General features: G+C 48.2%; 1 protein-coding gene and 1 long non-coding RNA gene across 2 annotated transcripts; one reads left to right on the top strand and one right to left on the bottom strand.

The window, feature by feature from the left end:
- Positions 1–2,679: 2,679 nt before the first annotated feature.
- Positions 2,680–35,115, top strand: cpxm2 (carboxypeptidase X (M14 family), member 2). The gene is made up of 14 exons (XM_023273492.3): positions 2,680–3,349; positions 6,334–6,435; positions 11,625–11,734; positions 16,399–16,538; positions 21,850–21,934; positions 23,545–23,695; positions 25,068–25,156; positions 27,091–27,214; positions 27,386–27,582; positions 29,539–29,718; positions 30,605–30,902; positions 31,239–31,378; positions 31,971–32,070; positions 34,161–35,115. The coding sequence occupies exons 1-14, from the start codon at positions 3,049–3,051 to the stop codon at positions 34,415–34,417; spliced, it is 2,274 nt and encodes a 757-aa protein (XP_023129260.2). The 5' UTR covers positions 2,680–3,048; the 3' UTR covers positions 34,418–35,115.
- On the bottom strand, positions 12,091–15,177 carry LOC129347465 (uncharacterized). Its single transcript, XR_008599580.1, has 2 exons — positions 14,579–15,177; positions 12,091–13,714 (listed from the first exon to the last, which is right to left on the bottom strand). It is a non-coding gene; the product is annotated as an uncharacterized LOC129347465 (long non-coding RNA).
- Positions 35,116–63,011: the final 27,896 nt, after the last annotated feature.

Here is a 63,011-nt window from a genome sequence, read left to right as displayed (position 1 = left end):
CAAAGAATACTATTGCCTGGAAGGGGTGTACATGGTCTGCAACAATGCATAGGTACTACGTGTCAAACTAACATCCACATGAAGGCCAGAATGCAAGGATTCCCAGCAGAACATTGCCCTGTTCTGATGCTTATCGTAGGTGCTTTCGGCATTAGACAGGGCTGAGCATGGCTAATCTGATTAGTCTTTACCTAGAAAGCCTCATACACAGCAAGCTGCAATGCACTGTGTGATCTGGCACCTCTCTATCTTAGCCAGACAAAGATCCCATATGGTAAAAATTCATGTTTATTACATTTTGTGGTTATAAACTCAGAGGTTTTTCCACCACTACTCGAGTCTCACAAAAACTAGTTAGATTCCCAGCTTTACAAGCCAGATAGAATTTATGTAACACCTAAAGCTCCAACTGCAGAGAACGTATTCTTCCTGAAGGGGGCGGGACCAACTGCAGCTAACTGGATTTCAGAACAAAACCAGGTGCAGTACAATCACAGTGAAATGAAACACCTTCGCACTATTTTGACCTGAAAAACTGAAAGGCACCCTGTGAGGATATGTGAGACTAATCTGCTGAAAAGAGGCACAATATGGGGTCTTTAAGATCTGATTGACTAGCTATCTTGCTTTCACAATTTGGTCTTTGTCAGAGTCTCTCAGATTCTTACATTTACCCATTTTTTCTGCCTCCAATACATCAACTCCAAGAGCTAATTCAAGAAGTGACTGCCTAATAGATCTCACCCCTTGACAGGCTCCATTGTAATCAGATAATAATCCGACATTATCTGCCGCAAAACCTCTTTTTTTATGTTGGAAGGGAATGAAAAACAGCCTATTTTTTCCTTATTTTTGGCATACAAAAAAAACCTGTCAGAACTGCCTGAATGGATCTGCCTAGGGATCTTAGAAAGAATGTTTTTAAATGCACTGATAACCACTGAAAATGGTCGCAAAGAAGGCTGGACAGAAATGTTTGGCTGAGGAGTGAATAAACAGAGTTAAAATGGTTTCATTAGAGTTATTGACTGCTTCCACGGCTTGTTTGAGATTAGTGAAAGAAATAATAGCTGCATATTGGTTAGATTTTGTGATACCAATTGGACAACACAAGTAATTTGAGGATGAAAGTTAAGATCCAGCTGAAACTAGATCCAACACAGAGCTCACCCATTTGAAAACACAACCAATTCTGTCATATCAGCATCTCTAAATCATAGTAAACAGACAGAAATATGTTTTTTTCCCTTTGCCGTATCCTAAAGTAAAGGCTCTGTAATGCACCTGTCTGCTGGAGGCATCACAGCCACAGAGCAGTCGTACATCTCACAAAGCAAACACTGAGAGCTGGGGTTGCTTTAAGGTGTGCTGTGTCTCGAAGCCTTTGCAGTCAGAATCTTACAGTCCTCTTGGCTGCCTTCTTCTCATCTCTCCTCCTCCTGTTTCCTCCTTCTTTCTTCCTCCCAGACAGTTCAGGATGGGTGTAGTCTGGATGCCAGAGAATGCCTGCCTAGCTGGCGAAGGATTGTGCCAGCTGAACGCAGAGTGTTGCAGCCTCGAGCTGTCCACCCACTCCTGCTCCTGTTCTGCTGTGATTAGCCTGCAGCCTCAGCCCCCTTTTAGCCTCCATTCACAAGCTCCCTCAGTCTCAGGTGCAAGTCTGATTTCCACGCAACCTTTTTTAGACTCCTCTGCATGCAATGTCCATCTACATCAGTTATGTTTAATGAACCAGTGCATTTAAATTGGGCAGCATCCAGGCAGGCCACCAGGCTTGTTAAGGGATTATTATCCTTGCATTAGTTTGTCTTCCCTCAGGTTGATGAAATGTCAAAAGCTGTACTTATTAGCTGTGCTAGTACTTGGTGGAATCCCCACTCCTTATGACTAGATCTTTTAAGCCCAAGGCTAGACTTTTCTTTGCTTAGCAATAACTCCAAATTCTTTTTAAATACCAAAGATGACACACTGGGAGTGTTGTGATTAAACTTGTGTCTTTTTTTGTTTAATACAACTTTAAGAAACATCTTTTTAGTTGATAAAAATATGGTTTTAACCAGGACTGTCAGCGTCAGTTTGACTCTCGCTTTAGGCACTGTTATTGTATTCTCTTGAAAGTGAGTCTCCATCAGCTGCTGAGAGAAAGAAAAAAGGAGGGGAAAAGCTTCACGAGGAACAGATAGTGCTGATGTGATGAGCAGTGACACACAGGGCAGCGTTTCATCCCTGTGTTGAAACATGCCTGGATGCTCCACGGAGAGTTTGTTTGGTTAAATTTCAGCTGCTTGCTAATGTGTAAATGACTGCAGAGTCTGCACACGTCTTGGCTGAAATAAGTTCAGCCTCAGCAAATAAAGGCAGGAGAGCAACAAGTTAATCATCTTTGCCAGTAAAGGGATATTAAACGGTGTTAGCTGATATAAAACTCAATAAATAACTGATCCGGTTAAAAAGGAGAAGACGTCTGCTGCTGTTTGCTTGGAAGTTTGGACATGGGTCAGGACACTTGTTTCTGCTTGGTCACAGAATTTGGTTAAAAGCTGTTTAAGTGCCCCAGTTGTTCCCCAGGAAAGAGGAAACTTTCAAAGCAGCTCCTGCCCCAGACAGAGTGGGAGGAGATGAAGATGAAAGCAGATCCTAACTGTGTCAATTTAAGTTCCAGCCTCTATTTTACTTTCACCCAGACCAATAAAGTGACTCGGCAGTGTGTCAGCGCCCTGGACTGGTTTGAGTCAAAGATTTCTTTTTGAGTCACCTGCCAGCATCTGAAGGAGACGACTGCTCCGTCTACCTCCCTGCCTCTTCCCTCTCTGCTTCCTCATCTCCTGCTCTCCGTGCTTCTCCCTCCCTCACTGCATTTTTCCCAGGCTGAGGCGTCCGTGGACCCTCTGGCTCCGCTGCTTTCGTCAGTGACTTGGAGTGCTCCGAGAACTTTGTGAACTCTTCGTGTTGGAGTGGGGAGGGAGAGGAAGGCAAGCAGTTGATGGGACGCAGTCCGGCAGCAGCAGCAGGCTCGTCTGGAGACGACATCGGGACTCTGAGCTGGAGATGATCCCCCAGGTCATGACAAGCCACCGCCTCAGCCTCCTCACCCCCCTGGCTCTGCTGGGACTCCTCGTGGGGTTTGCACACCTCAGCTATGGCTCAGTCGCCGAGGATGAGGATTACTACATGCAGGAGCTGCTGACCAGAGAGCAATACAACCAGGTGCAGTTTCTGGAGAAGCCCGTGGCCTCGATACCTGACGGGCATGAACACTCTAGGCAAAACCCTGCCAAGAAAATGCCAAAGGGAAAGGCAGCTGACAGCAGCAAGCAGACAGATAAACCCACAGCTGATGCAAAATCAGGTAAAAGCATTGCCATCTCTTCAAGGGACAGCTTGAGAAAATGTTGTTTTTTTTATTTACCAAAACATCTATCAGATTCAAGCTGTGTTGTATATACAGCAGAACAGCTTGATCTAGAAAGGCTCCACAAAAGCATCTTAGCATTTAATAGGTCAATCAGTCAGCAATACTGACTTTTGAAATGTTAGACTCAAGCTGACAGCAGGGGTTTGTGTGGCTGCAACATCTTAGAAGAGAAAACTAAAGTTCTGCTGAAACTTTTGAGTGAAGTAAATTTATGAGTCTTTATTCCCATGAGATGACAGTCCATGGAAAATCATTTTCAGATTTCTTTATGGCAAGTCTTGCGTTTTCAATACATTTAACATGACAGCATTGCATGGATGGAAGAGTTATATTCTGTTTTTAAATAAGAAAATAAGAAGCATTAGATAAAAAAAAAAACACCTTTTATGAGGCTTTTTGTATTAGTGGATAGTTGTAAAGAGGAAAACAAATGATTTTTTTTTTAAAGTTATTTTTTTGGCCTTTTATCGGCTTTTATTGGATAGGTGCAGTGTGAGAGAGACAGGAAACAGGAGAAGAGTCGGGGGAAGACATGCAGCAAAGGGCCGCGAGCGGGAATCGAACCCCGGCCAGCTGCGTCGGGGACCAGCCCCTGTACATGGGTCACCTGCTCAACACGTTGAGCTATACGGGCGCCCACGAATGATTTTTAAAAGAAGTTGCAGAACAATATTGCTTACACAGCAACTGTTTCATTAATTTTTCTTAACGAATGTGCCACAGACACTGTTTGATTCATGAAAATGGAAAATCTGAAGCATCCAGTTGAACCTTCACAGGCTCCTTGACTCTAAAGGAGCATCTGAATTCAATTCACATGGTGATGGATGTGCAGAGAAAAAAACACAACAACAATGACCTTGCAAGGTAGTTCTCCTCCTCCTCACTCTCCAGCATGCATAGATCAGACCCATGTTTCTGTGTGCCGTGTGCACAACAGCAGGATTAAAAGCTTCGTGCACAGCAGAGGTCAGGGCGGCGTTATGTGGAGGTGCCAGAGCACATGTGAGAGCCACGCTTGTGTTCCGTGTAGAAACGTACAGCTCAGATCTACTACAGGAGTCTCAGCTTATGCAATAGCAGGTTTGGAAGGTATGTTTGAAATGCAGCCAGGTGATTGGAGGATCGTAACGGGCACCAGGGCTTCCTATTGGCCGTGGGCAGATAATATAGAGCAGCTGTGTAGACAGTGACCTCATGTTTTAGGTATGTGGCTGCACGTGTTGCAGCAGAGATACCTGCTGCAAGTGGACGATGAAAACATACGTAACATGCATAAGTCACTGCCTCCATTTGATTTGTGTTGTTTGTTAGCTTCATGATTGCATTCATGTTAACAGCATCATTTGTTTTGTGTTGTTGAGTGTAACAGGAGCATGAATACCGACTGCAAAGAATTTCAAGTAAAATTATTTCCAGCAACTTAGTTGATGGTAAATGTGGAGACTCTGACTGTCCCTTAAACAAATGAATTAAAATATTGAACTTACAGCTGTATTGATGCATTTTTTTTATATTAACAGTGGACAAAATAACTACATTGAATTTGAAACTGCATACTCAGAGTGACACAAAAAATACAGTTGAACTTGCCATTTCAGGGTCTTTCTGCTTATTGTTTGGTTCTGCAAAACTTTAACATGCAGACAAAGTACACTTTGTTTTTCAGAAGAAAAGAAATATATAAAAAATTGAGTCCACGCAATGTTTCCAGTGCAGTGGGGCAGAAATACAAAGAAACTATAGGCGAACAAGGCGCAGCATCAACATCTTTCACAGATTTCCTGCAGGAGTGATGTCTGCTGCATGGAAATGCACAATAAACATATGCAAGGTGTATTTACAGCTTCTACCCCTGCTGCCAAGTAGCTAAAAATACTATTCGTGTTGCTTTAAGTGCAGTTTTTTATGATTTGGACAAATTTGCTGGGATTCTCATGTGTCCCTTTTGATTCAGCTTGATGATATGAATAATATTTCCACTACCTAGAGTTTTAGAGGAGGAAGGAGGTCAGAGAAATTATTTAGTATATATGGAGGAGAATTTTTTTGTCTGATCTGAAAGAAGGAGAATGGTGGGTTCAGCGGTTCATGTACATACACGATGAAAAATCTTGTACTTTCCGAAGGTGAAATTGAGGGTGAAGCGCTTTTTCAACAACATAGGGAGAAGCAGCCATGCCTTAAAAGTTTAAAAGTGTTTAATGTATTCTTCCTACTGTGCTTTGCTCAGCTTCTCATCACTATGACTCTGCTGCACCATGCCAGCATCTTGGTGACCATATGTCGGTGCTTCTCTAAATCTGCTACGCCGAACCACATGTGCAGCTCAAAGCCTTGTGGAGGATTCAACCTGTCCCCAGAACCACGATAAAGACTTTCAGATGTGAAGACGGGTTGTTGTCATGTGGGGCCTTTCCTGACCTGAAACCCAGTCAAATAAGAAGCACGCTCTTCACTTCCATCTTCAGTCCCTGGAATGTGACTCTCCTGCCCCTCTATCCCGCCTCTCATGCCGGGTATTTCCATGATTGATCTGAGCTTTGGGGCAGTTATTGCATACATGTTATCACTGTATGAATCCATTAAATCCCTTCAATCTTTTAAACGAGGGTGCAAATTATTGAGCTAATGTGAATGAGAGCTTTACTGAATGTAAGGAGCACAAGAGTTAAAGGTTTTCAAATCCTGTGCCCAGAAATGATCTCTTGGTTCAGTCCCCAATCTTGAATCCATCCATATGTGTCGGACTGAATCCCACTAAAGTTTTTTTTTCTTTTGTCAACACTATTGCTGTTCCTCTCTATCCTGGCAGCGATGAATCAGCAATTTAAAATGAGATTCAACCTTTTATGGTTCCATTTTTAGAAGAAATGTGTACATCTATTGCTCTGTCTTAATGCAATTTCTTTCCCCAGTGAAAACAGCCAACAAAAAGGCAGAAAAGAACAAGAAGAGCTCGCTGAAAAACCCAAACAGCATCTCCGAAGGTGATGGACATTACAACTCGATTACAGATGGTGAGTGAAAAACCAGTGACACTCGCTTGTTATGGGAAATTCATGACCTCATAAAAATTCATCTTTTCTCCGATGTGCACGGATCGTTTCTCCACTTCCACAGGAGCTGTTATGATGGGAAAAAAGAACCAAACTCTCTCAGAGATGACAAATATTTTGGAAAAGGCAAAGAGTTTTCAGAAAGCATATTTTCCCTCAGAGGAAAGGTCTGGCAGTAGGAGATGATGCTCTCAGAAGTGGAATGGAGCCACAGAGGCACCGATGTCCTCTTTGCCTATGAAACATTGTGTTTGGTTTCCATGGATCACAGTATATTTTCTAAACTGAAGTCAGGATGCCCCAGTAGCCTTTCTGGCATGTCAAATGATAGATTAAACTCGCTCTGCTCAAAGCATGATTCAATGCAAAGCTTTCACCTCAGACTTTCCACAACTCGCAACAGACTGATACCGCCCTTGTTAGACTTATTTACACAGTGTACGACATTTTCGAGCATTATGAGAAGCTGTATTTAATAACGCTGGGAGATTAAGAGCAGCTACGGTGGCCAGCTGTGAATTTATGTGTTTATGTCGGGCTATTGTAAGGAACTCAGCGAGACAGACAGAGAGCCTGCAAATTTTTAATTTGGCACCGGGGGAACCAGAGCAGAGAGCTGGTTATTCTTGCATGTTGGAAAATGGGAACTCAATGCCGACACGCCTGACATGGCTCACACAGTCAGGATGTGAAAGGCTCAGGGTTCCAACATCATGTTTTCATGGCTGAACCTGACTCAACACCAGTCTATTTTCTGAATTTGCCACACTGTCAGGGCTTCGGCAATGTAAAAAAAACACAAACTTTCTACAGATGAAGAGCTTAGATGCTCAGGTTTACTAATTACACCTCCTCCAAAGTGTTAATTATTTGGCTGTTGTCGGAAGTTTAGCAGAACACGATTTCCTGCCTCATGCACAAAAACAACTGGGAATTCACTGAACAGTAGATCTAAGACCAACAGGGATTTCCAAAGCTTCAATCAGTTAATGTTTAAACAGCTTATTCATTATTCCCACCAGATAAATGAGACATTATTGAAAGAAGATGTTTCAGATATAATAATGTATCATGTGTGCTCTGTTAAGCTGCAGACTCTGGCTTTAACAGAATACTATATCTCTTCAAAAATAGACTGATGAAAAGGAAAAACTGTATCAAGGATTGTAAGGAGGCTTTTAAAGTGTAGCCGTCTTCTAACATGCAAAGATGATTTAGGGTAGAATCTGTCACAACTAGATGTTAAATAATTTTTCTTCTAGTTTCTCTTTTGAAATAACAAAAAGCTTCTTTTCAGAAATGAAAAAGCTCAATCTCAACCATTAAAACACACCTTTAAACTATTAAACATTACTTGATTGACAGCTGCTTTTGCTAAAGTTGAAAACTTTCTGTAGATAGTTTGCTGATTTTATGCCTTATGTGCTTGTCAAAGATGAATATTTCAAAATAAAATGAGAAGTAATTATAATCACTTTGGAGAATATTCGTAAATGCAGGAAAATTAAATGTGACTTCTTTACAGCTGAACTTTGTGGCTTTTGCTGCTGTTACATCAATATAATATAGTCTCACTATGAAATTTAAAGTTAACAGAACACCGCTTCTGTTTAAATTATTGTTACAGGACTCAAAGTGTTTCCTCAAAAAAATCAGTGTATCCGATTTAAAAAAAAAGGTCAAAGATTCTTTGTTTGGAAGCACTTTAAAGCCTACAGTCCATAAACATCAAAATATGAATAAATCACACCTAAAGTATTTCAATATTGTACCACCAGATGTGAAATAAGAGCTCAGGAATAAACTTCGATTCCAGAATTGGTTATGGGCCTCAGCAGCATCGTGGCAAGTGGCCTAGATAGCAACAGATGAGGACTCGACTGTGTGTTTTGTCATTTCTATTACACTCCAGTGTTGAAACCAGATGCTGTGTTCCTGTGTGGGTCCTTCTTGTGAAGGATTGCATGCAGATGGTGATAATAATTTAGGGCTTTTGTAACATGGCAAGCGCCCATCTACTTTTTTTTTAGTCCTTTGGGCTTCTTGGAGGGCTCCAGTTGTCCCTAATATGTTGTGATCGCTATATTCAGAAAGCCAGCAGGCCTATAGACTGTAAACATAGGAACGCAGGGTCACAAGTACAGCAACACATGTTTTATTGCTGTATAAAGTTACTGTGCATACGACACTGACCGGTCTTACCGGTGGTTTTGCCTCTGGCTTGTTAATCAACTTTTACGCTTCAGTTTTACAGCAGGAATTAATTTGGTTTCAAGCTATGTTAGCTTTATGCACCAGTCATAAACTGTCTTATGCATGTGTGGATTTTGGATGCTGATCTCTTCTGTCTGTGGTTTCTCTAAAAATCTGTGATTGACGATCATCATTGTCTCATACATATCCGGAAGGTACGCAAAGCCAAGTTCCTTTCTGAAATAAATACAAGCTTTGCTGCAGGGCTTCGTGTCCAACTTCAGATGCATATATTCAGACAAGCAAGTCCAGATCCACAGTATTCTTCAAGAGAATTCCATTTTTTACTTCATTTGTAAAGGCTTCCCTGGCTGTGTGACAGCGACATGTGCAACATATGCTGCATGTACAAACAGATCGCTGCACAATCGGAAATTCTTGCTCTGAACTTCCATTGCTGAGGTCCAGGGAAGTCTGCAAACAGCTTGATCTGACCCAAAGAGCCGCTGAGCAGCAGAGACTTCACACGTCAACTCTGATAAGCCCATTTGGCCCCTCACTGGACGATATCCATTGTAGTGTAAAAAGATGAGCCAATCTCACACAAAGAGCTCTGTTTAGCGAACAGCATCTCAGTTTCTGCAACCACTTCAATACAGGCATTTGTTCACATGAACTGCAAACCCCCTCCAGCAGCAAATGAAAGTGTTTGTAGTGATATGCAGCTTTGTTTTTTGAAGAATGTGATTTGTGTGTGCTTTTCTAAAAGAAAGTGTCTGGAACACGACTGTTTCCCTGCCAAACCATTGCTGTAGCATGACTGGGTATTAGTGGAAAGTTGATGGAGTCAATTTCAGCTTGATTATTCATGTTGATGGCTGCTAATTGGGATTATTGGTACTGCTAGTAAATGTCTTATGGGAGATTATTCATGTGCTTTGATCTGGGCTTTAACAAGAACAGCACAATCATCTTCTGCAGAATTTGTGATTTTGGCTTGAATTTTTGCTGTAAAAGTGATCAGTAAGCAGGAAAAGTGACTCTAACGCCTTCCAGTTCTGATGATTTTTATGATCAGCTTTATTTTTTGCTCCACTACTCCATATTTGATTTCAGTTGGAAACAAACTCCTCCAGAAGAAGACTAAAAAAAAAAAAAAAAAAAAATTAATTAAATGAAATGTTCCGTGTTAAGACAAGTACAAATCACATTGTAGCTTTTCTGCTTGACATCTTTCATTTCATACCCCATGTTGACTTAACTGTTTGTAGTCACGGCTCATATCTCTCTTCATCTTTTCTTGCAGAAAATATTCATGTAATATGAGCCTGACGAATCAGGGAACGACACAGTGACAGTTAAGACCAGTGAAGATGCAAACATGGGTGCTTGCTAAATTCTCAGTATGTGGTTGGAGTTATCTAATGAAAACAGAGCCAGCAGTTTCCACAAGTCTATGTTCTAGTGCTCCTAAAATGCTGCACTGTAATGGAAAGCAGCAAAACAGAAATACTAGTCTGTTAATGGGAATGTAATCCATATATGGAGCCATACAACATGCTGACAGGATGACATCAAGTTCACACACAACTGTAGCTGTCGCCGCTTTATGAGGGTAACTTTACACTGATGTACACTTCACTAGTCACAGGGGTCACTACTGATTCTGAGAAAACAATCTCATATTGTCTGCTGTGTAGAAAGGCTGAGAAATCAACCTTGATGATAATGTCAGTTTGCATTTTGAACTGTGGGAGTTTATCAGCATGTTGCATTGTGGGGAATGTAGGATTCAGCACTTTGGGGACTGACCCATTCTACACACTAAAAGTCAGGATGTATCAGGGTTTATGTGTCTCACAATTTTATGAAAGAGCCATTTAAAATCAAGGTACTGTTGCATGATTTGTACTTGATTGTCATCATATTTAATATCTACTGATCTGACTACTAAAATAACAACAGCCCAGAGTACATAAATGAGTTTGAGCATCCATTTGAAGATAAATCATTGTGACAATAGACTATTCTCTAATTCCACAGCTTGTCGCATCTCAAAAACATCCATAACAATCTAAGTCATCATCTGTAAAGTCCATTACATAACAAGCATCTCTAAAAGACCTTTCTGACTCTGGAAGGTCTTCCTTTGATCACATTCTATCTCTTTTACCTTGAAACGTGCTTGACAGGTTAATAGGCACGGCTGCGGCAATTTCCCATTTTCTTTCTTTCAGTATAATGATATCGCTACAGTCATTTCGACTGTTTAATCATGTATTCAGGGTGCAGTTGGATGACTCTGATAGGCGTGCAATGCAAAATTACAAAAAGGAAGCATTCACAGCGTGCAATCATTAATCACCCATGAAGCTTTGGCACGTTTTAAAAATCTGCAGCGGTTTAAACATCAAAGCCACCATCACAGTGGTAAAGTACATTTTAATAGGCTCACCTTTTGTGGTTTGATTTCCCAGATTTTGACAAATGGAGCTGTTTACACGATAAAATGCATAACAACTTGTTTTTATTAGTCCCTTTCAAGCTCCAAGTATTAAAAGGTGATCAAATTAGCTGCAGAGGAGACTTTCTTGATGAAACCGTTTCCGTGTTGAGGAAGAAACGCAATTGTCACACTCTGCTTTTAATTTGCCATGTCACATTACTAGAACAAAACTGTTCACAGTTAACTACGTGTCGACTATATTGGGTTTTCTCTATGGAGCAGCTATTATTAGATCTTCTCGGGTACAAATGCAGAGTGCTGTCCTCTTGCTTCACACATTGGAGCTCACTGTGCAAAGTCTCGATTGCTCATTACTGTTGAGTCAAGCTATTAACAAATGCATGGCCCCTGACCAAGGAGCTCCAGTATCCTGTGCAGAAAGCCACTCTCCCAGAGCAATGCAACACATAACATTACCATCACAAACCAATTTGTCATTCTCGTTACCTAGAATGCCCTCCCATGGGACTGGAGACACTGAAGATTGATGATTTCCAGCTCCATGCTTCATCTACCAAACGCTACGGCCTCGGTGCACACAGAGGTCGCCTTAACATTCAGGTAAGACGAGAATGTAAAGTGTTGGCGAAGCTTCCTGAAAGCTTACCAGAAATGTTGGAGCTTGCATTATACCCTGGGCTATCTCATCTTTAACTGTCTCCTGAGGCATTTTTTACTCCATAAAGCCACAGTTTAAAAGAAATATGATGGGGAGATAGTATCTTTTAATTTCAGGACCAGTTTAAGTTCATATTTAAGCTTCTTGAAGAGTTGTTGGCAGTGATAGCTGGCTTCTGCTCTGTTAAATGTGGACGACATTATTACTCTGTTTCAGCTCACAGCATATTTTAATACTCCGAAGCCGACTAGACTAGAATAGAATAGAATAGAATAGAATAGAATAGAATAGAATAGAATAGAATAGAATATGCTTTATTGTCATTATACAGTGTATAACAAAATTGGAAAGCTTCTCCTTTTCAGTGCAGAAATCTTAAAAAATAGTGCAAAACTGTCTATTTACAAATATACATATAAATAACTGTGAATATAAATATAAATAGCAAAGTGAATGAGGTAGTGGTGTATATTGCACATTTCACATTCTATTGTTGGCTGGATGTGGGACGTGAGACATGTGAGAGTTCAGGGTGGTGATGGCTCTTGGAAAGAAGCTAAACAGAGAAACTAATAGTCACCATCAAATCAGGGGCATATCCCCAGATCTAATAAAAAAGGACTGGCATCTGGGAGAAGAGGTATTTCCTGTTAGTGCAAGCTGTTCTTTGAGGGTATCAGCCTGCATACAGGCTGCAACAAGCCTTTTGCAAGCTGCACCGCTCCAAATCCAACTGCACAATTAACAAAACACACAACACATGCTCTTAATTCGCTCAAGACAGAAAGACACACCAAACAACAAAATCTTTTGTTTTGTTGTTTGGTGTATGTGTGCACCAGAGATGGTGTCAGGAGAAACACATAGGAGGCAGATGTTGCCTGTTAAATCAGGCCTCTGTCCAGCAACCTTGGTTTATTTTCACTTTTATAGCAGCTATCGTTTGTTTAAATTACAGACACCAACAGCACTGGAATGAATTTAACACTGGTCTGATAGTGAGAAACAAGTAAAAAAGCAGGAAAACCTAAACAACTGAAACACTGGAAAGAATAGAGATAACACATAGACATTAGATTAGCAAGAATCTTTGCAGAAATGTTTCAAAACTGTGTCCCTATCATGTAAAAAAGAATACATAGGGTAACTGCATCTTAAAAAATCTAATTTTTATAAAGCTTTCTGCCCAACTACATAATTTGCTTGAATTTTTTTTATTTATAAAGTATGGATATTTAAAATGGCATATGGAAAACTTTAGTGCTATTAAATCAAGTACTTTCTTGGATATTTATTTTTTTTAAATAAATTGCCTATCAATCCAGTTTCAACCACTTTAAAAGTCCAGAACTCTATTTTTCTTGTATTAGGCTTCTTTGTTTTTGTCATACAACTTGTCATACCTGCAGTCATTTATGAAAGTTCAATAAAAACAGCTTTTATTCCCCAATTTGTGACCAATAATTTCATATCATTGTAACCCACTTCTGAGTATGTACAAGTCGCTATCTCGGTTGGTAGGAGCTAGGAGCAATAACCACTGGACACAGGTATATGTTGCTACTGTGAACTTTTAGTTTTAGAAAACTAAACAGTGCACAACATAATTACAGTACAATGCCTACGGCCCAATAAACTGAGAAAAAAAACATTAAGGTCCATTTGAAGTATTCCTGGGGAACCGGTTCGTTGTGGATCCAATCAAAGTTCAAGTCAATAAGTCAAGGGAGTAGTCAAAGTCAAGGAAAAGTATCCAAGTAGACTCTTGTTGGTGTCAGTCAGTGGGACTGAGACAATCCTACCACAGAATCCACTGGATGGTGTGGTGGAGGCTCAAAGTTCCACTGGGAGGCTCGCCATCAACTGGATCACTGGTCAGCCTCGTTGGACACCAGGACTGGAGCTTCACATTTTCCAGGCACCTGTATTTACAAAACAGCTCTATAGTCCAGGTTCTGGTGCAACATCATCCAATGAGATTCATTCAAAGTGTTGTACAACATTAAAATCGATCTTTTCTGATAGGAAAACAAAATACTATAGTTTACAAGTCGATAACCAGAGTTATTTTCATAATAAATGTTTCATTGTGTCAGAATATACCATTTTAACCAACTGTAATTACAATAGAGTGCAACTGTATGATCACATTCTACCAATGAATTCACTTATTTATAAAGGACACATTACCCTTTAAGGTAAAGTGAGTAACTTGTATTCTTCCAGGTGTATTGTCTCTCTATTTAACCCTTTGGAGCATAGGATTGGAGATTTTCAATGAAATAAATGAATTACATTGTTTTTAATTAGCACATTTAACATAAATTACAGCTTTGCTGCTTTTATCCATCTTAATTGACTTAAAATGACATTTTCCCTTTCAGCTGAGTCTGGTTTTAACCTTCAGTCACATACAGGGAAGCTGACTCGGCACTTCATAGTAAAAGTCTCACAATGTGCTTATTTTAGCGATAGAGGACGGATTAATATGAATTATCAAGTCAAACTATCAAATAAATGCTTTTTAATATTGCATTCTTTAAAAACAACATAAAATGTGCAATACACGGTAGCATGTAGCTAGCATGGTCTCCTCGTGGTATTTCCCCATACACACTCATTAAACCAGCATGAGCTAGCCGACCAAGAAGCGGTTTCATTAGAAAACAGGACGATTAAAAGTGTTTCTTCAACGGTTCTGCAGCCTCTAAAATGGAATTTCAATCAGTTTATGTAATCGAATAATAATTTCTTGGTTTTCGTGAAAGATGAACAGATTTTCATACCTTTTTCTCTCGTTATCAACTCTCACGGCAGCGTCATTAGCGATGTTAAGCTATGAATGTTTTAGCGCACCACTTCCTGTCGCATCCAAAATAAAGTTCCGGTCTTCAAAATACAACCCACAGTACTCATAAATGTATTGTGGAAATAACTAATGATCAGAAATGAATAAAAATGGTTATTTAACCCTTCTTTAGGCGGGTTGGATCATAAACTATTTTATATGCTTTCTTTTGCATTCTTGTGACATGCAGCTACATATGGTTCAGGAAATGCCACTAGCTGACTTCTCTGAAAAATGGGACTTTTCATTACAGCTCCATTTTTTCAAATTTTAACTCACCCCTAATCAGACACAATTTGATCGACTTGTTCCAGTATCGCAGATTCTGAATCAATGCCATGATGAGAAATAAAAGTGAAGATTTCAGGCTTTTCAATCATTCCTGAGATACTGGCGCTCGAACACAACCTCAAAAATGCATTAAAAGTGCGTCAATGGACAATTTTTAAAACCATTTATCTCGGAAAGTACTTGATACATCAAACTAGAATTTCACAGATACCATTTTATATATGCATAGTTTATGGCCTCTGATGATTCAAGATGGAAGAACCTGGCAATGACAGACAATAATGGGATACAAGTGCCAGATTTTTTTCCATTCAAACAAATAGTTTATGAAACATCCCAGGGTTTGGATCTGGATTGGAGTAAAGTCCTCTGCCAGAACTTCTTGCATTTTTCTTTTCAATGCCTTGACAAAGAGATTCCCTGCTAGCTGACAGACAAATTGAACGTAAAACATGACCATCTTGGCAGGTAAGTGTTTGCAAGTCTCATCCATCATTGAACAAAAATCTAGAAACGTATGAAGCAGGATTGAAAGCAGCTAAACACTTTTATGTTTCTCCTATAGCTGCATGTGAATATAATTTAGACATCCTCAAATTCTTTTCACATGAACATATTTTTTAGGGAAAATCAGATCAGCCTTTCAGCTTGTTTAACTCACATGATGACCTTTAACTCATCTTTGAGGTGAGGATATGTAAATGCAGACGTGTCGAGTCAGTTTCCTGTGTTGAAATGATGAGTTGTTCTGTGTAAAAACGCATAATAAGAGTGGTGTACTTCAAAGAGGCTTGACAGTTATGATAAAGAGGAGGTGAGATTATGCACTCGGCATGTATAGTACAGTATATCATGCTGTTTGAGTTGGGATGAGGAAGATAAACAGAGCGGCCTGTCAGCATATGAGTGTGACTCCTCACACATCTTTCGCTGAGCCAAGAGTGTCAGCTGCTACAGTACAAGCTTTATACAGTGGCATTTACTACATTATAATTAGTTCAACATTTTCAGCTGTCAAGGAATCGCTTCCTCACATTACACCGAAATTCAGAAATGTTGGAATTTGGAAAGAAGTGCAGATGGTGTTCATTCCTCAAATTCACTGGCTTCCTGTTGCTCCTGTTTGCTCCTTGAAAGGGACAGAATCCTGTGTAGTTTGATTAATGTAGCCTGTACCCATATTAGAAAATTTACAGCCGATATGCTGTCTTATCATGTCAAAAGACGCATTTATCAAGCTACGCTGATTCTTATCTTGACAGCATGTTTGAGATTGCCAGATCAGATTTAAACAGCTCAGTCTTGCTGACTTTTGCATATCTCTCCAGTGCTATCACTTGAAAAGCAGACTGAAATAAATATGCAATAAAAACAACTTCACCAGTCAGTTCCCTGCACCATACAGAGGTCATATATGCATGTCAGTGTGTACATCTGCAATAAAATGCTGCTATTTCCGGCCTGCAGGCTGGCATTTATGAAGATGACCTCTATGACGGGGCCTGGTGTGCCGGGAGAGACGACCCGCTGCAGTGGTTCGAGGTGGATGCCAGGAGGCTGACAAAGTTCACCGGGGTCATCACACAAGGCAGGAGCTCCCTCTGGTCGTGAGTAGAAACCCTGCAGACATGCATGGAGAGATGCAGATGGTTGCGCAGCGAGAATGAGGATTTTCTCGCCCAGGCTTACTTAAAAGGATGATTTTTAGTGGGGGATTGGCTTCGTGCCATTTGGTGCTGATGGTGTCTTTCTGGAGATTTGTTTAATATGCTTGTGGACAGTTATGACTGAATGAAAAACTGTCTCCAAGGAGCTCTTTAATTTAGCACATTTGACATACTGTTTTTTTGTTTGCTGTACAGAAGCTGGTCAATGTAGGTATTACTTGTTGCATTAAGTACTCAGCTTAGTGTAAATCCCATCATCAAATCCATAAAGAGATGGATAAAAGCAGCTTCTTTAATGCTTTGAGTCCTGCTAATTACCTAGAATTTGTAAGGAAAATTAAAGTCTCCACAAGCAAATACACTCAAAACAGTTTTTTTGCTTTGTACCTGTTATTTCTCCGGCTTAATTAGCTTTAAATCAGCAGTTAATTTCAAGAACAGGCTGGCAATAAGTAGTTTTTTTAAATAAAAACAAGAATCTGACAGCCCTGCCAGTGGGCCTGGAGAACTGCTAAGTAGCTCACAATAACAATATACTGACCCAGATAGAAATTCCTTCCTCTAAAAATGTTCGAATAGGGTTCTGCCAAATTCTAGTAATGTTTTCAGCAGAAATTTTCGCTTTTTTTAGTCTCTTGAATGTCCTTTTTAAAGGTCAGATTATGTTCTTTTAACACATTCTCAAAATGTTTGGTGATAGCTTTCAAAGATCATTATTCTCTATTATTTAAATGTTTTCTAAATTTTGCATGAAGAATGTCTTTCTGTCATCATCACGTAACATTGTAAGAATGTTTTATGGAAGAACATAATGTGTTACCTCAACAACATCCCCAAAACATCCTCAGAATGTTCTTATTTATATGTCACAATACAGGAACTTTTTAGAATTTTGATTTGAGAACATTTTTCCTTTGTTATTATGTGACATAATCTGTGGCCCTGAAAACATCCACTGAATGTTTCAGTTCAATGTTTGACCTTATGGAAACATTATTTTAAATGCAGCATTTTAAAATGCTTTAACATGCTGTGAAACATTGCTCTTCAACTAATAAGTTTGCTGTCAGCATGTCCACAAATAGGAAAACCAAAAACTGTCAAACAAATTCAAAACAATCTAACCTTAAAATGAATTCCTGTGACTCAAAAATAGAACTTTGTATATCAAAAGACTACATTCAAAGTATCTACTGTGTATTGTACAACTGCACATAAAGTGTACTTTGGATATAAACAAAAATCTTAAATGGAACCAAAGCTGCCAAAACTGATCTGAAGTATTTTTCTTCTATTGAACTTCTTTAAAATATTTTGGAACTTTCTGATAATTTTAGTCATTGTTGTGGGAACTACCTTCATTTTGTGTGTTAGAATGTGAAAATGTGCTAATTAGCACTAAACACATAGCATAGTTGATTTTACCTGATTGTATGCACCAAATTTCATATAGTTGTTGAGACTTTTCACTCAAAACTCCAAATAATCAGATTGATGGAGGAAATTTTAAGGGATCACTGGAGTCAGCAGGATTCATCCTCTGGTGGCCATGAAGGTCTGTACAAACTGCGATCCAAATCCAACGAATATTTGCCACAACAGAGTCAGTTTAGACCAAAGTGATGGAGACCAGTTTTGCCATCCATGGAGCCATGCTGCAGACATGAACCAAACACAATAACTAGCCAAAAATCTAAGTGCGCATGGCACGAGTTTCAATATGACTCTGAGGAAACAAAACTGAAACTAGACAGACAGCAGAAACTACGCCAGGACTCTAAGAGACTCTTGGATTTTCCCTTAAACCTATCTGGAAAATTTGACTTCACAAATATAAACAAAACAAGCTTTTCAATCTTGTCCACATGACGCTGAACCCTTCACAGGTGTTTGCCCTTTTCACAAGTCTTCTCTGATCCCTTCACTGTGGGATTAAGGATTTATGAATTTGATTGATTGGAGTGCAGCCTCATTTTTTCATATCTCTCAAAAGGTCACCACATTATGAAAATAACACTGGAGAAAAGAGATTTTGCTGCACTGTAAGCTTGTCCATCACACTCAGATGAAGAGGGACAAAGAGAGATTTAAGAAGTAGGGATTCATTTTCAAACTGTATACGTTTAATTAAACTTAATAACAACGTTTGCTGGTAACGGCGGGTTAAAATTATAGTATCATCAAACTTACAAATACATGGAGCTGAGATGTTAACGTCCACTGCCTCTCCTCATCTCAGCAACACATTAACCTATATCAACACATTTTTTCAAAACATTTACTCTAAATTTAGAACTCACTGCCCTAATTACTGTGCAACAATGTATATTTACCATCATGTTAAAACATACCTAATGATGTGTAATTGTAGAGGAACACCTACAACGGGCCTCAGTTTTGACGAGTGCTTGATTACGGTTGGGTCGTAGGACTAACATAATAAGCTCAAGTTTGACCTCAAAACTGACACAAATTTCAGTGTGAATGTGATATTAAAAACTGCAATTGTACACATATTAAAAATAAGTAACAAAACACTTCATATCAAGGTTGAAATGGCTTGTAAGTGGGTCAAAATAACCGACTGGGTGCATGTTAATGAACCAACAGTAGTAGAAAACTAGATTTACAATGTTGTGGTTGTATTGCAGTTATTTCTGTCCAGACTTGTAAAAAATCATCGTCACTAATTTAGTGTCTAATCAGATGCAACAAATATTTTCACAATCTGAGTTATGGTGTTGAATATTGGCAAGAAAACTGTTTTTGCAGATAATTATGATGCCACAGTGAATTTGACTTTTGACCTTTAGGGTATAAAATGTTATCACATCATCTAAAAGTATACTAATATACTATACCAATGGACACTGTGAAAATGTATTACTATTAGCATATGAATTCTTGAATTATGGCCAGAAATGTCTTATGTGAGGTCAATTGAATCTGTTAGTTGAGTCCAGGTGCACATTTGTGCCAAATAAAAATAAATGCATGAGAATGAGGTGTGCAGACAACTTGGAGTCCTAAAACCACAAACATTTAGTGGTGACCTGACAGACAAAATCATTTTCTACCCTTGGACAGAGTTTACCTAGTTTTGAATCTGTTTTTTGCATTTGTGACAAACACACATGCGCACAGAACACTTAAATTGTAATAGGTCTGCACATCTGATTCCACAAGCACTTGAGAAACATCCTTGACCTACAAAAGGAATAAGTGTGCTTTGCAATGGATAAAGGTACCTAACAATATCACTTTGATTTATTTAAACAAGACTGGGTTTTCCATTATGTTAGACTGGACTCCTAGTTCTTATTGTGTCAGGCAGCAAAATAACAAAGGTCTCCTAACTTTGGGCTTGTGGCCTAAATTGGATTTTGGTAATGGCTTTTGGAGAACATTTTGTGTAAAGAACACTTCATAAAAGATTTATACGCTGTTATTAATAGATTCATTAGCTTTCCTTTTGCTTTAAGAAATCAGTGATTATCCATTAAGAAGAGCAACTTAAAGGTCAGGTTATGCCAAATCCATTTGGCTGATGTTGGAAAAAGAGAAAAGTCTTTCTAGCAGATAGACTTGATGGATTTCAAAGACCAAAAAAAAGTCATTAAATGAGTTTCTTAATGATTATAGGCGAAATACTACAGTTGTAGGTGTTAGTTAATCATTATTAAAGGGTTCTTCCACTACAATACATCTGCTACTGCAAATGTTAATACATTTCTTCTAAATTGATTTTGATGAAATACTATGTAACTGTCTCTAAATAAAAATTTGAATTAACTGGTAAATTCCACAAATCATTTTATTCATGTTGCACCGTTCAGACATGTTAAATTCCTGATTTGCAAATTAGAAAATTCTACTGTAATATTGCAAAAAGATGAACACATAGTTGACTTATGTACAGCAAAAACAAAGCTATAGTGTCAATAAGTGTAAATAAAAATTACAAAAATAAAAACAAAAATAGGGACAATCCTGGCAACCCAGCCTGGCTTATTTCTAATTTATTAAGCCTATAAAACCTTTCCCTTTTTTGTTATTAGAATGACTTTGAGAGTAATTTTGACAGCAACAAAGTGATAAACTGAGCAGAAGAGAGGCTCCTCTGCTCACTAAAAAGACAAACTGCTTCTCTTCACGATTTCCCCAACCATCTACCTTCACTGACTTTACTCTGTAATAATATTTGAGAACTTCTGGCCTTTGTGCTTCATAATTGGAAAGGGTGACACAGACTTCTGGAAACTGCAGCGTAGTTAGAGAGCATGGGGAGATACTTTATCAGGCTGTGTTTGTAATTTTCCTTCAAGGCCACCGTGATCCAAAGGCGCCGAAGACACCGATGCCTGAGACAGACTTTCTCCGCAATTAGCTCTGTAGGGCATTTAACTGTCTGCGGTGCCATCTCAGGAGCTTCTGTCTATAACAGTACTTTAATTAGCAGAACTGGGAATTCTTACCAGGCTGGACCAACTCAGCACTGATGTCTTTATCCAGAAGCACGGGATTCACTGCCAAGCTACATGTGGCACACTCTGGGTAGAACTGTGTGCGATGATGGGATATTAATATTTTAGTGTCTTTTCCTTTAACAGATGAAACAAATTGGATATAACGTGTTAATTAGTGAGCTTTCATTGTGCTGCTTGACTCACTTTTTAAATCTGAGTTTGACTTAAATCAAGAGCTTTCTCCCTCTTTTGTGGTAGTACTAAGCAGGGATTGCATTTGCTTTCTAGTTTTGTATTCAGCATACAGATATGTGAGGCCTTTCAGTCTTCTTTTAACTCTTGGAAAGACAACAAGTGAGTGTATTTCTCAAAATGTTCCTCTAACATTTACTGTCATTCTTCAGAGGTGGAATAAATTACCCTTAATTGTAATTCGTGGTTGTAGAACACTGAATCATCACTCACATTTTTAATTGTCCAGTGATTCATATAAACAAATGAATGCATGAAGTCAATCAGAAGAGAACTTCAGTGTGATCAACAGACTAAAGTAAGCCGAGTTAAAATAAAATATCCTGTCTAAAACACTCAGGTGTCACTTAGTGTATGAATTCCTTGACCTCTACTCCAGCTGTGCTATTTGTTCCTCTGAGAATTTAAATGATCTGGATGTGTGCCAAGGGGCTGCTTCACAGTCACCTTGGTGTTGTATTTGCATTGAATTCAGCCTGACAGGATACTCCTTTTCCCCTCCTCATCCTTTGATTTTCTTATGACATTAACAGGAGTGATTGGGTGACCTCATACAAAGTCATGGTCAGCAACGACAGTCACACCTGGATAACGCTGAAGAATGGCTCCGAGGACTTAGTGAGTATCATGACTTTTAAAACTAGAATCCTCTCACATATATCTACAAGGTTGGCAATCATAACCCCACTAAAGCTTTTGAGCTCAGACATTATTTTTTCTCCTTATTAACTAGCTACATAAGGAGTCTCGTTGCATGCGTCCCTGGTTGACTGGAACCAGATAGAAAAATGAATTCCTGCTCCAGAGCAATTACACAAGGAGATTTAGATGTGTGCTTATTTCCTTGCTTAATGAGCTGAGCAGCAATAGTAAATAATGATGATCCTCAAGCAGGTGGGAATCTCATCTTGGCCCTTTTAATATTTGGGCTCTTGATGTAATTGAATAGACAGAACCCAAACAGAGCAATGCCTTCACAGCAGACTGTTCACTGATACATTTGGCTGTTAAAAAAAGAAAGAAAAAACTGGGAAATATTAATAATCCTATCATTGATGAACATGCAAATCTGATTAAGTTGATAGTTTTGAGGAAAATTATATCCTCACCGCTTCCTACTGTGGTTCCCGTCCAAGTTAACAATATTTCGGTGTAACTGTACACTCCCATGGCTGGTGAAGGCACTGATGTGGGAGATGATACCCCTACAGCAATTTAGTCTTTGATACAAGCTCAGCTCTCACCCACTCAGGCACCTTTTGTGCCAAATGCCAACCTACTGTGTTGGTCTTTAGAAATGCCAAAAGGTGGAGAAAGGAACTCCAACGGTGCATGTTAGCATTTGCAATAAGCTCCTGGTGATATGAAGGTTGAATGGCATTGTGCAGGTGAATGGGCTTGTGTTTTACTGATCTTTTTGGCAATGTTAATGATTAGAACCCGCAACATGCAAATTCGGAGTTTTTGTATTAGCAGAGTATAAATACAGTTTTTACCAATACATACTTGTAAGTACAGCATATGGGAAGATGACGGGACGTTTAGGGAATAAGGAGGAAACACTAGAGGGTTTCACACAAGAAGAAAAAGAGGATGGGCAGAAGACGTGTTTTTTATAGGTTTGGTTATTAAATAGCTACAGGGAACGTGTTTGCTTTTAAGTTGGTTCTCAGGGACTGGGAAAAGGCCTCAGAAGACAGTCTAAGCTGCTGCACAATTCACCAGCAAACTCCACAGTGAGCCTGCAAAATTAGTCCATCTATGTCACTCGCTCACTTGTTTCAACACATGACGAGAACTTTGAATTTACTTAGGGATAGATAAACTCTCTTCCCTTGTAATCATTTTTCACAATGCACCAATGTCTTTATGCATAAAAACATGAACTGGTACTTTTTGTAGTAGTACAATGTACATATACTGTACATTGTGGAATTCAATCTAAATGCTACCAATTTCTTCACTATCTGGTGCAAGTTGTAGCTGAATTTGATATTGTAAAGCTTCTTGAACATGCTCGATGTCTTCTGTCCTTCATACATGTTAATTTTGCACTTTGTATTAGTTTTTATTGTGCTTCCTAATATTTCATGAAGAACAATGGGTGGCAATTAGCATTTTATTGGCTTCATTTCACATTCACAGCTGTCATTTACTGAGGTTCACTTCATTAAAATCTGTTCTTGACTGTTTATTCACCATCCGGATCAATGTGTTTGCCTCAGTAGATATTCAGTGGAAACAGGGAGAAGGAAATCCCAGTGCGGAACATCTTCCCAGCCCCTGTGATTGGCCGATACATTCGTGTCAACCCTCGTTCTTGGTTCAACAGCGGCAGCATCTGTATGAGGGTGGAGATCCTTGGCTGTCCTATGCCAGGTGATGGGTTTGTATGGAAAAAGCAGATATGTCAGACAGAAGTTGGCCCTGAATGAAAAAGGGCTAGTTTTGGTTTTATGTGCTGATGATTTGGAGCAGTTTTCCCTGGAACATTTGCCACTGAAAAAGATATTCCGAATGAAAGTTTTGTCCAGCAAGGTCTGTAGAAATTAGCCACAATGCTTGGCTTGGACACTGTTTCTGGAAACACAGGTTGCTGCTGAATTGTTGAATGCCAGAGGTGCAATCATTCAGTTAAAATGTTGCAACCTTTGTATTGGGATTGTGATGGAAATCTCAAAAGCAAATTGTACAAAATCTTGGCACAGAATACTCAAATTTTCTGCATGGCTAGATATTGTTAGAGGTGAGAGGAAAATACACCAATCCGCAACAATGTTAAAACCACTGACAGGAGAAGTGTATAACGTTGATTATCTCCATTACAATGCAATGATCTGCTGGGAAGCCTTGGATTCTGACAATCATAGACACCACAAAAATTGCTCCAGAACAGATTGAGGAACATTGAAAGAGCATGAGGTGTTGCTTCAGCCTCCAAACTCCCCGCATCCCAAACCAATCGAGCATCTACAGGAGGTGCCAGAACAAACCTGATCCACGGAGACTCTACCTCAATCCCACAAAACCCAAAGGATCTGCTGCTGTTGCTGTTGTCCTGGTACCAGACACAACAGGACAGCTATAGAGCTCCTGTTTCTATTTGTTGATGGGTCGATCTAGAACCTCACACGTCTGTGATCTGCAGTCGCTGACCTCACCAAATCTCCAAAACGTTCCTTGTTCTTATATTGTACTATTTGTTCTCCATCTGCTATCCTGCTGTCCTCACCCACCCACCGCCTTCACCTCACCCACCCCAACTCTTCCTGCCATCCCACACCACCTTCCATGAGCCAGGTTCCGTCTGATTTTTTTCCCCTTCTCATTAAAGGAAGGGTTTATTAGTTTCTTCCCACTACCGCCAACTGCTTGCTCAAAAGGAATCAAAAGGGAATTTTGGATTGTTGGGTTCAAATTTGTGAGGTACTCACCTTATAATGTCAAGCACTGTGAGATGACATATGTTGTGAAATAGCGCTATATACATAAAATTGTATTGAATTGAACTGTTCAGATCTGAACAATATTCATCAGGTGGTTTTAATGTTGCAGCTAATTGGTGTGTAGTTTTTTGAATTTTTACCTGAGCTAAACTTAAACTGGAAGATAAAGTACATGTACTCAATATTTATAGTCTTGAAACACCTGGTATGACTGATCATTCCTTTTCTTCGACTAATAAAAGCAAGTAATCCACCTCTTTTAATCTCTGAATATCAATAACGATATCCAATTTGATTCCTCGCAGATCCAAATAATTATTACCACAGACGCAATGAAGTCATAACAACGGATGACTTGGACTTCAAACATCACAGCTACAAAGAAATGAGGCAGGTAAGTCACAGTGAGCAGACAACAGATATACTAAAGAAGCTCTTATTTCCTGTCCAGCAAAGACACCAGAGCATGAAGCAGTATAACATTTTGTGTAACTCCGAGCAGACACCAGTCAAAGTTGTGTCCTTTGGAAGAACAAAGTGTTCAGCAGTAACAAATGAACTGAGCACTGCCAGCCACATAAAAATGCATAAAGCATCTCCAGGGTTGTGTCATTACTTATTCATATAGTTGTCATGAACAGAAGCCTGTTTGTACTGAGGAAGAGGACAGCTGTATTTGTCACTGTGTACGCTGTGCCTGAGTTGTTGTGATGCTACAAGTGCTGTGAATTGTAATCTCCTGTAATGAGGCAGCACCCCATGCCAAACAGTCGACTACAGGTGTCCTCAACTGCTGTTTAGCGCACCCACTGCAGGACGTTCTCCATTAATGCGCCCAATGTACGGCTCATTGTGAAAATGGCAACATTTTCTTCTGGCGTGACAGCACCGAAACGCCGCAGCAGGCATATCAAAGTGACTTGCATAGGCTGCTGTTCTTTTCTTTCCTTTTCTTTACCTTTCAGGCTAATGTGTGTCACACGGGGTGTCCAACCTCAATGGGCCTCCACAAAGGAAGGAGTATTTTTAAAACTCCTTTTTCTAAAGCCTTTTCACCCCTGACATTTTGCTTCTCCACATAGATACCAGCATGTCTCCCTTTATTGCTTTAAATAGTGCAGTGCCACGACTTTAAAGAGGGAAAAACCCATTGTGGCTTCTCAAATGAAATATGGGCCCCATGAGAAGAGTGAGGGAGATTTCCCCTATATTGCTGAAGAACCGTCCATTTCTTCGATCACAGCTTATTGTCATGAACATTGGGAACATGCTGATATTGCCAAAGCACAGAGATTTCACAAAAATTAGAAATTAGGGGACATTCTTCAAAAATCACCAAGAAGTTTCTTTTTAACTGCAACATTAGCTCATACATGTAGTTATTACATGCAGATTGAAGCATAATCAGTTCTATTGTGTTTCTACATGAAGAAACATATACAAAGAAGTAGCAGGTGGGGCATGTAAAAAGATTAACTCCGCTAAGACAGAATATCCCACGTAGAGTTTGGTAAATAACACAGTCCAGGTATATTTGTCAAGGGAACGCTGAGCTTTATTAAACTGAGAGCAGGAATTTCAGTGCCGTTATCAAGAAAACCAGACATTTGTTTAATGATTTACTTGGCTAGAAAAGTCAAGATTCAACCCAGTCTTAATTAAAACTCTGTCACTGCTTAATGAATCCTGCAGCAGCTGGAAAAAAGCGTAAACACAGATTTGTGATGTTAATGCTTTTACCAACATCTGGTTAGTCTTTTCCCTGCTTCTTCTGCTCTTGCCCGTTTGGGTAAATGATAATTGTTACTATTTTAATCAGCATCTCTATGAGCCAGTCTTCATAATTGCCTTGACTGCTCCTTCACAGCCACCTTCACAGACTAGAGTGTTATTAAATAAGGTCCATGGCACAGCGCTGGTGATATTGTTTCTGAAATTTCCAAGAACACAGAGGTTATTTTGTACTGTTTTGAGGCTACAAGTTCTTACCATTTAAAAAGTACAGCTACAAAACTGAAGACAGAAAATGGAGAAATCTATTATTTGTGACAGAATAAGCAGCAGTTACTCACAAAACTTCATCTACTTCATCAGATTCATAGTGGGTGGTGTGATCAGATCTGATTGATACTGACCAAACATCTCATCGCAAATGCTGTAAATGACTCATTGTGCTTCTTAGCATTTGAAAAAATGTCTTTTTTATGTTTTCTACCGCTGTAAAAACATCACTTTAACCCTAAGGATTATATGAGTGATCCAGTAATAGTTTCACATTGAATTTTAGACTTTTTTTCAAGACTTGACTTCAGTATTTACCTCCCACAGCTGATGAAGGTGGTGAATGAAATGTGCCCCAACATCACCCGGATCTACAACATAGGGAAGAGCCACAGTGGCCTCAAACTGTATGCCATAGAGATCTCTGACAACCCAGGAGATCATGAAGTTGGTGAGTATTTATCACAGCAAGGTGGTTTAATGCAACAGGACGTGATCGCACGATTTAATGCAAGAAAATAACACCAGTGACGTCACACAAGGCTGTTTTTGCAATGATCGTATAATTAATCTCCCTCCATCTCCCCCCTTACCTGTCCCTTCATTTGAACCTGACGACCAGGTGAACCAGAGTTTCGTTACACAGCGGGTTCCCATGGTAACGAGGTGCTGGGACGAGAGCTGCTCCTCCTGCTGATGCAGTTCATGTGTCTGGAGTATCTAGCTGGCAACCAGCGGATACGGCACCTGGTGGAAGAGACCAGAATCCATCTATTGCCATCTGTCAACCCTGATGGGTATGAGAAAGCCTTTGAAGTGGTAGGTCTGCAGGACAGCCATTAGTGAACTCACATCACGAGCTGGCCTCTGGTGAAAACAGCACCGTATCAGCGGGGCAGGTGTCCTCCTGATAGAAGTGCATGTGGTGCAAGTGCATGCCAGAAAATGAGCTTGGATGATCTGGTGGAATACATAAAATTAGCATGCTGTTGCCTAAATCAGTTGCAGGCTGAGATTAAAAGAACAATATTAATGAAGCACAAGTAAATAAAGACAAGTCAGAGATCTCCAAAGCAAGTCAGACAGTTCTCATCCTCTGCAGTCAATGAGTTCATGGCATTTTGTGACTGATGTGTGAGTGCACTATACATACTGTAACACTCTGCTTCACAAAAGCTAATGATGTGTCTAACAACCAATTTCCATGTCAGCCTGCATTTAAAGGCGCATGTACATGAATAGTTAAAAGAGATGAGCCTGTTCAACCATGTGAGGCCTATTGAATTGCAGAAGACAGACTGTTTTTAGCTCAAATAACCCCATTCTGTGAAGGCTGATGTGGTGATTAATGCCTTTTCTCTGCTATATTCTTTATATTTACTTGAATTGGGTGGCTTTTTACAATCTAAAAGCGTCAGTAAAAGTCCTAATGGTGGTGTACCCACTCAGAAGAAAGCTTTGGACCTTTGTTGGCTCATTGTTTTGGTCCTCGGAGTGCTCATATGTTTTAAAGTTGAGTTGGCCCTTGCCACCCTTAACCCCATGAAACCATAGCCACTTAGCTCAAGCAAATATCAAAGTGGACTCTACCAAACTGGTCACACATGGCAAAGAGACAAAGAAAATGACCCCAACAAGCTAAGAACTCAGACTTGTGTTTTGTCTCTGAAACAGCTGAATGAATATTGGAACTTTGCTGGCCGAAAAACTGCTGGGTGTGTACATAGGCTGAAAGTTAGTCATAACAACATGATAGCCAACAATATGTCCTGATGCATGTAGCATGAAGGAAGACTGTTGGGTTGAGTCTAAAGTCAGAGTATTCAACATCACAGTGGTGTCTACCTTTTAACCTGCTGGATCACTATGAAAAATGATGCTGCACAGCTCTGGAGGACATCAGTTTGGGATTTTTATCAGCTGTAAGAAGTCATCAGCATTTCTTTTCCTGGCCATACTCTCTATAATGATACAGATTAGCTGCTGGAAATTGACTTGTTGAATATCACGTTTAAATGTTTAAAGTTTAAATTTAGGAACTCTAATGTGCATCTGTCATGTTAGAAGTATGTGGCTACATTAAGAGGACAATATGTAAATATTCACTTTTCACAGCTCAGTTTTTCTACTAGCATTCCTCTCTTGCATCATTTGCAGTAAGAGTGCTTTTTACCATAACACAATTTTATGTTCCTCATAGCTTTCCATTTTAACAACCTGCTCCTCTTGACTGAAGTAGGTGGCATGGGATCAGTCCAGTTTCAGTACAGAAGAAGAGTCAAATTACACAACAAATTCTTCCTTTTAATGAAAAAAACACTGGATTAACAAGGAAAACTGACAACCACTGTCGTGATGCCTGTTATCTCTGGTTTGGGATTTAGGTTTTGTTGAGCCAGCTAACACAAAGAAAGCGTGGCTCTGTCAAACTTGCTTTGTAGTACACTCCTTAGGCTATTTTTCTACTCCCAAATGATCTAAAGTTACTTAAAGCACCTTTAGGTTCCACCTTCCTCTATTTTCTTTGCTTGACAAGCTGCTTGTATGGACTGCTGAGCTTTGTAATCAGCAAGGGGTCAGCAGTATTGTCATTTGCTCAAATGTAGCACTTGAATGTGCAGCCAAGCTTTCGCTGCACGTGTCTTCTGCAATCCCTGCCTTGTCTACACCTGAATGACTGCAGGGATCAGTCTGCAATCATGCAACTGTGCTCCCACTAAAGCTATAATTTTTTTCAGATTTTCATTCAAAGTGTGTTCCTTTTCCTCTTCACAGGGTTCAGAGCTCAGTGGCTGGTCCCTGGGTCGATGGAGCAATGATGGAATAGACATTCACCATAACTTCCCCGATCTCAACTCCATTCTGTGGGAAGCGGAGGCCAAGAAGTGGGTTCCTCGCAAAATGTTCAATCACCATGTGCCCATCCCAGCGTGGTACCTGTCCAAAAACGCCTCAGTGAGTCTTATTGACTCTATTAGACAGTCTGTTGTGTTTTATATTAAACTTTATTAAATGTTTCAACATCTGTCCAGGTAAAGCCATGCAGTTTTCACATTATCGTTTACAGAAATATTTTAATCTTAAAATCTTGGAAGTCTATTCCGAGCTTTAATGTGAATTTTTATCTTCCCTGTGCCGCATCTTTAATAGTGTGATTGACATTTCGTTTCTGGTGATTTCACCTCCAGAAGACAAACTATGACACTGTTTTCTTGACCTGCTCCTCCTCCAGCGCCACAAACAAATTTCACAGCAAAGACCATAAGCCTTTTGAAAAGGGTAAAACAGACACGAGGGCATATCAGCAGCATCTATTTTCGGAGGAGTGGATGCGTTTTCTATGTGTGACGAAGAAGCTGTGAGCGAAAATATACCCAGCAATCTATTAAAAGCTCATCCTCACGAGTGTTTTGACGTTAGTGGGAGCCGTGAGTCACACACAGCCTCCAGAATAGCTGCTGCAGCTGCAGAACTGGGATCCCCATCTGTGCTCAGAACGCTGTCCCCGCTTGCCTGACTGACTGGTCTGACTGGTTTAATTATAAGACCCCAACCAGTAGGGGCAAGTTTTTTTGATCAATTTTCTTACTGAAGCATGCAAATGCAAGTCACTGGATGCTTGCTGTTTTGCTGCTTCTTGATGAAAATGCCCTCGCTTTTCTGAATAAATATTAGTGAAAATTCATTTACAGTGTGGATTCTGTGCAGCCTTTATCATTTCCTCTTGAGAGTGCATTGCAGTGAAATCACTTTCAGCACGAGGGAGTTAATTTTGCAATTATGGTACTGAGATGATTGCCTGAATTACATTATCCTCCTCTCTTCTGTGTCCCCGCTGTAGGTTGCCTTGGAGACACGAGCGCTGATAGCGTGGATGGAGAAGATGCCCTTCGTGCTGGGTGGTAACCTCCAGGGAGGGGAGCTGGTGGTGACCTTCCCGTACGACAGAACTCGCTCCCAAGGAATGACCAGGGAGCACACCCCCACCCCAGATGACCACGTCTTCCGCTGGCTGGCATTCTCCTACGCGTCCACCCACCGTCTGATGACTGATGCCAACCGACGGGTCTGCCACACCGAGGACTTTGCCAAGGAGGACGGCACCATCAACGGAGCGTCCTGGCACACTGCAGCCGGCAGTGAGTGTCCAGATCTGCCTGGGTGTTTTCTCACTGATCCTAGCACTGTCTTCTACAGGATTTCTCTGCTCAGCTCTGAGCCTTTGAGCTGTAGCTTTGCTTAGCACATGCGAGCACATCTCCATATTCAGTACTGAGCCCCTTTGGCTGTTGCAAAACCTTCTAGGTTTTTAGCCCAAAGCACCGTAAGAGAATTCAAACAAACAAAAAGAAGGCAAAAGTGCTTCAAAACCATTTCGCTTTCAATTATCACCACAAATCTGGCCAGTAGGTGCACTAAATCCTCACCTAACTTTATACTGGCCTACAGATTTGTCTCCTTTTTTCTCTTGGCAGGTATGAATGATTTCAGCTATGTGCACACCAACTGCTTTGAGCTGTCGATGTATGTGGGTTGTGACAAATTCCCTCATGAGAGCGAGCTGCCTGAGGAGTGGGAGAACAATCGCGAGTCTCTTCTTGTCTTCATGGAGCAGGTACAGAGGCGAAGTAGCCCCCGCAGCTCACACATATACACAAAAAAACCTGGTGCATATACAAAATACATAAAGGCACACCAACACATGCTTTTTAAGAAATATTTGAGTGTTATTTGAGCAATATGCTTCCTGCTTATCGCCGATGTACGTATCAGTACCATGAGATGATCACATATGCTACACATAGCCCACTGAAGGGAATTTTAATTGTCAAACACTGCAATGGATGTTGTGAAATTTGCAGTACAAGTTACTAGGAGTCTAATTTAATCACTAAATCCTCTGAAGACTGAAAACAGTAAGCCCAAGCTAAATATATAAATGTTATGTTGTACTCTCCCCAGTAATGGCTTGCAGTGGATCCGGCCCCATGCTGGGCCTCTGCTTTTTATTTAAATATTGATGCTGGAGGAGGAGAAGGACTATATCATCGCATCCTTAACTAAAGATCATACATCATCATGCATTATACATCCATATCATCCAATTATGCAATATTTATGACATGAATTTATGCAGTAAATGTTGCTGCCGAAAATTTGGGGCGGGATTCACACGTGGCTGCATGCATCACGCTTGTAATGTGCAGGTGCATCGTGGGATCAAAGGTGTAGTCAGGGACCTGCAAGGCCGTGGAATAGCAAATGCCATCATCTCTGTGGAGGGCATTGGACATGATATTCGCACAGGTAAGTTGCTGCACTTCTCCTGATTCATATGTGTAATTTACGCTGCCATCCAAAATGAAATAAACATGCTTGCTCCAAAATCCTGTTCAGTTTAAGATTGTCTAGACACAAGAATTTGTCACTGTCTGCAGACACTTTTCCCTTCATCTAAAATTTTATGTGAGTAAGCTGAGATTTTGCCATCGATGCAGAAGAAGCTGTCTCAGAGCGCAGAGACTCCACCGTCTCCACACTTCCTATTCTTTAGGAATGAGTCACTCTTGCATTAAGTTAGTATTTCAGTATGAGACGGAATGGAAGGCATAAACAAAAGCAGGTGATGTATTTTAGAACCGCAGGTTGGAGTCTGACTCACTTCACAGTCAGAGCCAGTGTCTGTCAAGGCCTCCTGCTCTGAATTTGACTATCGATTGTGAGTCCTCAAGGCAATCCATGCTGATGCCTAAAAAAAAGCAGCTTTCAGAGCCAAAGCAGTTTTGTACTTAGAGCGTGAAATCAAATGTCCAAGAGGACATTAGGCATTATTATTCCTGGAACTAAGTATAAGTCACTGCTTCCACTCAGAGACCCTCGCTATTCTCAGTTACAGACAGGGAAGATTTGAGGCTATTTATTCTGAAAGCTGTAGCTTTTTCATCTGTTTTGAATTTGCCTTGGAACTGTGAACCTTGAGAAGCAGACATTTGCAAAGCAGTTTTTTCTTTTCATCAAGATGAATCAACTGAAGTCACAGAGAAGCCAGTTCAGCCTTGCTGCTGATGACACACGGTAACATGAAAGATGTTTTTCCAGAGTGAAAATGAGTTAATTAGATTTTTACATGTAAGCACTTCAGGAAACAATTGGATTTCCTCTTTTTTGCCATCTAAATGAGTAATGTGAGCGTGGATGTCAATGTAAAACTGTGACTGCAGTGGAGACAGACCTGCCATCATATTTCATTTGTCTGTGTGCTTGTTCAAACGTGTCAGGTGGGTGTTTGGTTGAGTCAAAGCCTGACAATATATCACAAGAATTCTTGCAAACCCAGGTCACATATTGGCAGCGTTCAGCACAGGGAGTCCAAGAAAATCCAACATGACAGAGCAGAGCTATTTTTAAAAGTCTAAATAGAAATCCGGAACACCTCCTTTCTAAAAAGTGGAACACACAGGACTCTCCGACATTTAATTTAGGCTCGAAATGATGGCTTTTATGATGCTTATTTATTTATTTTTGTTTTTGCCATTGCTTAGTAGGTTTTTTAGATTCAGATTTCTGGGACAATATTTGCATATTACTGCTCTTGTAAAAATAATGTAACTGGTATGCTTCTTGCGATTAAATTTTATGTTTACATGCTTCTTTGGGGCTAAAAATGTGTTACAAATGATTATGCTAAGAGTAGTAATTGGAATTTCTCTACTAATGGGAATACATCTCTTACAGAGATTGTAAAATTACCTCTCTTTTTTTTTGAGAAAACTGCTTTGCCAACAATACATTTTTAAAATCAACAACTTTTCAGTTGTTGCTCTCCTGAAGATAGTTAAAGTAGTCTGCCAACAGCAATACATTTTTAAAATAATCTCCACTTTCCTATTTTTGCTCCCCTGAAGATATTAATGTCAGACTTTCAGCTTATATTTGCTAAAGTCCCTCTATTTTTAATACTGTTTGGAGCTCAGCGAAAAAAGATGCACTTCCACCCGCCACCTGCATTTGTAATTTAAATCAAATTTTCTGTTTACATGCTTCTTTAGAGGCAAAAATGCATTTCTAATGATTATGCTAGGAGTAGTATTTGGAATTTCACTACGAATGAGAAAAAATCTTCAGAAACTGTCAAGTTATCTCATTTTTTGAGAAAACAGCAACACCAATACATTTTTAAAACCATCTCCCTTTTCCAGTTTTTGCTCTCTTGAAGATATTTAATGTCAGACTGGCAGCTTACATATACTAAATCCCCCCTCTTTTTAATATTGCCCAGAGTGCAGGGGGGAAAAAAGTACTTCTACCCTGACAAAATGCCCACTGCTCTTTGCTTGATGTCCAAACACAAAAGTGCAACATCTTTTTTCATTGGTTTGTCTTGCCTGTGTTTCCAGCTGCAGATGGCGACTACTGGCGCTTGCTGAACCCTGGAGAGTACAGAGTAACAGCCAGGGCCGAGGGCTACAGCCTCGCCAGCAAGAAGTGCGAGGTGGGCTACGAGATAGGCGCCACCAGGTGCGACTTCACCATTGGCCGCACCAACCTGTCACGGATCAAAGAAATAATGGAAAAATTCAACAAGCAGCCCATCAGGTTGCCTGTCAGGCAGCTCCAAGCTCGCAGGTCCAGAGAAAGACGTCTGGGAACATAATGACTGTATTGGGAAGCCGGAGGAAGAATTAAAAACAAACATCTGCTCTGATCAGACTGGGGTGAAGTCCAAGCCCTGGGTTTGGACCTGTTTCAGATTCCTCCAGAGTGCTGTCACTGAGTTAGTGTTTGGAGACTGAAAATGTGGACTAATTTAAACAGGGTGCTTTATTTTATTTTTTGTTTGGTCATGTTCGGTTTTATTCCCAGACATAAGCTCTCACTGTTGACATCTCAAGTTTTCTTCATAATCTACGGTAAACATTTTAGTACTTCATTCTGTCAAAGGTCAAGTTTGTTTTTGTCAATTACAAAATATTAAGACACCCATTACCACTCCTCATAGCAACTATAAATACTGATCTTGCAAATAACATTCTGGCCACATTAGAGATTTTTTTTTTTTTTTAAATTAAAGAAAACAGATAGATGAAGAATCTGTTTTAGCATCTCATTTTAGCCACTGCGAGGAACTGCCATGAATGTCACTATGTACATACTTATTAACTTATATAACACTGTTATGTAAACCAATACAAAAGCTTTACTACCTGCACTTGTATAATGTTCAGTCCTTAAAAAGACTTGCTGACTTAGTGACCTTTTGTGTGTCATTTAAGCATTTGTTGTTGTTTTGTTTTTTTTAAAAAGCATTTTTCTTTTAGTTATTAAATAAAGACTGTGTTTGCACAAACTGAACATCTATAACTGATCATGTGGTAGTTTGTGGATTTTACTCAAGTTTGTATCATATTTTTCATATAGATTATTGCAACTCAAAATGTCTGAATAATTTTAGAATAGTGTCTATTATTTTCAATATGTTTCCGGGTAATAATGATGCACAGTTCAAAATACACCATTGCATAAAAACTACTTGCTTGATATTGTGTGGGACGGGATACAGGACCACTGGAGGAGTTCTGTGGTGTCTGAAATTAGGAAACTGACATCAAAACCTTGGGGTTCTATGGATTGCGGAGTGCGGCCTCCATGGATCAGGTTTGTTCCGGCACATCCTGCAGCTGCAGACTGGGACCTGAAGGGTTTGAGATCTTATTTCTCCACAGTTTTGCTGGTAGAAATGGCTGGAATCAGGGAGTGCCACTGCTATCATGGGGAGTTAGTGTCAAAGTAACATCCACATGACTGCCAGGTTTTCCCAGCAGAACATTGCTCTGAAATGACTGATCAAAGTCATTAACCGCACCTGCCAGAGGGTCAAAAAGTTCTTGGCCTCACCAGAAAATGGCCCCAGAGAAAGATTGTTCTTGCATTTTTTTTCTCCTTTAACATCAATGCAGTTGGTCCACCGATATTCAAGCCTCACTATCCCTTTGAAGAGTAAAGTCATATCCTAAACCTCCAGATATTCCTCATCAGTATGCATAACTTCATCATCACAAGGCAGATGGTGCAGGTCAGATGAATAAGTTGCATAGGGCAACAGTTTAAAGCCACATTTGCTTGTTTCTGTCAACTGGATTATTTGGTGCCACAGTCCTAAATCAACATCACACCAGCTTGAAGCTTTCCTCTCCTTTTTTATTTTGATTAGTTCAAGTATTTGAGTTTTTGTGGGCAGTGATGTAAAGCTTTGTAGTTTACAGTTCTGGCCCCAAATGGGAGTTCCGCCTCGTTTCTTAGTGTGGCCAAAAAACTTGTGAAATACCATCGTCATTTTCCAACCATAAATGCAAATGTGTACACTTAGATTAGTTTATTAGGGAATTATTTAGGAATTATAAACCCATAAACTAAATCACTAATATGAGGTTATTTGGAAATTATACCCCCTTTATAAAGCTACTTTAGTGTCTTACAACAGCATTAGATTGTACAGATTATGTGCAGATGATATTTTAAATCAAAATTAAACAAAGTCAGGCTAAATAAACTGTATGATTTAGAGTTTAAACCAAAATATGTCCAACAGTTGCACATACAGGAAAATCTGCAGGAGGACTGGAAGAAAAGGTACAATCAATAAATGTTTTCTATGAGCTTGTTTGCACTATATAAATGTGTAGCACCCCAGCAGCCATAATTTAAGACTACAATGACTTTTACGGAGTAGTGGTAATTTAGGATACAGCAAAGATATTTAGGATTAAATAAAGTGTCAAAAAATACATTCCTTTGAATTTGATAATTTTCAAACACAAAATGAGTCAAAATAATACCTTTTAAACTGAATGGGATACCTTCCCTTGAAATTAAATTAATAACACAAAACATTCCATTTTAAATATTTAAGGGTACCTCAAATATGCTCACAAAGGAATATTCCAAAATGTCACTAAAATCTTCTTATATGTTACGTAAAACAAACAACTTCACACTAAATAATAAGTGTTGTTCATTAATTTGTGGGCCCACACATACACACTCACACACCAACCCCAAAACGTTGCAGGCCTGTGTGTTGATGTCCAGCTGGTTGCCGTAGTCCAGGTGCAGAGAAGAAAACCCACGATGATCACAGGAAACAGTCCACGAAATCCCCGTAGCGGTGTTGATCTCCGGTCAGCAAACTCACAGTTAGCAGTGAGCAGAATCCACTAGTGGCATTCACAGCTCGGTGTAGGAAGAGTTAGCAGCCCACCGACGAACAACCCAATGTCTCAGGAAAAGAAACGCAGGTCAGAGGTGCGGCAGGTAACTCCTCATCCAGGTAACTCCTCAGTCTGTCCAGTTCAAAGTCCACTCAGGCCGTGACGACGTATTGAATCAATACGGGACGCAAATTGTTCCGTATTTTCATAAACGTCCCGTACATGTCTGTCACACACTCATCAAAACTGTATAAGGAACAAAATAAAACACAGGAAATCTTTTGGGCAGCCAATTTCAACTTCGTAGGACGTAGCAAGGACCCGCGAGGTCCAGCGGATTGACCTCAGACTTCTCTGTGTCCCCCGTCCTGCCCGGTCCTGTCTCTGGTTGTCTGGTTACAGTCACTGCTGCACCTGCGCGTTTAAAAATGTCTACAAGCGAAACTCCACCACGTCTAAAGAAGCAAAAACGTCTGGAAATGTAGAGATGTGAATGGGAAGAGTGGAACCTCTGGCAGTGGGTACAAACTGTGTTTTCTGTTGCTCATGGACTGGCTGAAGTAAGGCAGCATCAGGAGGTTAACATGTAATCATCATCAATGAGTTATTGATGCTGGAAGTCTGCAGATCCTGGGGGCAGAACCTGGACACGGGTGCAGAACATGGAAACGGGAGCACAAACTGGGTGCAGAACGTGAAGGAGAACGACAGGAGGGGCCACCTGTGCGCAGAACTTGGAGGAGAACCTGCAGAAGAACGACAGGAGGAGCGACCTGGTTGTAGAACATGGAGGAGAACGACAGGAGGGGCCACCTGGGGGCAGAACCTGGAGGAGAACGACATGAGGGGCCACCTGTGCGTAGAACCTGGAGGAGAACGACAGGAGGGGGCACCTGGGGGCAGAACTTGGAGGAGATCCTGGAGAACAACAGGAGGGGCCACCTGGGCGGAGAACTTGGAGAAACTGGAGGAGAACGACAGGAGGAGCGACCTGGGCGGAGAACCTGGCAGAAAACAACAGGAGGGAACACCTGGGCACAGAACTTGGAGGAGAACCTGGAGGAGAACGACAGGAGGAGCGACATGGGCACAGAACGTGGAGGAGAACCTGGAGGAGAACCTGGAGGAGAACGACAGGAGGAGCGACCTGGGCACAGAACTTGGAGGAGAACCTGGAGAAGAACGACAGGAGGAGCGACCTAGGCACAGAACTTGGAGGAGAACCTGGAGGAGAACGACAGGAGAAGCGACCTCGGCACAGAACGTGGAGGAGAACCTGGAGGAGAACCTGGAGGAGAACGACAGAAGGAGCGACCTGGGCGCAGAACTTGGAGGAGAACCTGGAGAAGAACGACAGGAGGAGCGACCTAGGCACAGAACTTGGAGGAGAACCTGGAGGAGAACGACAGGAGAAGCGACCTCGGCACAGAACGTGGAGGAGAACCTGGAGGAGAACCTGGAGTAGAACGACAGAAGGAGCGACCTGGGCACAGAACTTGGAGGAGAACCTGGAGGAGAACGACAGGAGGAGCGACCTGGGCGGAGAAGGTGGAGGAGAACGATAGGAGGGGCAACCTGTGCGCAGCATCTGGAGTAGAACCTGGAGAACGACAGGAGGAGCCACCTGGGGGCAGAACTTGGAGGAGATCCTGGAGAACGACAGGAGGGGCCACCTGGGCGGAGAACTTGGAGAACCTGGAGGAGAACGACAGGAGGAGCGACCTGGGCACAGAACGTGGAGGAGAACCTGGAGGAGAACGACAGGAGGAGTGACCTGGGCGGAGAACCTGGCAGAGAACAACAGGAGGGGCCACCTGGGCACAGAACTTGGAGGAGAACCTGGAGGAGAACCTGAAGGAGAACGAAAGGAGGAGCGACCTGGGCACAGAACATGGCGGAGAACCAGGAAGAGAACGACAGGAGGGGCCACCTCGGGGCAGAACTTGGAGGAGATCCTGGAGAACGACAGGAGGGGCAATCTGGGCGGAGAACTTGGAGAACCTGGAGGAGAACGACAGGAGGAGCGACCTGGGCACAGAACCTGGCAGAGAACAACAGGAGGGGCCACCTGGGCACAGAACTTGGAGGAGAACCTGGAGGAGAACGACAGGAGGAGCGACCTGGGCAAAGAACGTGGAGGAGAACCTGGAGAAGAACGACAGGAGGAGCGACCTGGGCGCAGAACGTGGAGGAGAACCTGGAGGAGAACGACAGGAGGAGCGACCTGGGCGCAGAACGTGGAGGAGAACCTGGAGGAGAACGACAGGAGGAGCAACCTGGGCGCAGAACGTGGAGGAGAACCTGGAGGAGAACGACAGGAGGAGCCACCTGGGGACAGAACGACAGGAGGGGCCACCTGGGCGGAGAACTTGGAGAACCTGGAGGAGAACGATAGGAGGAGCGACCTGGGCACAGAACGTGGAGGAGAACCAGGAAGAGAACGACAGGAGGGGCCACCTCGGGGCAGAACTTGGAGGAGATCCTGGAGGAGAACGAATGGAGGGGCCACATGGGCGGAGAACTTGGAGAACCTGGAGGAGAACGACAGGAGGAGCGACCTGGGCGGAGAACCTGGCGGAGAACGACAGGAGGGGCCACCTGGGCGCAGAACTTGGAGGAGAACCTGGAGGAGAACGACAGGAGGAGTGACTGGGCGCAGAACTTGGAGGAGAACCTGGAGGAGAACGACAGGAGGAGCGACCTGGGTGCAGAACGTGGAGGAGAACCTGGAGGAGAACGACAGGAGGAGCGACCTGGGAGCAGAACGTGGAGGAGAACCTGGAGGAGAACGACAGGAGGAGCACCCTGGTCACGGAACTTGGAGGAGAACGACAGGAGGGGCCACCTGGGCGGAGAACTTGGAGAACCTGGAGGAGAACGACAGGAGGAGCAACCTGGGCACAGAACGTGGAGGAGAACCTGGAGGAGAACGACAGGAGGAGCCACCTGGGGGCAGAACTTGGAGGAGATCCTGGAGAACGACAGGAGGGGCCACCTGGGCGGAGAACGTGGAGAACCTGGAGGAGAACGACAGGAGGAGCGACCTGGGCACAGAACTTGGAGGAGAACCTGGAGGAGAACGACAGGAGGGGCCACCTGGGCGGAGAACTTGGAGAACCTGGAGGAGAACGACAGGAGGAGCGACCTGGGCGGAGAACTTGGAGAACCTGGAGGAGAACGACAGGAGGAGCAACCTGGGCGCAGAACGTGGAGGAGAACCTGGAGGAGAACGACAGGAGGAGCCACCTGGGGGCAGAACTTGGAGGAGATCCTGGAGAACGACAGGAGGGGCCACCTGGGCGGAGAACTTGGAGAACCTGGAGGAGAACGACAGGAGGAGTGACCTGGGCGGAGAACGTGGAGGAGAACGATAGGAGGGGCAACCTGTGCGCAGCATCTGGAGGAGAACCTGGAGGAAAACGACAGGAGGAGCGACCTGGGCACAGAACGTGGAGGAGATCCTGGAGGAGAACGACAGGAGGAGCGACCTGGTCACAGAACTTGGAGGAGAACGACAGGAGGGGCCACCTGGGCGGAGAACTTGGAGAACCTGGAGGAGAACGACAGGAGGAGCAACCTGGGCGCAGAACGTGGCGGAGAACCTGGAGGAGAACGACAGGAGGAGCCACGTGGGGGATGAACTTGGAGGAGATCCTGGAGAACGAAAGGAGGGGCCACCTGGGCGGAGAACTTGGAGAACCTGGAGGAGAACGACAGGAGGAGCAACCTGGGAACAGAACGTGGAAGAGAACCTGGAGGAGAACGACAGGAGGAGCGACCTGGTCACAGAACTTGGAGGAGAACGACTGGAGGGACCACCTGGGCGGAGAACTTTGAGAACCTGGAGGAGAACGACAGGAGGAGCAACCTGGGCACAGAACGTGGAAGAGAACCTGGAGGAGAACGACAGGAGGAGCGACCTGGGCGGAGAACGTGGAGGAGAACGATAGGAGGGGCAACCTGTGCAAAGCATCTGGCGGAGAACGTGGAGAAGAACGACAGGAGGAGCGACCTGGGCACAGAACGTGGAGGAGATCCTGGAGGAGAATGACAGGAGGAGCGACCTGGGGGCAGAACTTGGAGGAGATCCTGGAGGAGAACGACAGGAGGGCCCACCTGGGGGCAGAACTTGGAGAAGAACCTTGAGGAGAACGACAGGAGGAGCCACCTGGGGGCAGAACTTGGAGGAGAACCTTGAGGAGAACGACAGGAGGAGGGACCTGGGCACAGAACGTGGAGGAGAACCTGGAGGAGAACGACAGGAGGAGCGACCTGGTCACAGAACTTGGAGGAGAATGACAGGAGGACCCACCTGGGCGGAAAACCTGGAGAACCTGGAGGAGAACGACAGGAGGAGCAACCTGGGCACTGAACGTGGAGGAGAACCAGGAAGAGAACGACAGGAGGAGCCACCCGGGGGCAGAACTTGGAGGAGATCCTGGAGGAGAACGACAGGAGGGCCCACCTGGGGGCAGAACTTGGAGGAGAACCTTGAGGAGAACGACAGGAGGAGCGACCTGGGCACAGAACTTGGAGGAGAACCTGGAGGAGAACGACAGGAGGAGCAACCTGGGCAAAGAACGTGGAGGAGAACCTGGAGGAGAACGACAGGAGGAGCCACCTGGGGGCAGAACTTGGAGGAGATCCTGGAGGAGAACGACAGGAGGGCCCACCTGGGCGGAGAACCTGGAGAACTTGGAGGAGAACGACAGGAGGAGCAACCTGGGCACTGAACGTGGAGGAGAACCAGGAAGAGAACGACAGGAGGAGCCACCCGGGGGAAGAACTTGGAGGAGATCCTGGAGGAGAATGACAGGAGGGCCCACCTGGGGGTAGAACTTGGAGAAGAACCTTGAGGAGAACGACAAGAGGAGCCACCTGGGGGCAGAACTTGGAGAAGAACCTTGAGGAGAACGACAGGAGGAGCGACCTGGGCACAGAACGTGGAGGAGAACCTGGAGGAGAACGACAGGAGGAGCGACCTCGTCACAGAACTTGGAGGAGAACGACAGGAGGGGCCACCTGGGCGGAGAACTTGGAGAACCTGGAGGAGAACGACAGGAGGAGCAACCTGGGGGCAGAACGTGGAGGAGAACCTGGAGGAGAACGACAGGAGGAGCCACCTGGGGGCAGAACTTGGAGGAGATCCTGGAGAATGACAGGAGGGGCCACCTGGGCGGAGAACTTGGAGAACCTGGAGGAGAACGACAGGAGGAGTGACCTGGGCGGAGAACGTGGAGGAGAACGATAGGAGGGGCAACCTGTGCGCAGCATCTGGAGGAGAACCTGGAGGAAAACGACAGGAGGAGCGACCTGGGCACAGAACGTGGAGGAGATCCTGGAGGAGAATGACAGGAGGGGCCACCTGGGCGGAGAACTTGGAGAACCTGGAGGAGAACGACAGGAGGAGCGACCTGGGCAGAGAACCTGGCAGAGAACAACAGGAGGGGCCACCTGGGCACAGAACTTGGAGGACAACCTGGAGGAGAATGACAGGAGGAGCGACCTGGACACAGAACGTGGAGGAGAACCTGGAGGAGAACCTGAAGGAGAACGACAGGAGGAGCGACCTGGGCACAGAACGTGGAGGAGAACCTGGAGGGGAACAAAAGGAGGAGCAACCTGGGCACAGAACTTGGAGGAGAACGACAGGAGGAGCAACCTGGGCACAGAACGTGGAGGAGAACCTGGAGGAGAACGACAGGAGGAGCCACCTGGGGGCAGAACTTGGAGGAGATCCTGGAGGAGAACGACAGGAGGGGCCACCTGGGCGGAGAACTTGGAGAACCTGGAGGAGAACGACAGGAGGAGCGACCTGGGCGGAGAACGTGGAGGAGAACGACAGGAGGAGCGACCTGGGCGAATAACGTGGAGGAGATCCTGGAGGAGAACGACAGGAGGAGCGACCTGGGGGCAGAAATTGGAGGAGATCCTGGAGGAGAATGACAGGAGGGCCCACCTGGGCGGAGAACCTGGAGAACCTGGAGGAGAACGACAGGAGGAGCAACCTGGGCACAGAACGTGGAGGAGATCCTGGAGGAGAACGACAGGAGGGGCCACCTGGGCGGAGAATTTGGAGAACCTGGAGGAGAACGACAAGAGGAGCGACCTGGGAAGAGAACCTGGCAGAGAACAACAGGCGGGGCCACCTGGGCACAGAACTTGGAGGACAACCTGGAGGAGAATGACAGGAGGAGCGACCTGGACACAGAACGTGGAGGAGAACCTGGAGGAGAACCTGAAGGAGAACGACAGGAGGAGCGACCTGGGCACAGAACGTGGAGTAGAACCAGGAAGAGAACGACAGGAGGTGCCACCACGGGGCAGAACTTGGAGGAGATCCTGGAGGAGAACGACAGGAGGAGCGACCTGGTCACAGAACTTGGAGGAGAACCTGGAGGAGAACGACAGGAGGAGCCACCTGGGGGCAGAACTTGGAGGAGATCCTGGAGAACGACAGGAGGGGCCACCTGGGCGGAGAACTTGGAGAACCTGGAGGAGAACGACAGGAGGAGCGACCTGGGCGGAGAACCTGGCAGAGAACAACAGGAGGGGCCACCTGGGCACAGAACTTGGAGGACAACCTGGAGGAGAATGACAGGAGGAGCGGCCTGGGCACAGAACATGGAGGAGAACCTGGAGGAGAACCTGAAGGAGAACGACAGGAGGAGCGACCTGGGCACAGAACGTGGAGGAGAACCTGGAGTAGAACAAAAGGAGGAGCAACCTGGGCACAGAACTTGGAGGAGAACCTGGAGGAGAACGACAGGAGGAGCAACCTGGGCACAGAACGTGGAGGAGAACCTGGAGGAGAACGACAGGAGGAGCCACCTGGGGGCAGAACTTGGAGGAGATCCTGGAGGAGAACGACAGGAGGGGCCACCTGGGCGGAGAACTTGTAGAACCTGGAGGAGAACGACAGGAGGAGCGACCTGGGCGGAGAACGTGGAGGAGAACGACAGGAGGGGCCACCTGGGCGGAGAACTTGGAGAACCTGGAGGAGAACGACAGGAGGAGCGACCTGGGCGGAGAACGTGGAGGAGAACGATAGGAGGGGCAACCTGTGCACAGCATCTGGCGGAGAACGTGGAGAAGAACGACAGGAGGAGCGACCTGGGCACAGAACGTGGAGGAGATCCTGGAGGAGAATGACAGGAGGACCCACCTGGGCGGAGAACCTGGAGAACCTGGAGGAGAACGACAGGAGGAGCAACCTGAGCACTGAACGTGGAGGAGAACCAGGAAGAGAACGACAGGAGGAGCCACCCGGGGGCAGAACTTGGAGGAGATCCTGGAGGAGAACGACAGGAGGGCCCACCTGGGGACAGAACTTGGAGAAGAACCTTGAGGAGAAATACAGGAGGAGCCACCTGGGGGCAGAACTTGGAGGAGAACCTTGAGGAGAATGACAGGAGGAGCGACCTGGGCACAGAACTTGGAGGAGAACCTGGAGGAGAACAACAGGAGGAGCAACCTGGGCACAGAACGTGGAGGAGAACCTGGAGGAGAACGACAGGAGGAGCCACCTGGGGGCAGAACTTGGAGGAGATCCTGGAGGAGAACGACAGGAGGGCCCACCTGGGCGGAGAACCTGGAGAACCTGGAGGAGAACGACAGGAGGAGCAACCTGGGCACTGAACGTGGAGGAGAACCAGGAAGAGAACGACAGGAGGAGCCACCCGGGGGCAGAACTTGGAGGAGATCCTGGAGGAGAACTACAGGAGGGCCCACCTGGGGGCAGAACTTGGAGAAGAACCTTGAGGAGAACGACAGGAGGAGCCACCTGGGGGCAGAACTTGGAGGAGAACCTTGAGGAGAACGACAGGAGCAGCGACCTGGGCACAGAACGTGGAGGAGAACCTGGAGGAGAACGACAGGAGGAGCGACCTGGTCACAGAACTTGGAGGAGAACGACAGGAGGGGCCACCTGGGCGGAGAACTTGGAGAACCTGGAGGAGAACGACAGGAGGAGCAACCTGGGCGCAGAACGTGGAGGAGAACCTGGAGGAGAACGACAGGAGGAGCCACCTGGGGGCAGAACTTGGAGGAGATCCTGGAGAACGACAGGAGGGGCCACCTGGGCGGAGAACTTGGAGAACCTGGAGGAGAACGACAGGAGGAGTGACCTGGGCGGAGAACGTGGAGGAGAACGATAGGAGGGGCAACCTGTGCGCAGCATCTGGAGGAGAACCTGGAGGAAAACGACAGGAGGAGCAACCTGGGCACAGAACGTGGAGGAGATCCTGGAGGAGAAGGACAGGAGGGGCCACCTGGGCGGAGAACTTGGAGAACCTGGAGGAGAACGACAGGAGGAGCGACCTGGGCGGAGAACCTGGCAGAGAACAACAGGAGGAGCCACCTGGGCACAGAACTTGGAGGAACACCTGGAGGAGAATGACAGGAGGAGCGACCTGGGCACAGAACGTGGAGGAGAACCTGGAGGAGAACCTGAAGGAGAACGACAGGAGGAGCCACCTGGGCACAGAACGTGGAGTAGAACCAGGAAGAGAACGACAGGAGGGGCCACCTCGGGGCAGAACTTGGAGGAGATCCTGGAGGAGAACGACAGGAGGAGCGACCTGGTCACAGAACTTGGAGGAGAACGACTGGAGGGACCACCTGGGCGGAGAACTTGGAGAACCTGGAGGAGAACGACAGGAGGAGCAACCTGGGCACAGAACGTGGAAGAGAACCTGGAGGAGAACGACAGGAGGAGCCACCTGGGGGCAGAACTTGGAGGAGATCCTGGAGAACGAACGGAGGGGCCACCTGGGCGGAGAACTTGGAGAACCTGGAGGAGAACGACAGGAGGAGCGACCTGGGCGGAGAACCTGGCAGAGAACAACAGGAGGGGCCACCTGGGCACAGAACTTGGAGGACAACCTGGAGGAGAATGACAGGAGGAGCGGCCTGGGCAAAGAACGTGGAGGAGAACCTGGAGGAGAACCTGAAGGAGAACGACAGGAGGAGCGACCTGGGCACAGAACGTGGAGGAGAACCTGGAGGAGAACAAAAGGAGGAGCAACCTGGGCACAGAACTTGGAGGAGAACCTGGAGGAGAACGACAGGAGGAGCAACCTGGGCACAGAACGTGGAGGAGAACCTGGAGGAGAACGACAGGAGGAGCCACCTGGGGGCAGAACTTGGAGGAGATCCTGGAGGAGAACGACAGGAGGGGCCACCTGGGCGGAGAACTTGGAGAACCTGGAGGAGAACGACAGGAGGAGCGACCTGGGCGGAGAACGTGGAGGAGAACGACAGGAGGGGCCACCTGGGCGGAGAACTTGGAGAACCTGGAGGAGAATGACAGGAGGAGCGACCTGGGCGGAGAACGTGGAGGAGAACGATAGGAGGGGCAACCTGTGCACAGCATCTGGCGGAGAACGTGGAGAAGAACGACAGGAGGAGCGACCTGGGCACAGAACGTGGAGGAGATCCTGGAGGAGAATGACAGGAGGAGCGACCTGGGGGCAGAACTTGGAGGAGATCCTGGAGGAGAACGACAGGAGGGCCCACCTGGGCGGAGAACCTGGAGAACCTGGAGGAGAACGACAGGAGGAGCAACCTGGGCACTGAACGTGGAGGAGAACCAGGAAGAGAACGACAGGAGGAGCCACCCGTGGGCAGAACTTGGAGGAGATCCTGGAGGAGAACGACAGACGGGCCCACCTGGGGGCAGAACTTGGAGAAGAACCTTGAGGAGAACGACAGGAGGAGCCACCTGGGTGCAGAACTTGGAGGAGAACCTTGAGGAGAACGACAGGAGGAGCGACCTGGGCAAAGAACGTGGAGGAGAACCTGGAGGAGAACGACAGGAGGAGCGACCTGGGCGCAGAACGTGGAGGAGAACCTCGAGGAGAACGACAGGAGGAGCCACCTGGGGGCAGAACTTGGAGGAGATCCTGGAGAACGACAGGAGGGGCCACCTGGGCGGAGAACTTGGAGAACCTGGAGGAGAACGACAGGAGGAGTGACCTGGGCGGAGAACGTGGAGGAGAACGATAGGAGGGGCAACCTGTGCGCAGCATCTGGAGGAGAACCTGGAGGAGAACGACAGGAGGAGCAACCTGGGCACAGAACGTGGAGGAGAACCAGGAAGAGAACGAAAGGAGGGGCCACCTGGGCGGAGAACTTGGAGAACCTGGAGGAGAACGACAGGAGGAGCGACCTGGGCGGAGAACCTGGCAGAGAACAACAGGAGGGGCCACCTGGGCACAGAACTTGGAGGACAACCTGGAGGAGAATGACAGGAGGAGCGACCTGGGCACAGAACGTGGAGGAGAACCTGGAGGAGAACCTGAAGGAGAACGACAGGAGGAGCCACCTGGGCACAGAACGTGGAGTAGAACCAGGAAGAGAACGACAGGAGGGGCCACCTCGGGGCAGAACTTGGAGGAGATCCTGGAGGAGAACGACAGGAGGAGCGACCTGGTCACAGAACTTGGAGGAGAACGACTGGAGGGACCACCTGGGCGGAGAACTTGGAGAACCTGGAGGAGAACGACAGGAGGAGCAACCTGGGAACAGAACGTGGAAGAGAACCTGGAGGAGAACGACAGGAGGAGCGACCTGGTCACAGAACTTGGAGGAGAACGACTGGAGGGACCACCTGGGCGGAGAACTTGGAGAACCTGGAGGAGAACGACAGGAGGAGCAACCTGGGCACAGAACGTGGAAGAGAACCTGGAGGAGAACGACAGGAGGAGCGACCTGGGCGGAGAACCTGGATTACCTGGAGGAGAACGACAGGAGGAGCGACCTGGTCACAGAACTTGGAGGAGAACGACAGGAGGGGCCACCTGGGCGGAGAACTTGGAGAACCTGGAGGAGAACGACAGGAGGAGCGACCTGGGCGGAGAACGTGGAGGAGAACGACAGGAGGGGCCACCTGGGCGGAGAACTTGGAGAACCTGGAGGAGAACGACAGGAGGAGCGACCTGGGCGGAGAACGTGGAGGAGAACGATAGGAGGGGCAACCTGTGCACAGCATCTGGCGGAGAACGTGGAGAAGAACGACAGGAGGAGCGACCTGGGCACAGAACGTGGAGGAGATCCTGGAGGAGAATGACAGGAGGAGCGACCTGGGGGCAGAACTTGGAGGAGATCCTGGAGGAGAACGACAGGAGGGCCCACCTGGGCGGAGAACCTGGAAAACCTGGAGGAGAACGACAGGAGGAGCAACCTGGGCACTGAACGTGGAGGAGAACCAGGAAGAGAACGACAGGAGGAGCCACCCGGGGGCAGAACTTGGAGGAGATCCTGGAGGAGAACGACAGACGGGCCCACCTGGGGGCAGAACTTGGAGAAGAACCTTGAGGAGAACGACAGGAGGAGCCACCTGGGCGGAGAACTTTGAGAACCTGGAGGAGAACGACAGGAGGAGCAACCTGGGCGGAGAACGTGGAGGAGAACGACAGGAGGAGCGACCTGGGCGCAGAACGTGGAGGAGATCCTGGAGGAGAACGACAGGAGGAGCGACCTGGGGGCAGAACTTGGAGGAGATCCTGGAGGAGAACGACAGGAGGGCCCACCTGGGCGGAGAACTTGGAGAACCTGGAGGGGAACGACAGGAGGAGCGACCTGGGCACAGAACGTGGAGTAGAACCAGGAAGAGAACGACAGAAGGGGCCACCTCGGGGCAGAACTTGGAGGAGATCCTGGAGGAGAACGACAGGAGGAGCGACCTGGTCACAGAACTTGGAGGAGAACGACTGGAGGAGCCACCTGGGGGCAGAACTTGGAGGAGATCCTGGAGGAGAACGACAGGAGGGGCCACCTGGGCGGAGAACTTGGAGAACCTGGAGGAGAACGACAGGAGGAGCGACCTGGGCGGAGAACGTGGAGGAGAACGACAGGAGGAGCGACCTGGGCGGAGAACGTGGAGGAGAACGACAGGAGGAGCGACCTGGGCGCAGAACGTGGAGGAGATCCTGGAGGAGAACGACAGGAGGAGCGACCTGGGGGCAGAACTTGGAGGAGATCCTGGAGGAGAACGACAGGAGGGCCCACCTGGGCGGAGAACCTGGAGAACCTGGAGGAGAACGACAGGAGGAGCAACCTGGGCACAGAACGTGGAGGAGATCCTGGAGGAGAACGACAGGAGGGGCCACCTGGGCGGAGAACTTGGAGAACCTGGAGGAGAACAACAGGAGGAGCGACCTGGGCGGAGAACCTGGCAGAGAACAACAGGAGGGGCCACCTGGGCACAGAACTTGGAGGACAACCTGGAGGAGAATGACAGGAGGAGCGACCTGGGCACAGAACGTGGAGGAGAACCTGGAGGACAACCTGAAGGAGAACGACAGGAGGGGCCACCTCGGGGCAGAACTTGGAGGAGATCCTGGAGGAGAACGACAGGAGGAGCAACCTGGTCACAGAACTTGGAGGAGAACGACTGGAGGGACCACCTGGGCGGAGAACTTGGAGAACCTGGAGGAGAACGACAGGAGGAGCAACCTGGGCACAGAACGTGGAAGAGAACCTGGAGGAGAACGACAGGAGGAGCCACCTGGGGGCAGAACTTGGAGGAGATCCTGGAGAACGACAGGAGGGGCCACCTGGGCGGAGAACTTGGAGAACCTGGAGGAGAACGACAGGAGGAGCGACCTGGGCACAGAACGTGGAGGAGAACCTGGAGGAGAACCTGAAGGAGAACGACAGGAGGAGCGACCTGGGCACAGAACGTGGAGGAGAACCTGGAGGAGAACAAAAGGAGGAGAAACCTGGGCACAGAACTTGGAGAAGAACGTGGAGGAGAACCTGGAGGAGAAAAAAAGGAGGAGAAACCTGGGCACAGAACTTGGAGAAGAACCTGGAGGAGAACGACAGGAGGAGCAACCTGGGCACAGAACGTGGAGGAGAACCTGGAGGAGAACGACAGGAGGAGCCACCTGGGGGCAGAACTTGGAGGAGATCCTGGAGGAGAACGACAGGAGGGCCCATCTGGGCGGAGAACCTGGAGAACCTGGAGGAGAACGACAGGAGGAGCAACCTGGGCACAGAATGTGGAGGAGAACCAGGAAGAGAACGACAGGAGGAGCCACCCGGGGGCAGAACTTGGAGGAGATCCTGGAGGAGAACGACAGGAGGGCCCACCTGGGCGGAGAACTTGGAGAACCTGGAGGAGAACGACAGGAGGAGCGACCTGGGCACAGAACGTGGAGTAGAACCAGGAAGAGAACGACAGGAGGGGCCACCTCGGGGCAGAACTTGGAGGAGATCCTGGAGGAGAACGACAGGAGGAGCGACCTGGTCACAGAACTTGGAGGAGAACGACAGGAGGGGCCACCTGGGCGGAGAACTTGGAGAACCTGGAGGAGAACGACAGGAGGAGCGACCTGGGCGGAGAACATGGAGGAGAAAATTAGGAGGGGCAACCTGTGCGCAGCATCTGGAGGAGAACCTGGAGGAAAACGACAGGAGGAGCGACCTGGGCACAGAACGTGGAGGAGATCCTGGAGGAGAACGACAGGAGGGGCCACCTGGGCGGAGAACTTGGAGAACCTGGAGGAGAACGACAGGAGGAGCGACCTGGGCCGAGAACCTGGCAGAGAACAACAGGAGGGGCCACCTGGGCACAGAACTTGGAGGACAACCTGGAGGAGAATGACAGGAGGAGCGACCTGGGCACAGAACGTGGAGGGGAACCTGGAGGAGAACCTGAAGGAGAACGACAGGAGGAGCGACCTGGGCACAGAACGTGGAGGAGAACCTGAAGGAGAACAAAAGGAGGAGCAACCTGGGCACAGAACTTGGAGGAGAACGTGGAGGAGAACGACAGGAGGAGCGACCTGGGCGCAGAACGTGGAGGAGATCCTGGAGGAGAACTACAGGATGAGCGACCTGGGGGCAGAACTTGGAGGAATTCCTGGAGGAGAACGACAGGAGGGCCCACCTGGGCGGAGAACCTGGAGAACCTGGAGGAGAACGACAGGAGGAGCAACCTGGGCGGAGAACTTGGAGGAGAACCAGGAAGAGAACGACAGGAGGAGCCACACGGGGGCAGAACTTGGAGGAGATCCTGGAGGAGAACGACAGGAGGGCCCACCTGGGGGCAGAACTTGGAGAAGAACCTTGAGGAGAACGACAGGAGGAGCCACCTGGGGGCAGAACTTGGAGGAGAACCTTGAGGAGAACGACAGGAGGAGCCACCTGGGCACAGAACGTGGAGGACAACCTGGAGGAGAACGACAGGAGGAGCGACCTGGTCACAGAACTTGGAGGAGAACGACAGGAGGGGCCACCTGGGCGGAGAACTTGGAGAACCTGGAGGAGAACGACAGGAGGAGCAACCTGGGCGCAGAACGTGGAGGAGAACCTGGAGGAGAACGACAGGAGGAGCCACCTGGGGGCAGAACTTGGAGGAGATCCTGGAGGAGAACGACAGGAGGGGCCACCTGGGCGGAGAACTTGGAGAACCTGGAGGAGAACGACAGGAGGAGCGACCTGGGCGGAGAACGTGGAGGAGAACGACAGGAGGAGCGACCTGGGGGCAGAACTTGGAGGAGATCCTGGAGGAGAACGACAGGAGGGCCCACATGGGCGGAGAACCTGGAGAACCTGGAGGAGAACGACAGGAGGAGCAACCTGGGCACAGAACGTGGAGGAGATCCTGGAGGAGAACGACAGGAGGGGCCACCTGGGCGGAGAACTTGGAGAACCTGGAGGAGAACGACAGGAGGAGCGACCTGGGCGGAGAACCTGGCAGAGAACAACAGGAGGGGCCACCTGGGCACAAAAGTTGGAGGACAACCTGGAGGAGAATGACAGGAGGAGCGACCTGGGCACAGAACGTGGAGGAGAACCTGGAGGAGAACCTGAAGGACAACGACAGGAGGAGCCACATGGGCACAGAACGTGGAGTAGAACCAGGAAGAGAACGACAGGAGGGGCCACCTCGGTGCAGAACTTGCAGGAGATCCTGGAGGAGAACGACAGGAGGAGCGACCTGGTCACAGAACTTGGAGGAGAACGACTGGAGGGACCACCTGGGTAGAGAACTTGGAGAACCTGGAGGAGAACGACAGGAGGAGCAACCTGGGCACAGAACGTGGAAGAGAACCTGGAGGAGAACGACAGCAGGAGCCACCTGGGGGCAGAACTTGGAGGAGATCCTGGAGAACGACAGGAGGGGCCACCTGGGCGGAGAACTTGGAGAACCTGGAGGAGAATGACAGGAGGAGCGGCCTGGGCACAGAACGTGGAGGAGAACCTGGAGGAGAACCTGAAGGAGAACGACAGGAGGAGCGACCTGGGCACAGAACGTGGAGGAGAACCTGGAGGAGAACAAAAGGAGGAGCAACCTGGGCACAGAACTTGGAGGAGAACCTGGAGGAGAACGACAGGAGGAGCAACCTGGGCGCAGAACGTGGAGGAGAACCTGGAGGAGAACGACAGGAGGAGCCACCTGGGGGCAGAACTTGGAGGAGATCCTGGAGAACGACAGGAGGGGCCACCTGGGCGGAGAACTTGGAGAACCTGGAGGAGAACGACAGGAGGAGTGACCTGGGCGGAGAACGTGGAGGAGAACGATAGGAGGGGCAACCTGTGCGCATCATCTGGAGGAGAACCTGGAGGAAAACGACAGGAGGAGCAACCTGGGCACAGAACGTGGAGGAGATCCTGGAGGAGAACGACAGGAGGGGCCACCTGGGCGGAGAACTTGGAGAACCTGGAGGAGAACGACAGGAGGAGCGACCTGGGCGGAGAACCTGGCAGAGAACAACAGGAGGGGCCACCTGGGCACAGAACTTGGAGGACAACCTGGAGGAGAATGACAGGAGGAGTGACCTGGGCACAGAACATGGAGGAGAACCTGGAGGAGAACCTGAAGGAGAACGACAGGAGGAGCGACCTGGGCACAGAACGTGGAGGAGAACCTGGAGGAGAACAAAAGGAGGAGCAACCTGGGCACAGAACTTGGAGGAGAACGACACGAGGAGCAACCTGGGCACAGAACGTGGAGGAGAACCTGGAGGAGAACGACAGGAGGAGCCACCTGAGGGCAGAACTTGGAGGAGATCCTGGAGGAGAACGACAGGAGGGGCCACCTGGGCGGAGAACTTGGAGAACCTGGAGGAGAACGACAGGAGGAGCCACCTGGGGGCAGAACTTGGAGGAGAACGATAGGAGGGGCAACCTGTGCACAGCATCTGGCGGAGAACGTGGAGAAGAACGACAGGAGGGGCCACCTGGGCGGAGAACTTGGAGAACCTGGAGGAGAACGACAGGAGGAGCAACCTGGGCGCAGAACGTGGAGGAGAACCTGGAGGAGAACGACAGGAGGAGCCACCTGGGGGCAGAACTTGGAGGAGATCCTGGAGGAGAACGACAGGAGGGGCCACCTGGGCGGAGAACTTGGAGAACCTGGAGGAGAACGACAGGAGGAGCCACCTGGGGGCAGAACTTGGAGGAGAATCTTGAGGAGAACGACAGGAGGAGCGACCTGGGCAAAGAACGTGGAGGAGAACCTGGAGGAGAACGACAGGAGGAGCGACCTGGTCACAGAACTTGGAGGAGAACGACAGGAGGGGCCACCTGGGCGGAGAACTTGGAGAACCTGGAGGAGAACGACAGGAGGAGCGACCTGGGCGGAGAACGTGGAGGAGAACGATAGGAGGGGCAACCTGTGCACAGCATCTGGCGGAGAACGTGGAGAAGAACGACAGGAGGAGCGACCTGGGCACAGAACGTGGAGGAGATCCTGGAGGAGAATGACAGGAGGAGCGACCTGGGGGCAGAACTTGGAGGAGATCCTGGAGGAGAACGACAGGAGGGCCCACCTGGGCGGAGAACCTGGAGAACCTGGAGGAGAACAACAGGAGGAGCAACCTGGGCACTGAACGTGGAGGAGAACCAGGAGTAGAACGACAGGAGGAGCCACCCGGGGACAGAACTTGGAGGAGATCCTGGAGGAGAACGACAGGAGGGCCCACCTGGGGGCAGAACTTGGAGAAGAACCTTGAGGAGAACGACAGGATGAGCCACCTGGGGGCAGAACTTGGAGGAGAACCTTGAGGAGAACGACAGGAGGAGCGACCTGGGCACAGAACGTGGAGTAGAACCTGGAGGAGAACGACAGGAGGAGCGACCTGGTCACAGAACTTGGAGGAGAACGACAGGAGGGGCCACCTGGGCGGAGAACCTGGAGAACCTGGAGGAGAACGACAGGAGGAGCAACCTGGGCACAGAACGTGGAGGAGATCCTGGAGGAGAACGACAGGAGGAGCGACCTGGGCACAGAACGTGGAGGAGAACCTGGAGGAGAACCTGAAGGAGAACGACAGGAGGAGCCACATGGGCACAGAACGTGGAGTAGAACCAGGAAGAGAACAACAGGAGGGGCCACCTCGGTGCAGAACTTGCAGGAGATCCTGGAGGAGAACGACAGGAGGAGCGACCTGGTCACAGAACTTGGAGGAGAACGACTGGAGGGACCACCTGGGTGGAGAACTTGGAGAACCTGGAGGAGAACGACAGGAGGAGCAACCTGGGCACAGAACGTGGAAGAGAACCTGGAGGAGAACGACAGGAGGAGCCACCTGGGGGCAGAACTTGGAGGAGATCCTGGAGAACGACAGGAGGGGCCACCTGGGCGGAGAACTTGGAGAACCTGGAGGAGAACGACAGGAGGAGCGACCTGGGCGGAGAACCTGGCAGAGAACAACAGGAGGGGCCACCTGGGCACAGAACTTGGAGGACAACCTGGAGGAGAATGACAGGAGGAGCGGCCTGGGCACAGAACGTGGAGGAGAACCTGGAGGAGAACCTGAAGGAGAACGACAGGAGGAGCGACCTGGGCACAGAACGTGGAGGAGAACCTGGAGGAGAACAAAAGGAGGAGCAACCTGGGCACAGAACTTGGAGGAGAACCTGGAGGAGAACGACAGGAGGAGCCACCTGGGGGCAGAACTTGGAGAACCTGGAGGAGAACGACAGGAGGAGCGACCTGGGCGGAGAACTTGGAGAACCTGGAGGAGAACGACAGGAGGAGCGACCTGGGCGGAGAACTTGGAGAACCTGGAGGAGAACGACAGGAGGAGCAACCTGGGCGCAGAACGTGGAGGAGAACCTGGAGGAGAACAAAAGGAGGAGCAACCTGGGCACAGAACTTGGAGGAGAACCTGGAGGAGAACGACAGGAGGAGCCACCTGGGGGCAGAACTTGGAGGAGATCCTGGAGAACGACAGGAGGGGCCACCTGGGCGGAGAACTTTGAGAACCTGGAGGAGAACGACAGGAGGAGTGACCTGGGCGGAGAACGTGGAGGAGAACGATAGGAGGGGCAACCTGTGCGCAGCATCTGGAGGAGAACCTGGAGGAAAACGACAGGAGGAGCGACCTGGGCACAGAACGTGGAGGAGAACCTGGAGGAGAACAAAAGGAGGAGCAACCTGGGCACAGAACTTGGAGGAGAACCTGGAGGAGAACGACAGGAGGAGCAACCTGGGCACAGAACGTGGAGGAGAACCTGGAGGAGAACGACAGGAGGAGCCACCTGGGGGCAGAACTTGGAGGAGATCCTGGAGGAGAACGACAGGAGGGGCCACCTGGGCGGAGAACTTGGAGAACCTGGAGGAGAACGACAGGAGGAGCAACCTGGGCGGAGAACGTGGAGGAGAACGACAGGAGGAGCGACCTGGGCGCAGAACGTGGAGGAGATCCTGGAGGAGAACGACAGGAGGAGCGACCTGGGGGCAGAACTTGGAGGAGATCCTGGAGGAGAACGACAGGAGGGCCCACCTGGGCGGAGAACTTGGAGAACCTGGAGGGGAACGACAGGAGGAGCGACCTGGGCACAGAACGTGGAGTAGAACCAGAAAGAGAACGACAGGAGGGGCCACCTCGGGGCAGAACTTGGAGGAGATCCTGGAGGAGAACGACAGGAGGAGCGACCTGGTCACAGAACTTGGAGGAGAACGACTGGAGGAGCCACCTGGGGGCAGAACTTGGAGGAGATCCTGGAGGAGAACGACAGGAGGGGCCACCTGGGCGGAGAACTTGGAGAACCTGGAGGAGAACGACAGGAGGAGCGACCTGGGCGGAGAACGTGGAGGAGAACGACATGAGGAGCGACCTGGGCGGAGAACGTGGAGGAGAACGACAGGAGGAGTGACCTGGGCGGAGAACGTGGAGGAGAACGATAGGAGGGGCAACCTGTGCGCAGCATCTGGAGGAGAACCTGGAGGAAAACGACAGGAGGAGCGACCTGGGCACAGAACGTGGAGGACATCCTGGAGGAGAACGACAGGAGGGGCCACCTGGGCGGAGAACTTGGAGAACCTGGAGGAGAACGACAGGAGGAGCGACCTGGGCGGAGAACCTGGCAGAGAACAACAGGAGGGGCCACCTGGGCACAGAACTTGGAGGACAACCTGGAGGAGAATGACAGGAGGAGCGACCTGGGCACAGAACGTGGAGGAGAACCTGAAGGAGAACCTGAAGGAGAACGACAGGAGGAGCGACCTGGGCACAGAACGTGGAGGAGAACCTGGAGGAGAACAAAAGGAGGAGCAACCTGGGCACAGAACTTGGAGGAGAACGACAGGAGGAGCAACCTGGGCACAGAACGTGGAGGAGAACCTGGAGGAGAACGACAGGAGGAGCCACCTGGGGGCAGAACTTGGAGGAGATCCTGGAGGAGAACGACAGGAGGGGCCACCTGGGCGGAGAACTTGGAGAACCTGGAGGAGAACGACAGGAGGAGCGACCTGGGCGGAGAACGTGGAGGAGAACGACAGGAGGGGCCACCTGGGCGGAGAACTTGGAGAACCTGGAGGAGAACGACAGGAGGAGCGACCTGGGCGGAGAACGTGGAGGAGAACGATAGGAGGGGCAACCTGTGCCCAGCATCTGGCGGAGAACGTGGAGAAGAACGACAGGAGGAGCGACCTGGGAACAGAACGTGGAGGAGATCCTGGAGGAGAATGACAGGAGGAGCGACCTGGGGGCAGAACTTGGAGGAGATCCTGGAGGAGAACGACAGGAGGGCCCACCTGGGCGGAGAACCTGGAGAACCTGGAGGAGAACGACAGGAGGAGCAACCTGGGCACTGAACGTGGAGGAGAACCAGGAAGAGAACGACAGGAGGAGCCACCCGGGGGCAGAACTTGGAGGAGATCCTGGAGGAGAACGACAGGAGGGCCCACCTGGGGGCAGAACTTGGAGAAGAACCTTGAGGAGAACGACAGGAGGAGGCACCTGGGTGCAGTACTTGGAGGAGAACCTTGAGGAGAACGACAGGAGAAGCGACCTGGGCACATAACGTGGAGGAGAACCTGGAGGAGAACGACAGGAGGAGCGACCTGGTCACAGAGCTTGGAGGAGAACGACAGGAGGGGCCACCTTGGCGGAGAACTTGGAGAACCTGAAGGAGAACGACAGGAGGAGCAACCTGGGCGCAGAACGTGGAGGAGAACCTGGAGGAGAACGACAGGAGGAGCCACCTGGGGTCAGAACTTGGAGGAGATCCTGGAGAACGACAGGAGGGGCCACCTGGGCGGAGAACTTGGAGAACCTGGAGGAGAACGACAGGAGGAGTGACCTGGGCGAAGAACGTGGAGGAGAACGATAGGAGGGGCAACCTGTGCGCAGCATCTGGAGGAGAACCTGGAGGAAAACGACAGGAGGAGCGACCTGGGCACAGAACGTGGAGGAGAACCTGGAGGAGAACAAAAGGAGGAGCAACCTGGGCACAGAACTTGGAGGAGAACCTGGAGGAGAACGACAGGAGGAGCAACCTGGGCACAGAACGTGGAGGAGAACCTGGAGGAGAACGACAGGAGGAGCCACCTGGGGGCAGAACTTGGAGGAGATCCTGGAGGAGAACGACAGGAGGGGCCACCTGGGCGGAGAACTTGGAGAACCTGGAGGAGAACGACAGGAGGAGCGACCTGGGCGGAGAACGTGGAGGAGAACGACAGGAGGAGCGACCTGGGGGCAGAACTTGGAGGAGATCCTGGAGGAGAACGACAGGAGGGCCCACCTGGGCGGAGAACCTGGAGAACCTGGAGGAGAACGACAGGAGGAGCAACCTGGGCACAGAACGTGGAGGAGATCCTGGAGGAGAACGACAGGAGGGGCCACCTGGGCGGAGAACTTGGAGAACCTGGAGGAGAACAACAGGAGGAGCGACCTGGGCGGAGAACCTGGCAGAGAACAACAGGAGGGGCCACCTGGGCACAAAAGTTGGAGGACAACCTGGAGGAGAATGACAGGAGGAGCGACCTGGGCACAGAACGTGGAGGAGAACCTGGAGGAGAACCTGAAGGACAACGACAGGAGGAGCCACATGGGCACAGAACGTGGAGTAGAACCAGGAAGAGAACGACAGGAGGGGCCACCTCGGTGCAGAACTTGCAGGAGATCCTGGAGGAGAACGACAGGAGGAGCGACCTGGTCACAGAACTTGGAGGAGAACGACTGGAGGGACCACCTGGGTGGAGAACTTGGAGAACCTGGAGGAGAACGACAGGAGGAGCAACCTGGGCACAGAACGTGGAAGAGAACCTGGAGGAGAACGACAGCAGGAGCCACCTGGGGGCAGAACTTGGAGGAGATCCTGGAGAACGACAGGAGGGGCCACCTGGGCGGAGAACTTGGAGAACCTGGAGGAGAATGACAGGAGGAGCGGCCTGGGCACAGAACGTGGAGGAGAACCTGGAGGAGAACCTGAAGGAGAACGACAGGAGGAGCGACCTGGGCACAGAACGTGGAGGAGAACCTGGAGGAGAACAAAAGGAGGAGCAACCTGGGCACAGAACTTGGAGGAGAACCTGGAGGAGAACGACAGGAGGAGCAACCTGGGCGCAGAGCGTGGAGGAGAACCTGGAGGAGAACGACAGGAGGAGCCACCTGGGGGCAGAACTTGGAGGAGATCCTGGAGAACGACAGGAGGGGCCACCTGGGCGGAGAACTTGGAGAACCTGGAGGAGAACGACAGGAGGAGTGACCTGGGCGGAGAACGTGGAGGAGAACGATAGGAGGGGCAACCTGTGCGCATCATCTGGAGGAGAACCTGGAGGAAAACGACAGGAGGAGCAACCTGGGCACAGAACGTGGAGGAGATCCTGGAGGAGAACGACAGGAGGGGCCACCTGGGCGGAGAACTTGGAGAACCTGGAGGAGAACGACAGGAGGAGCGACCTGGGCGGAGAACCTGGCAGAGAACAACAGGAGGGGCCACCTGGGCACAGAACTTGGAGGACAACCTGGAGGAGAATGACAGGAGGAGTGACCTGGGCACAGAACATGGAGGAGAACCTGGAGGAGAACCTGAAGGAGAACGACAGGAGGAGCGACCTGGGCACAGAACGTGGAGGAGAACCTGGAGGAGAACAAAAGGAGGAGCAACCTGGGCACAGAACTTGGAGGAGAACGACACGAGGAGCAACCTGGGCACAGAACGTGGAGGAGAACCTGGAGGAGAACGACAGGAGGAGCCACCTGGGGGCAGAACTTGGAGGAGATCCTGGAGGAGAACGACAGGAGGGGCCACCTGGGCGGAGAACTTGGAGAACCTGGAGGAGAACGACAGGAGGAGCGACCTGGGCGGAGAACGTGGAGGAGAACGACAGGAGGGGCCACCTGGGCGGAGAACTTGGAGAACCTGGAGGAGAACGACAGGAGGAGCGACCTGGGCGGAGAACGTGGAGGAGAACGATAGGAGGGGCAACCTGTGCACAGCATCTGGCGGAGAACGTGGAGAAGAACGACAGGAGGGGCCACCTGGGCGGAGAACTTGGAGAACCTGGAGGAGAACGACAGGAGGAGCAACCTGGGCGCAGAACGTGGAGGAGAACCTGGAGGAGAACGACAGGAGGAGCCACCTGGGGGCAGAACTTGGAGGAGATCCTGGAGGAGAACGACAGGAGGGGCCACCTGGGCGGAGAACTTGGAGAACCTGGAGGAGAACGACAGGAGGAGCCACCTGGGGGCAGAACTTGGAGGAGAATCTTGAGGAGAACGACAGGAGGAGCGACCTGGGCAAAGAACGTGGAGGAGAACCTGGAGGAGAACGACAGGAGGAGCGACCTGGTCACAGAACTTGGAGGAGAACGACAGGAGGGGCCACCTGGGCGGAGAACTTGGAGAACCTGGAGGAGAACGACAGGAGGAGCGACCTGGGCGGAGAACGTGGAGGAGAACGATAGGAGGGGCAACCTGTGCACAGCATCTGGCGGAGAACGTGGAGAAGAACGACAGGAGGAGCGACCTGGGCACAGAACGTGGAGGAGATCCTGGAGGAGAATGACAGGAGGAGCGACCTGGGGGCAGAACTTGGAGGAGATCCTGGAGGAGAACGACAGGAGGGCCCACCTGGGCGGAGAACCTGGAGAACCTGGAGGAGAACAACAGGAGGAGCAACCTGGGCACTGAACGTGGAGGAGAACCAGGAGTAGAACGACAGGAGGAGCCACCCGGGGACAGAACTTGGAGGAGATCCTGGAGGAGAACGACAGGAGGGCCCACCTGGGGGCAGAACTTGGAGAAGAACCTTGAGGAGAACGACAGGATGAGCCACCTGGGGGCAGAACTTGGAGGAGAACCTTGAGGAGAACGACAGGAGGAGCGACCTGGGCACAGAACGTGGAGGAGAACCTGGAGGAGAACGACAGGAGGAGCGACCTGGTCACAGAACTTGGAGGAGAACGACAGGAGGAGCCACCTGGGGGCAGAACTTGGAGGAGATCCTGGAGGAGAACGACAGCAGGAGAAACCTGGCCGGAGAACTTGGAGAACCTGGAGGACAACGACAGGAGGAGCGACCTGGGCGGAGAACGTGGAGGAGAACGACAGGAGGAGCGACCTGAGGGCAGAACTTGGAGGAGATCCTGGAGGAGAACGACAGGAGGGCCCACCTGGGCGGAGAACTTGGAGAACCTGGAGGAGAACGACAGGAGGAGCCACCTGGGGGCAGAACTTGGAGGAGAATCTTGAGGAGAACGACAGGAGGAGCGACCTGGGCAAAGAACGTGGAGGAGAACCTGGAGGAGAACGACAGGAGGAGCGACCTGGTCACAGAACTTGGAGGAGAACGACAGGAGGGGCCACCTGGGCGGAGAACTTGGAGAACCTGGAGGAGAACGACAGGAGGAGCGACCTGGGCGGAGAACGTGGAGGAGAACGATAGGAGGGGCAACCTGTGCACAGCATCTGGCGGAGAACGTGGAGAAGAACGACAGGAGGAGCGACCTGGGCACAGAACGTGGAGGAGATCCTGGAGGAGAATGACAGGAGGAGCGACCTGGGGGCAGAACTTGGAGGAGATCCTGGAGGAGAACGACAGGAGGGCCCACCTGGGCGGAGAACCTGGAGAACCTGGAGGAGAACAACAGGAGGAGCAACCTGGGCACTGAACGTGGAGGAGAACCAGGAGTAGAACGACAGGAGGAGCCACCCGGGGACAGAACTTGGAGGAGATCCTGGAGGAGAACGACAGGAGGGCCCACCTGGGGGCAGAACTTGGAGAAGAACCTTGAGGAGAACGACAGGATGAGCCACCTGGGGGCAGAACTTGGAGGAGAACCTTGAGGAGAACGACAGGAGGAGCGACCTGGGCACAGAACGTGGAGGAGAACCTGGAGGAGAACGACAGGAGGAGCGACCTGGTCACAGAACTTGGAGGAGAACGACAGGAGGAGCCACCTGGGGGCAGAACTTGGAGGAGATCCTGGAGGAGAACGACAGCAGGAGAAACCTGGCCGGAGAACTTGGAGAACCTGGAGGACAACGACAGGAGGAGCGACCTGGGCGGAGAACGTGGAGGAGAACGACAGGAGGAGCGACCTGAGGGCAGAACTTGGAGGAGATCCTGGAGGAGAACGACAGGAGGGCCCACCTGGGCGGAGAACCTGGAGAACCTGGAGGAGAACGACAGGAGGAGCAACCTGGTCACAGAACTTGGAGGAGAACGACTGGAGGGACCACCTGGGCGGAGAACTTGGAGAACCTGGAGGAGAACGACAGGAGGAGCAACCTGGGCACAGAACGTGGAAGAGAACCTGGAGGAGAACGACAGGAGGAGCCACCTGGGGGCAGAACTTGGAGGAGATCCTGGAGAACGACAGGAGGGGCCACCTGGGCGGAGAACTTGGAGAACCTGGAGGAGAACGACAGGAGGAGCAACCTGGGCACTGAACGTGGAGGAGAACCAGGAAGAGAACGACAGGAGGAGCCACCTGGGGGCAGAACTTGGAGGAGATCCTGGAGAACGACAGGAGGGGCCACCTGGGCGGAGAACTTGGAGAACCTGGAGGAGAACGACAGGAGGAGCAACCTGGGCACTGAACGTGGAGGAGAACCAGGAAGAGAACGACAGGAGGAGCCACCCGGGGGCAGAACTTGGAGGAGATCCTGGAGGAGAACGACAGGAGGGCCCACCTGGGGGCAGAACTTGGAGAAGAACCTTGAGGAGAAAAACAGGAGGAGCCACCTGGGGGCAGAACTTGGAGGAGAACCTTGAGGAGAACGACAGGAGGAGCGACCTGGGCACAGAACGTGGAGGAGAACCTGGAGGAGAACGACAGGAGGAGCGACCTGGTCACAGAACGTGGAGGAGAACCTGGAGGAGAACGACAGGAGGAGTGACCTGGGCGGAGAACGTAGAGGAGAACGATAGGGAGGGCAACCTGTGCGCAGCATCTGGAGGAGAACCTGGAGGAAAACGACAGGAGGAGCGACCTGGGCACAGAACGTGGAGGACATCCTGGAGGAGAACGACAGGAGGGGCCACCTGGGCGGAGAACTTGGAGAACCTGGAGGAGAACGACAGGAGGAGCGACCTGGGCGGAGAACCTGGCAGAGAACAACAGGAGGGGCCACCTGGGCACAGAACTTGGAGGACAACCTGGAGGAGAATGACAGGAGGAGCGACCTGGGCACAGAACGTGGAGGAGAACCTGGAGGAGAACCTGAAGGAGAACGACAGGAGGAGCGACCTGGGCACAGAACGTGGAGGAGAACCTGGAGGAGAACAAAAGGAGGAGCAACCTGGGCACAGAACTTGGAGGAGAACGACAGGAGGAGCAACCTGGGCACAGAA

Source organism: Amphiprion ocellaris, chromosome 18 (assembly GCF_022539595.1).
Source record: "Amphiprion ocellaris isolate individual 3 ecotype Okinawa chromosome 18, ASM2253959v1, whole genome shotgun sequence".
NCBI lineage: Eukaryota > Metazoa > Chordata > Actinopteri > Pomacentridae > Amphiprion > Amphiprion ocellaris.
The sequence above is the reverse complement of the archived record's forward strand: the minus strand, read 5'-3'. Positions and strand labels throughout refer to the sequence as shown.

Bases quoted from the DNA above. Each gene is read 5' to 3' on its own strand.
- cpxm2 (XM_023273492.3), top strand. From the start codon at position 3,049: ATGATCCCCCAGGTCATGACAAGCCACCGCCTCAGCCTCCTCACCCCC. The intron at 3,350-6,333 runs GTAAAAGCATTG...TTCTTTCCCCAG, and splicing joins CACAGCTGATGCAAAATCAG to TGAAAACAGCCAACAAAAAG. The intron at 30,903-31,238 runs GTGAGTGTCCAG...TTCTCTTGGCAG, and splicing joins CTGGCACACTGCAGCCGGCA to GTATGAATGATTTCAGCTAT.